This window comes from Aegilops tauschii, chromosome 3 (genome assembly GCF_002575655.3).
Source record: "Aegilops tauschii subsp. strangulata cultivar AL8/78 chromosome 3, Aet v6.0, whole genome shotgun sequence".
In the NCBI taxonomy this organism is placed as follows: domain Eukaryota; kingdom Viridiplantae; phylum Streptophyta; class Magnoliopsida; order Poales; family Poaceae; genus Aegilops; species Aegilops tauschii.
The window spans coordinates 111,557,236-111,627,798 of NC_053037.3; the positions used below are offsets into that span (position 1 = coordinate 111,557,236).

At 47.9% G+C, this 70,563-nt stretch overlaps 5 protein-coding genes across 6 annotated transcripts; 3 read left to right on the forward strand and 2 right to left on the reverse strand.

The window, feature by feature from the left end:
- Positions 1–8,947: 8,947 nt before the first annotated feature.
- On the forward strand, positions 8,948–12,713 carry LOC109769177 (cytokinin dehydrogenase 2-like). Its single transcript, XM_073510090.1, has 3 exons — positions 8,948–9,717; positions 9,812–10,233; positions 11,940–12,713. Exons 1-3 carry the CDS (start codon positions 9,072–9,074, stop codon positions 12,525–12,527), a joined length of 1,656 nt encoding a protein of 551 aa, XP_073366191.1. The 5' UTR covers positions 8,948–9,071; the 3' UTR covers positions 12,528–12,713.
- A 17,415-nt stretch (positions 12,714–30,128) lies between these two features.
- On the forward strand, positions 30,129–34,318 carry LOC109776674 (uncharacterized). Its single transcript, XM_020335337.4, has 6 exons — positions 30,129–30,472; positions 32,688–32,808; positions 33,160–33,281; positions 33,379–33,500; positions 33,583–33,742; positions 34,000–34,318. Exons 1-6 carry the CDS (start codon positions 30,165–30,167, stop codon positions 34,007–34,009), a joined length of 843 nt encoding a protein of 280 aa, XP_020190926.1. The 5' UTR covers positions 30,129–30,164; the 3' UTR covers positions 34,010–34,318.
- Positions 34,319–35,547: 1,229 nt separating this feature from the next.
- Positions 35,548–37,564, forward strand: LOC109776676 (putative pentatricopeptide repeat-containing protein At1g17630). Its single transcript, XM_045234695.2, has one exon. The coding sequence runs from the start codon at positions 35,606–35,608 to the stop codon at positions 37,538–37,540; it is 1,935 nt and encodes a 644-aa protein (XP_045090630.1). The 5' UTR covers positions 35,548–35,605; the 3' UTR covers positions 37,541–37,564.
- Positions 37,512–38,586, reverse strand: LOC109776678 (phosphopantothenoylcysteine decarboxylase). Its single transcript, XM_020335341.4, has 2 exons — positions 38,003–38,586; positions 37,512–37,907 (listed from the first exon to the last, which is right to left on the reverse strand). The coding sequence occupies exons 1-2, from the start codon at positions 38,333–38,335 to the stop codon at positions 37,632–37,634; spliced, it is 609 nt and encodes a 202-aa protein (XP_020190930.1). The 5' UTR covers positions 38,336–38,586; the 3' UTR covers positions 37,512–37,631.
- A 9-nt stretch (positions 38,587–38,595) lies between these two features.
- LOC109776677 (uncharacterized) lies at positions 38,596–43,160 on the reverse strand. Of its 2 annotated transcripts, XM_073510092.1 has the most exons (6): positions 42,537–43,118; positions 39,956–42,433; positions 39,507–39,559; positions 39,311–39,410; positions 39,094–39,192; positions 38,596–39,001 (listed from the first exon to the last, which is right to left on the reverse strand). In XM_073510092.1, exons 2-6 carry the CDS (start codon positions 40,313–40,315, stop codon positions 38,840–38,842), a joined length of 774 nt encoding a protein of 257 aa, XP_073366193.1. In that variant the 5' UTR covers positions 40,316–42,433; positions 42,537–43,118; the 3' UTR covers positions 38,596–38,839. The 2 variants fall into 2 exon arrangements, with proteins under 2 accessions (XP_073366193.1, XP_020190928.1); XM_020335339.4 differs by lacking the exon at positions 39,956–42,433 and having other exon boundaries at positions 42,537–43,160.
- Between the last annotated feature and the right edge of the window lie 27,403 nt (positions 43,161–70,563).

Genomic DNA, 70,563 nt, shown 5'->3' on the forward strand with positions numbered 1-70,563 from the left:
TTCTCTAGAAAGGATCCATTCTCAGCAACGAATGTTTTTCCTTCGGATCTGTGATAGAAGGTGTACCAAACAGTCTCCTTTGGGTATCCTATGAAGACACATTTCTCCGATTTGGGTTCGAGCTTATCAGGTTGAAGCTTTTTCACGTAAGTGTCGCAGCCCCAAACTTTAAGAAACGACAACTTTGGTTTCTTGCCAAACCACAGTTCATAAGGCGTCGTCTCAACGGATTTAGCTGGTGCCCTATTTAACGTGAATGCAGCCGTCTCTAAAGCATAACCCCAAAATGATAGCGGTAAATCAGTAAGAGACATCATAGATCGGACACACCATTACGCTGTGGTGTTCCGGGTGGCGTGAGTTGCGAAACTATTCCGCATTGATTCAAACGAAGACCAAACTCGTAACTCAAATATTCTCCTCCACGATCAGATCGCAGAAACTTTATTTTCTTGTTACGATGATTTTCCACTTCACTCTGAAATTCTTTGAACTTTTCAAATGTTTCAGACTTATGTTTCATCAAGTAGATATACCCATATCTGCTCAAATCATCTGTGAAGGTGAGAAAATAACAATACCCGCTGCGAGCCTCAACATTCATCGGACCACATACATCAGTATGTATGATTTCCAACAAATCTGTTGCTTGCTCCATTGTTCCGGAGAACGGAGTTTTAGTCATCTTGCCCATGAGGCATGGTTCGCAAGTACCAAGTGATTCCAAAAGTCCATCAGTATGGAGTTTCTTCATGCGCTTTATACCAATATGACCTAAACGGTAGTGCCACAAATAAGTTGCACTATCATTATCAACTCTGCATCTTTTGGCTTCAATATTATGAATATGTGTATCACTACTATCGAGATTCATCAAAAATAGACCACTCTTCAAGGGTGCATGACCATAAAAGATATTACTCATATAAATAGAACAACCATTATTATCAGATTTAAATGAATAACCGTCTCGCATCAAACAAGATCCAGATATATTGTTCATGCTCAACGCTGGCACCAAATAACAATTATTCAGGTCTAAAACTAATCCCGAAGGTAGATGTAGAGGTAACCTGTCGACCGCGATCACATCGACTTTGGAACCATTTCCCACGCGCATCGTCACCTCGTCCTTAGCCAATCTTCGCTTAATCCGTAGTCCCTATTTCGAGTTGCAAATATTAGCAACAGAACCAGTATCAAATACACAGGTGCTACTGCGAGCATTAGTAAGGTACACATCAATAACATGTATATCACATATACCTTTGTTCACCTTGCCATCCTTCTTTTCCGCCAAATACTTGGGGCAGTTCCGCTTCCAGTGACCAGTCCCTTTGCAGTAGAATCACTCAGTCTCAGGCTTAGGTCCAGACTTGGGCTTCTTCACTTGAGCAGCAACTTGCTTGCCATTCTTCTTGAAGTTCCCCTTCTTCCCTTTACCCTTTTTTTTAAACTGGTGGTCTTGTTGACCATCAACACTTGATGCTCCTTCTTGATTTCTACCTCCGCAGCCTTTAGCATCGCGAAGAGCTCAGGAATCATCTTATCCATCCCTTGCATGTTATAGTTCATCACGAAGCTCTTGTAGCTTGGTGGCAGTGATTGAAGAATTCTGTCAATGACACTATCATCCGGAAGATTAACTCCCAGTTGAATCAAGTGATTGTTATACCCAGACATTTTGAGTATATGTTCACTGACAGAACTATTCTCCTCCATCTTGCAGCTATAGAACTTATTGGAGACTTCATATCTCTCAATCTGGGCATTAGCTTGAAATATTAACTTCAACTCCTGAAACATCTCATATGCTCCATGACGTTCAAAACGTCGTTGAAGTCCCGGTTCTAAGCCGTAAAGCATGGCACACTAAACTATCGAGTAGTCATCAGCTTTGGTCTGCCAGACGTTCATAACATCTGGCGTTGCTCCTGCAGCGGGTTTGGCACCTAGCGGTGCTTCCAGGACGTAATTCTTCTGTGCAGCAATAAGGATAATCCTCAAGTTACGGACCCAGTCCGTGTAATTGCTACCATCATCTTTCAACTTTGCTTTCTCAAGGAACGCATTAAAATTCAACGGAACAACAACACGGGCCATCTATCTACAACAACATAGACATGCAAAATACTATCAGGTACTAAGTTCATGATAAATTAAAGTTCAATTAATCAAATTACTTAAGAACTCCCACTTAGATAGACATCCCTCTAATCATCTAAGTGATCACGTGATCCATATCAACTAAACCATGTCCGATCATCACATGAGATGGAGTAGTTTTCAATGGTGAACATCACTATGTTGATCATATCTACTATATGATTCACGCTCGACCTTTCGGTCTCAGTGTTACGAGGCCATATCTGCATATGCAAGGCTCGTCAGGTTAAACCCGAGTATTCTGTGTGTGCAAAACTGGCTTGCACCCGTTGTATGTGAACGTAGAGCTTATCACACCCGATCATCACGTGGTGTCTCGGCACGACGAACTTTCGCAACGGTGCATACTTAGGGAGAACACTTATACCTTGAAATTTAGTGAGAGATCATCTTATAATGCTACCGTCGATCTAAGCAAAATAAGATGCATAAAAGATAAACATCACATGCAATCAATATAAGTGATATGATATGGCCATCATCATCTTGTGCCTTTGATCTCCATCTCCAAAGCACCGTTATGATCACCATCGTCACCGGTGCGACACCTTGATCTCCATTGTAGCATCGTGGTCGTCTCGCCAACTATTGCTTCTATGACTATCGCTACCGCTTAGTGATAAGTAAAGCAATTACATGGCGATTGCATTTCATACAATAAAGCGACAACCATATGGCTCCTGCTAGATGCCGATAACTCTGTTACAAAACATGATCATCTCATACAATAAAATTTAGCATCATGTCGTGACCATATCACATCACAGCATGCCCTGCAAAAACAAGTTAGACGTCCTCTACTTTGTTGTTGCAAGTTTTACGTGGCTGCTACGGGCTGAGCAAGAACCGTTCTTACCTACGCATCAAAACCACAACGATATTTCGTCAAGTATGTGTTGTTTTAACCTTCTCAAGGACCGGGCATAGCCACACTCGATTCAACTAAAGTTGGAGAAACTGACACCCGCCAGCCACCTGTATGCAAAGCACGTCGGTAGAACCAGTCTCGCGTAAGCGTACGCGTAATGTCGGTCCGGGCCGCTTCATCCAACAATACCGCCGAATCAAAGTATGACATGCTGGTAAGCAGTATGACTTGTATCGCCCACAACTCACTTGTGTTTTACTCATGCATATAACATCTACGCATAAACCTGGCTCGGATGCCACTGTTGGGGAACGTAGTAATTTCAAAAAAAATCCTACGCACACGCAAGATCATGGTGATGCATAGCAACGAGAGGGGAGAGTGTCGTCCACGTACCCTCGTAGACCGTAAGCGGAAGCGTTATGACAACGCGGTTGATGTAGTCGTACGTCTTCACGATCCGACCGATCCAACTACCGAACGTACGGCACCTCCGAGTTCAGCACACGTTCAGCTCAGTGACGTCCCACGAACTCATGATCCAGCAGAGCTCCGAGGGAGAGTTCCGTCAGCACGATGGCGTGATGAAGGTGATGATGATGCTACCGACGCAGGGCTTCGCCTAAGCACCGCTACGATATGACCGGGGTGGATTATGGTGGAGGGGGGCACCGCACACGGCTAAAAGATCAACTGATCAACTTGTGTGTCTATGGAGTGCCCCCCTCCCCCATATATAAAGGAGTGGTGGAGGGGGAGGGACCGGATCTCCTAGGCGCGCCCCAAGGGGAGTCCTACTCCCACCGGGAGTAGGACTCCAACCCTTCCAAGAGTAGGAGTAGGAGAGAGGGAAGGAGGAGAGAAGGGGAAGGAAAGGGGGCGCCCCCCCCCCCCTCCTTGTCCAATTCGGACTAGAGGGGGAGGGGGCGCGCGACCTGCCCTGGCCGCCCCTCCTCTTCTCCACTAAGGCCCAATAGGCCCATTACACTCCCCGGGGGGTTCCGGTAACCCCCCCCCCCCCCCCCCCGGTACTCCGGTTTTTGTCCAAACTTGCCCGGAACCTTTCCGAAGTCCAAACATAGTCATCCAATATATCGACCTTTATGTCTCGACCATTTCGAGACTCCTCGTCATGTCCGTGATCATATCCGGGACTCCGAACTACCTTCGGTACATCAAAACACATAAACTCATATTACCGATCGTCACTGAACGTTAAGCGTGCGGACCCTACGGGTTCGAGAACTATGTAGACTTGACCGAGACTCGTCTCCGGTCAATAACCAATAGCGGAACCTGGATGCTCATATTGGCTCCTACATATTCTACAAAGATCTTTATCGGTCAAACCGCATAACAACATACGTTGTTCCCTTTGTCATCGGCATGTTACTTGCCCGAGATTCGATCGTTGGTATCTCAATACCTAGTTCAATCTCGTTACCAGCAAGTCTCTTTACTCGTTCCGTAATGCATCATCCCGCAACTAACTCATTAGTTACATTGCTTGCAAGGCTTATAGTGATGTGCATTACCAAGAGGGCCCAGAGATACCTCTCCGACAATCGGAGTGACAAATTCTAATCTCGATCTATGCCAACCCAACAAGTACCATCGAAGACACCTATAGAGCACCTTTATAATCACCCAGTTACATTGTGACATTTGGTAGCACACAGTATTCCTCCGGTATTTGGGAGTTGCATAATCTCATAGTCATAGGAACATGTATAAGTCATGAAGAAAGCAATAGCAATATACTAAACGATCAAATGCTAAGCTAACGGAATGGGTCAAGTCAATCACATCATTCTCTAATGATGTGATCCCGTTAATCAAATGACAACTCATGTCTATGGCTAGGAAACTTAACCATCGTTGATTCAACGAGCTAGTCAAGTAGAGGCATACTGGTGACACTTAGTTTGTCTATATATTCACACATGTACTAAGTTTCCGGTTAATACAATTCTAGCATGAATAATAAACATTTATGATGATATAAGGAAATATAAATAACAACTTTATAATTGCCTCTAGGGCATATTTCCTTCACCTACCCGACGCCGACAACCCCCTCCAAGCCTGGTGGAGTTCCTGCCTTGATCTAACGCCGGCCCCCATGCGCAAAGGTCTATCCCCCCTCATCATCCTCATGGCGTGGTGGCTCTGGAAAGACCGCAATGCATGCGTCTTCGATGGAGCTACTCCTTCGCTCACCCTCATCACCAACAACATCAAGGACGAGGCGTGACTATGGGCCAAGGTGGGCGCCAAAGGGCTACACAACATCATCCACGGCGCGTAGTCGCTAGTTTAGGCGTTTAGGGCTGAGCAAACCCCTTGTTCTAGTTTACTCACATGCTTGTACACCATGCCTTGTGCGTACATGGCCTTGTAAGTGTTGTAACCTCATGCTTTTATTCCCCTTCTATCAATGAAAAGATACGCAACTTGCGTATTCGTGAAAAAAAGTATTTGCTTCTGACTTTCACACTCTCTCCAGTGTCCACAGACCATAGTCAAACGATTTTCATCAGACACAACTCTAACAAATTTCTTAATAGCAGTAAGAGGAAACACACTCTCCCAAGCATCACTAATCAGGATCCTATCTAACTTCTCCAAGGTGGGGTTGTTTGGATTGTTAGACCATGTGTAAGCCCCACGGGGTGTATACTTCTCTCAAAGAATCAGTATTGATCATACAGTTAAACATGATTGCGAGATCTTAAACCTAGTTTACTTGCTCCTGTGGGCTTGAGAATATCTGAGGACGAAGCTAGGCGAACTAGGGACTCCAATGGGTCTATTTCTTGTAGACTTTTATTTTCTTTTTTTTCAAAAAGAGGAGTGCCTCGGCCTCTGCATCGTAGGATATACGCACATCCATTTGATTAAACATGAATGATGTCAGGTCTTCGAGTACTAGACAATAATGCATATAAGAAAAGAACACAATCACAATAGGTCAGACCCAAGATTACATAACTCATCCACGTAATCTACGAATGGCTCACCAGCCAAACTGATTGAATAAACCCTACCCAACCATTTCCAGCTAGCTAGAACCACATGCCATAAGCGACCGCGTGTCCTATGTCCACATGCTGCAGTAGCCCAGTAGATAACTTGCAAGAAATTAGGAGTATGATTTGTGAAAAACGCAATCATACGGATGGTTCCATGTTAGTCTATTTTCTAGACTAATATGTAGATTATATTATACTCCTGCTAGTTACATCCTTTTGACTAATTCCGGGCGAAAGAAGTAGCCAAGTAAAATGACTAGAAATGAAACATTGGGATCTAGAACATTTAGTTCACTTTTACAGCAAAGACCATGTGAAAAGCTAAGAAACACATTCAAGTCCTAAAACAGTTCTGCTAAACCAAATCCGCTAGAACGGATCCAAAGTGTATTTACAGCGATTTATCGATGAAACAACATGAGCGAGAATGGTTCTCCCCGCCTGCTTAATTTGATCCGTCCACAACTGCCTTGTTCACCGCCTCTTGAGAGGTCGCTCATATTATTTATAGGATTCTACTTTCTCCGTCTTATAATGTAAAACGTTTTTCACTCTAGTACATGCCTACACGGAAGTTGTTGTGGGTACGGTTTACACATTAATGCAATTGTGTCGTGAAGTGCGTATGATCGGTGCATGCATCAGCCAAACCCAAGCTCCCAACCGCACGCATGCTTGTCGTACCACTGCCCTCATCATGCATGATGTTTAGGCCAACTCCATCACGCGACCCCAAACGGACGTCCGATTTGGCCGGATTTTATTTTTTTGGGCGGTAATGGGTTCGTCCATGTCCGCGTTTGTTCGATGGGTCGTGGGTGCGCTCAACGCACGGCCGCACCCCTAAACCTGTCTAGGATGGACGTGAATAAAAAAATATAAAAACTTAAATGAAATGATTAAAAAAGTAAATAAACGCAGTTAAAAAAACATAAAACATATATAGGGTTACGGCCACAAAACAGCCCGGTTTCTCAGTCCACTTAAACGGCCCAGTTTCATAATTAACTTAAAACCAAAATAAAAAACGCCTACCGCGCGCTCCTGCCGCGCCCGTCGATGCCGTGGCCGTCACCGTCTTCACTGACCGCCGGTGTCGTCGTCGTCGCTGACAAGGTCGACGTAGTCTGGCGGCGTCCACAGGTGGGCCGGCGGTCCGTGGTGCACGGGAGCGGCGGGCTGGAAGGTGGCCGGTGCCTGCACCACCTCCTCCCGAGGCGAGGCCTCCCGCTCCAGCGACCGCGGCGGCGTGGGGCACCAGTTCACGGCCCCCAGGGCGGCCGCCATCTGCTCAGCGGAGCACGACCAGCTCCACCCCTGACCCACCAGGTCATGGTGGAACGCGGCCACCGGCGGCTCCTCCACCACCTCCTCCTTCGGCACCATCTCCAGCTCGGGGATGGCGACGTCGCCGGCCGCGGAGAGGGTCGTCATCTCCTCGAGGCCCTCCCATTGGCGCTCGTCGTGCGTGTGCATGGAGTCCTCCAGCACACTCGCCATGAGCCGGGCCTCCTCCTCCGCCGTCATGCGAGGAGGTGGGGGTGGCGATGGAGATGGCGACGGCGTGGGCGTCAGGCCACGCACCCGCGTACGCCCGCGCGCCTAGGGAGCCGCTCGGGGCTCACGTGGCCGCCGCGGCCCCGTCGACGTGCCGGCGAAGAACGACGCCCGCCGCACGTCGTGCTCATCCCGGAGCCAAGTGTCCCACAATGGCGAGTCGGGGCGTACCTCTCGTCGTAGTAGAGGTCGTCCGGGAGGAGGCGACGGCGGCGTTGGATCTCCTGGCGGCGCGCACGGCCGCTCTGCGGGACGGGCGGGATCGGCACACGGTCGGCCGACAGGTGCCAGTTATTGGGGAGGTGGACGTCGCTCCAGGGCAGCGGCGTCCTCGTCTCCCAATAACGGCGGCAGACGGCCGCCTCGATGTAGTGCCGGTCGCGCTCGCCGGCGGCCGTGGGCATGATGGAGAACGCGGGCGGCGCGGGGGCCCGACGTGGTGGCGATGGCGACGCGGGCTCTTCCTTCTTCACCGAGCCGCGGCGGCGTCCCGACGAGGAACCAGCCTCGCGGTCGTGCTTGCCTTTGCGGCCGTAGTTCCATAGCCCCATGGCTGCAGGCGGCCGGCCAGCGAGTTCTTTCGGCTGTCGGATTTCGAGGAGGCCGCGGGATGGCGTGGGACAGTGTGGACAACGACCGGTCCACGGTTCCCATTTAAGAAGGACCGCGACCCCTCGCCTGGGCGGATGACAGGCGAGGCCGCCCGCGCGTGCGCATTGATGTGGGCGGGTGGGAGGTAGGTGGCCGCCTGCCACGCGGCCCCGGCGCGGACGAGGCGCGCGTCCGTTTGGTGTCCGTCGCGACCCAAACCCGACGTAAGTTTGCGCTCGAAATGGGTCGGCCCGGACACAAAACGAACCAGATGGATCCGAGCCGTCACGCGCTAGGCCGCCTCGTTTGTCTATTTTATTCCAAACTAACGGGGCCGGACAGGATAAGGTCGCGCGGTGAAGTTCGCCTTGGTATTATGTTGCTCTCTCGGCGTCGTCGTGATGCCCGAGCTTTCCTCGTCAGGTATATTGCGCCACATGCAGCTTTCGCGTCTCCGTAGCGGTTTGTACATTGTACTGGTTTGTACACATGCATGTGTGTTTTGCTGGCCACACGTACACGTACGTACATTTTTAGGCGTGAGAGGTGAGACCATCAGAAAGAAAACGGAAAACATGCAGCGCTGTTACATGCAATGCAACTGAGCCGCCGCTTTCAGTGGCTAGCTGTAGCTTCTCGTAGGACACCTATTCTTTCACCTACAGATTGCAAGATCTCTGTGTCTCACTATTCGTGCACTACTCAGCTACTCACTGCACATGTAGACATGTACTCTTCAGTGTACATATTCTACCTGTACACATGGTGCCCTTATTTATGCCCAACTCTCCTCTTGAAAAGAGTCACGAAACCCATAGAGATCCATCGTTACTCAAGGCAAGACACAGAAGGTCGTCATGAACAAAGCGCGAGAAATGACACTGATAGCCGCTCTGTTCGTGCTCAGCTGCCTCCTCAAGACAACGACGAGCCCCGCCACCTCGGCCTACTCGGGCGCATGGATGCCCGCCTCCTCCGTACTCTATGAGCTCCGCCACCTCGGGGTCCGTGCGCTGATCCGTTACGATGCCGAGGCCACCGGGCGGGCGTCCGCCGACTTCGGCAACGTGTCGGACGCCCAGCCACCGCCGGCGGCCGTGCTCTACCCGTCGTGCCCCGAGGACATCGCCTCGCTGCTGCGCGCCTCGTGCACGCACACCTCCCCGTTCCCCGTGTCTGCCCGGGGCTGCGGCCACTCGACCCGAGGCCAGGCGTCCGCACCCCGCGGCGTCGTCGTGGACATGCTGTCGCTCGGGTGCCACGCCAGCGGGTCTGCCACCCGCCTCTCCGTCTCGGTCGACGGCCGCTACGTCGATGCCGGCGGCGAGCAGCTGTGGGTGGACGTGCTGCGTGCCGCCCTGGCGCACGGCCTCACCCCGAGGACGTGGACCGACTACCTCCATCTCACCGTCGGCGGCACGCTCTCCAACGCGGGCATCAGCGGCCAGGCCTTCCGCCACGGCCCCCAGATATCCAACGTGCAAGAACTCGACGTGATCACCGGTACGTATGTGCGCCGTGCACGAGTGCACTAGATGAACACGGTTGGTTCTTTATGCCAACGTTCACGTACTAATGGTTGCGAATTAATATGTAGGGCTCGGGGAGATTGTCACATGCTCAAAGGAGAAGCACGCGGACCTGTTCGACGCCGTGCTGGGCGGGCTGGGGCAGTTCGGCGTCATAACGCGGGCGCGCATCCCGCTGATCCAGGCGCCGGCGAGGGCGCGCTGGGTGCGGCTCTTCTACACGGGGGCCGCGCCGCTCACGGGCGACCAGGAGCGGCTCATCGGCGTCGACCTCGGCACCGCTGTGTCCGGGCTCATGGACTACGTCGAGGGCTCGGTGGTGCTCGCGGACCAGGGCCAGGTCGGGAGCTGGCGCTCGTCGTTCTTCTCGGAAGCCGACGCGGCGCGCATCGCCGCGCTCGCCGAGGAGGCGGGCGGCGTCCTTTACTGCCTCGAGGGAGCGCTGTACTACGGCGGCGCTGCTCTCGCCGGCGAGTCTGACGTCGACAAGGTAAAACTTGCGTGATCTTTTGTCGGTGTGGGTGCGCGCGTAGGCTCCATCCGTGCGTCCGTCGTGTCGTGTAGCTAGCCAGAGCTAGACGGGGACCCGCCAAGTGAGGTCGATGGTGACTTTTTGGCCGCCTGAGCTGACGCGCATGGCTCCAACCGTGCATGCAAATCCATTGCACCATCGACGTCGTCGTACGTAGTTGGTCTAGCTTTGTCTGCCCCTGGAATGGACCCGTCCCTGTCGCAAATCTAAACCGGCCCCATCAGCAGTAATCCCAGTTTAGGCATAAGTGAACTATTAGCTTATAGGGGAAAGTGAACATAGAAAATGTTGCTGCCTGGGAGAGAGTAAACCAGGACGTCCAACCACTTTTTGCTACCGATATTAATTACGAATACATTAATTAAATTATACTCCCTCCGTTTTTTAGTCCCCATATAAGGTTTGGTCAAAGTCAAGCTTTGTAGAGTTTGACTAACTTTATATTAAAAAATATAAACATTCACAATATAAAATCAATATTATCAGATGCACCATGAAACGTATTTTCATACTATATAGTTTTAGTATTGTAGATGTTCATATTTTTTTTATAAATTTGGTCAAACTTTGTGTAGTTTGATTTTGACCAAATCTTATATGCGGAGTAAAAAGAAACGGAGGGAGTACAACATCGAGATTACAGTTATACAAAAATGGTTTGCTACAAAAATTTGGACTTCTTGAAACAATAATTACAAAAATATCTACAATGTACATCCACCCATTTTTTGTGTTGGATCAAGGCTTTAAGTCTCTCAACTAAGATTTTGACCAAATCTATGCCAAATATCTATGCCAACTTGCCCTCTGACATATTTGGCATTTTCTTATATTTGTGGTGGAATGACCTAATCATGCGCTACGGAGAAATTTCTTCACAATAGCTAAATGCAAGTCGACTGAAAATAGAATTAGGGCCAGTCGATTTTGGTAGGAAGGAGGCAGCCGCCCCTCACCGGAGAACCTACCCCATGATCTATCTTAGGGTGGGAGGATGCACCATGATATTAGGGGTGTTGGGAGTTGCGGGTGCAGTTCGCTGGAAAAAATGGATCGTGCCCGAGGTTAGAGGGACGGCGGCACGCGGGGGGGGGGGGGGGGGGGGGGGGGGGGAGGGTCGTATGTTGCGGGTAGGGCGAGGCTGGCGCGGTAGCGCCCACATAAGCAAAGTTGTATTGGAGTGTGTGATGTTACTCCTAACATCACACACTCCAATACAACTTTGCTTATGTGGCACATATTTAATGAAGAGAGAGGTGCTTGTGGTAACTAGCTAAGTTACCGGAACATCACACACTCCAAGAAACAATGAGTCTATAACCTAATAAATACATTGTTGCATGACACTACATAGATGTTCCTACCCACTATGGAGGTAGTAACATAGTCTAGGGAAGTGTGTAAATTATTAGCTTATGTTCTTGCCCATTGTGACCAGCCTAAGTTCCTCCCATTGTGACCAGCAATGAAAAACTCTGCATGTATTCGTGCATGCGTAAAAAATTAAGTGTGAAAAAACTACTGTATTAACGAGTGCATGCATGCACGTATGGACAACCGTGAACTAATTTAGTGATCTAAGGTCTTATACTTCGCTAATTACTCCGTTATAATTATTATTTTTGCAAAATTTTACTAATTTGTGGGTGAATGCATGCGTGCAGAGGCTGGAGGTGCTGCTGCGGGAGCTGCGGTACGCGCGTGGGTTCGCGTTCGTGCAGGACGTGTCGTACGCGGGGTTCCTTGACCGGGTGCGCGACGGCGAGCTCAAGCTCCGCGCCGCCGGCCTCTGGGACGTGCCGCACCCCTGGCTCAACCTCTTCCTCCCGCGCTCCCGCGTCCTCGACTTCGCGGCCGGCGTCTTCCACGGCATCCTCCGCCGCGACGGCGGCACCGGCCCCATGGGCCCCGTCCTCGTCTACCCCATGAACCGGGACAGGTGGGACGGCAACACGTCAGCGGTGTTCCCAGAGGAGGAGGAGGTGTTCTACACGGTTGGGATCCTTCGGTCGGCGGTGTCCGAGGGCGACCTTGGGCGTCTGGAGGAGCAGAACGAGGAGATCTTACGCTTCTGCGAGGAGGCAGGGATACCGTGCGTGCAGTACCTGCCGTACTACGCCGGCCAGGCCGGGTGGGAGAAGAAGCACTTTGGTCCGGCCAAGTGGGCCAGGTTCGTGGAGCGGAAGAGAAAGTATGATCCCAAGGCTATCCTGTCCCGTGGCCAGAGAATTTTCACCTCCCCGCTGGCTTGATTGATACTATATCAATTGACGCCCAACTGGACAGGGATCAGGTGACATGCACCTTTGCATGCACTTCGTCATGATATTTCTTGCTTGCATGGTCCCGGCCAGAGCATCGATACATACATACATATGGTACACATGTATACTACATATATCATGTTGACAAAGGAGATTTGGTTTGAGTTTTCGGTATGTTAGTTTGTTGTTAGCTACGTACGTGCTGCTATATCAAGTTAGGTCGAGTAGCTTTCCTCCCCAAATCAACTCCTTTTGTCTTTCCTGGTTTTCTGCAACATCGCCCAAGAGTTGATTAAAGAGCAGGCTCTATATAAAATTACAAATGAAATTGATATTTCACATCTAGATGCCTCGCATCGAACGCTCAACCATACGATCAAGTGCTAAAAGATTCGTAGGAACAACGGCCCATTGTTTATTTTCCTGTGTCGTATGTTCTTTGTTGGGCTGCAAATAAAACATTTTTGTACTGGCTAGGTCCGTGAATCCGTCTGCAAGCGTGTCTCTCTTGCTTTTCCTTTCGTGCAAGATCCGGTACCTTTTGGTTCACGTCGTCCAATAGCTAAAATTGTTTGTTCGTTTTTCCTGTTGCAGGCCTGGTTATTTGTGTAAAATGTTTGTAAGAGTGGAAAAAGGTACAAAAAGATTTTTTCCACTGCCAATTTTGCACCATGAAAAAACGAACTTTCGACGTAAAAATTGTTTGTAAAATATAAAAAAAAACATTGAAAATGAAACCACAGGCCAATTTTGTGCCATAAAAAAAAGCAAAGCAAAACTCTAGGGACAAATGTTGTCTAAAAATCAAGAACACAAATTTCAGATTCCAATACAGATACATGACTGTTAGTTCCAATTTGGAACTACAAAAATCAAGAACATTGTTACTATAAAAATATCAAAAACTGTAAGAACATTGTTTTGTCGGGAGTTGCATGTCCATCATCAAACACACAATTGTAAGTGTTGTCCTTGCTCCACAACTGCATATTTTCAATGCGACTGCAAATTAGGGAGCAAAAATAATTTGTTTGGAGGGCAGATTCATGTCTTATATTAAACACACAACTGTAAGCCACCCAACTGCAACTGCACGTCTTTAACATGACCACAACTTTGTGTGGAATGGATAAAAGTGTTTGTCAAAGTTTAGTTGCATGTCCATTAGTAATTGGGGTGAGTGACCAATTTTTATGCCAGGTACAATTCCATCTTAAATATGCAAAATGTAAGCCCCGGCCTTGACAGTTACTATTCCACCTTTTCTTTTTGTTTGCCCCTTTTATACGCTCAACATTGTTTGTGTTTTATTATTTGGGCCTTACCCCATTTTTCAAATGTCCCAGTTGCAAGTCCATCTTCAACCCATTTTGTTTTCTGAAAGATATGCAACTGAGTCAGAGGGGCCCAAGTTTTCATTTTTTTTAAAGGCCACAATTTACATGATTTTATGTTCCCAACGCATTGAGCTAGTTCCCTACCTTTTTTGAAATCTCGTAGTTGCATAAAAATAAGACACACCCTTTAATTTGAGTCATATCCTTTTGTATATATGGCTAGTTTCTTCACCAATTCAAAAAATGCTGTAGAATTTAAAAAGAAAAACGCGTTCTCGGAATTGTGTTCACCAATTCGAAAAAAGCATTTAACAAAATGTTCTTGAATTTTTAAAAATGTTTGTGTTTTCATACATTGCTCTAAATTTCAAAAGATGTTCACATTTCCAAGGTTTGTTTTAAAAATTCAAAAAATGTTCGGAATTTTAAAATTTCTTCATAACTGTAAAAATGTTTAGAAATTATTAAAATTGCTTGCGTTCAACAAAAAATGTTCGTAATTTTGGAAAAGTGTCTAAAACTTGATTTTCTTTTTACAACTTTCCGGTAACGTTCAGTTACGCACTACCGTTAGTTCTTTAAAGAGCGAGCTGCTATTTTATCACACAACTAGTCGGTTCCGTGGCTTGCGAGACGAGTGCACCAATAGAAGGTATGCGGTTCGAACCATGGCACTCACATGACATTCTTTTTTGGGGAATTTTGCACTTGACTGCTCGTTGTCGATTTGACTTTCGGCCGGCCCAGTCGGAGAAGCTCCCATCATTCTAGGCCGGGGGTCATGGGCAACAAACAATAAAAAGCAAGAAGACGAAACAAAAAACAAATAATACAATGGTGGGGCTTTATTTGTTCATTGATGTGGGATGATGTCATAGAGTGAGGTATTATCTCACGTCTAGATTTGACATAGTCGGATCCAATTACAAAAGGGTCAAGTACCATCTTGCGTTCAAAACATGTATCATCTCGACAGTTCCAAATGGACCATACAGCTGAAATACTAACTTTTTTTTTGCGAAATAGCTGAAATACTAACTTGAAGCTGAGTTGACATCAATCACCACATACCCCAAGTGGACCCTCCAGTCAGTCCTTGGAGAGCAACAAGTGAAAGACAAGGCCGAGAAGAGAAATGGAATTAGGCAGCTAGTCTGTCGACCAGAAGATTCGGGTCCATCGACCGATCACTTGATCAGCCGATACTACCTGCTAGCTACCGTGAGACACAGAGACAGCATGCAGTGCACAGTATTACCGTGGATACGGCGCAGTCGTCAGGGCGTCGGATCTGGCGCAGAGATCTCGCGTGGACCGGAATCGAATATAACGCACTGACACTGTACATGCAGACATGTGCAGAACCTCCATTGCTCGGTCGAGTAGACGTCGGCGACCACGGTTTTGTCATGCGTGTACCTTAGCTAGACCTAGCCGGCCAGATGCTGCAACTATACATACGTTCAGATGCAACTGTGCGCGTTATCTTTTGCCGGCCGTCACATCTTTGCTGGCTTCTGGCCTATGGATCGACCGATCGATCCTGTCGCCGCCCAGCACGATTTTCTCATTGCCGGCCAGCTGCACTCCTCTTCAGTTTCTTCCTGACACAACGCCAGATATCTATGCCTTGATGATGATTCAGTTCCATATTTATCTTGATACGATGACAACCGATACGAATGTAGACTTGGCACCCGATCGATCGGCCCGCCCAGCGACCCCAGCTGTGTAACATATGCATGGCCGCTACGGAGCTAGTACCTGCTGGCCAGCTGCCTGCATGCGTGCTGGCTTCAGCTTTGGCCAGCCGGCTACCGTCTGGATACATGGACGGGCCGAAATTTTGCGATCTGTCATCTGTCCTGCTGCTTTCAGTGGCAGCACACCCTCGGCAGCCGGGACCTTGCTCGATCGAATCCATCTAGCTATATATCCGTCAAGCAAGTGATCAGCGTGACAGTACATCGTCTGCCATAGTCCAGTCCGCGTCGCATGAATAGTTCTAGGGACTGCATATTCATCAGCTACCTGATTTTTTTTTTGCATCCGTCACTTTTACTCATAGCCGTCAGATCAGGGATGAACGGCCAGATCTCATTTTTCCTCCTCCAACCGTTTATGTTCATCTTCTTCATCCAATCGTGCAGCCTCCCTCCCCCCTTCGGCCCCTCCCCTGGATCCACTAGTAGAAAAAGGGTCTATTGTCCTGGTTGGTAAGGGCCTTTTGTCGGGACTAAAGGGTCGTTACTAATGCCCTAACCCTTTAGTCCCGGTTCTTACACGAACCGGGACAGATGGGCCTCCACGTGGCCGATGCGGCGAGCCCAGGCAGGAGGGCCTTTGGTCCCAGTTGGTGGCACTAACCGGGACCAATAGGCATCCACGCGTCAGCATTTCAGGGGCTGGGGTTTTGTTTTTTTTAAAGGGGGGTGGTTGGGGGGTTTTGGGGGGGTTAATTTAGGTGTTTCATATATTGTGTTAGCTAGCTAATTAATAGAGAGAAGTGTCCTCTCTTATCTCCGTGCTTGGTCGACGCTACGTACTATATACGTATGGAGAGGACTAGACACGCTAGCTAGTAATCAAATGAAGAAAACAGAAGATCGTCATGAACATATGCATACAGAGAGAAGTGATATCGATCACCTCTCCTTCTCTGAGAGATTGGTCGAACAACAAGTTCTCGTATATCTATCCGACACTACGGCTACATATATACAATAATTATCTCTTACAATATAATATCCTAATTAAATATGTACACAGGGTCCACATAGTATTCTCCGTTTTCAGCGATCACGTGGTCAAGGAAGAATGCCACCAATTCCTCTTGAATTGCTCGCATACGATCTGGTGCTAGGAGTTCATCCCGCATCCGAAAGATCTAATTTGAAGAAGGGGGTCAATACATATATATATATGAATAAATGAAACTCAACACAAATGATGGTAATAAAATAAAATTGTGAATATTATTGCTTACGCACTTCATATTGTTCGTCGGAGTAGCCCCGCTCACAGGTCGTGTAGCGGATGGACTCGCAAACGTAGTATCCACAGTAATTATTCCCGGGTTCCTCCCACAACCATTTTACAAGAAATAGAGGTCAATCAAACTGATAACCAAGCATGTTAAATGGTATTGATGAAACTAGCGCTTGAATCACTAGGAGATGCGCGGAACATGCTACTATAGTACTTACTTTCGGGTGTTTAAATTGCAGCTTCTTCGGCAGTCCCGGAGCTTTTTTGATGAATTTTCTCCAAACCCTGCCAGACAAAGAAAACAATTACTTGATACCAGGAAATGAACAAAGTTGCTGATATGGTGGATAATGATCGATTTAACTTACTTCTCGAGCATTTGAGCCATGTCCGCATAGTCCTGGGGATCTTTTTGTCTCGAGTCTAAGACGGTTACTACTCCCTGCTCAAGCTTAATCTCTAGGAGAATATAGTGAAAGCTGCGCACGCATGCATAAGTCATCAATTACATTACTATAACCTGGACTAATAAGGAAAACCGAATATGCACAAGACAGTAACACTCACTTGAAGTTGTAAGGAAAGAGTATTATATCTTTGTTTTCATTTATTACCAACGATCGTAGCAAGTTGGCCTCGGTATTTTCGGCATGATATTTAACCTCAGTTGCATCTATGAGATTTGTGTTAATGAACCCAATATCACCGATTTGTCTTTTCTTCAATTTGGCGATCTTCAATCTGCATAATATAGTAAGGATAATTATAAATACATGCAATGAAAGAGCTGACCTATATAGAGAGACTTAATGACAGAAGTAGTACTACTTACAGACAGTAGCAAGTGATTGTTGATTTATCGAGGGCCTTTTGATTGAAAAACTGGAATAACTCCTCAAATGGAACATTCAACAGTTCAATTCCAACGAGGTCATGCTCCGGTTTAACTCTCAGCGTCAAAGTATTCCTCCCCCCAGACTCTCTGCAGGTTTTCATGTACCAATCATGTAATCTTCGCATCATCGTTGTTAGAGATCTTTCATCTTTGACGAGAGGCTTCCCGTAATGGTATTTGTGTTCGTCCACCTCCATGATTTCATAATGTACATCGTCGGGCAGGTAATCTTCAAGATTGCTATAACCGGGCACCATCCTCGGAACATTAGCGACGATGTCGCTAGACACCTTGAGCGGGGGGGCACGATTGGTTCGCTTGTTCGCCGAGCTGGGCAATTTTTTTCCCAGCTCGTCGGTCTTTTAACCTTTGATCACTGACACTACTTCCCGACCGCTCCGCTTCGACAAATGTCTTCGCAAGAATGCGCTCATAGTTGCCTTTTGGCGGAGACTTTGGTGGTTTTGTCAGGGCAGCCAGAGTGCGCTTCGCTTTCACCGGATCTACCTTCTCCTCCGGAGGTGGATGTTTATTTGCTTTCACCCCTTCAAAGAAGTTCGTCACTTCGGCTCGCACGATCTTCGTGGTTTCCTCCTCGGTCCTCTCGTATGGTAACTTCTCTGGAGTCTTCAGAGAAGGACCGAATCTGTATTGCCTCCCGCCTCTGGCTGTACTGCTAGACGCCGGCAGAGCAGACGGAGTGGCTGCGGCTGTCTTCTTTCCTTGCTTACGAGGCAGAGGAGAAGGACTATGACGCGTCGGAGCAGCCGGAGCGGCGGCGGGTCTCTTCCGCCCTTGCTGACGAGGCGCAGAAGGAGGAGGCTGGCTGCTCTGGCGCGCCGGCGCAAGCGGAGAAGGAGGCAGAGTGCCGCCACGCGCCGGAGAAGGAGGCTGAGTGCCCTGATCACTCGCCGGAGGAGGAGGCGGAGTGCCGCCACGCGCTGGAGAAGGAGGCTGAGTGCCCTGATCACTCGCTGGAGGAGGAGGAGGCGGAGTGCCCTTACTCGCCGGAGGCGTCCAGTTCAGAAGGTTGATGAGCTCCTTCCGCCATAGGCATGGAGTCTTCAGAGCAGAACCCAGCCGAGTCTCCCCTTCACCAGTAGGGTGGTCAAGCCGGAGGTCCTCAAATCCCTCCGTTATTTCATCCACCATCACCCTAGCATATCCTACTGGAATCGGCCGGCAGTGGCAGGTTGCGCTGGGTTCAGGAGGTAAAACAGAGCCAACAGACGCCTTGACTTTGAAGTTCTGCCATTGCGTCATAAGGTGGCAATGTTGAGACTCCGTGATAGCATCCACGGGGTAGCTAGCAGGAGCCGTCAAGACATGCTCCGGCTGAAGCAGCTCGGTGGAAGCCACGCTGCTTCTCAGCTGAGATGGCGGGGTAGCTTCGGGGGTAGTTTCGGCATGTCGATTGCCGTCTCGTTCCTCTAGCGCTTGAACCCTTTCGTGCAGCTTCTGAATTTGGGTCTGCTCCACTTTTTCCTCCTCTCCTGGCTTTTGTAACCACATGCGTCCGGAAAACCAGCCTTCCACGGAACGGAACCTGGCGTGCCTCGTGTCCGTCCAGGGTGCTCAGGATTCCCGAGGGCCATTGTGAGCTCGTCGTTCTCTCTGTCTGGAACGAACGTCCCTTCCTACGCTGCATCGATATAGTGCTGAAGCCTCTTGACTGGTATACTCAAAAGCTCGTCCATCCAAACGCACCTCCCTGATACAGGGTCCAATTTTCCGCCACCCCCGAAGAACCAAGTCCGGCAACGGTCTGGCCAGTTCATTGTCTGTGGTTCGATCCCTTTATCAAGCAGATCATTCTCAGCCTTGGCCCACTTAGGCCGGGCTTTGAGGTAGCCACCTGGCCCCGTGCGATGGTGAAGCTTCTTCTTCGCAGCATTCTTCTTGTTTGTCGCTGACATCTTCTTACTCTTTTCCGATGTCTTGTGGGCCACAAATGCGGGCCAGTGATCTCTGATCTTCTCATGTCGGCCGATGAATTCTGGTGTCTCTTCTTTGTCGACAAACGTTTTCAGCTCATTATTCCACCTCCTGAATAGGTCTGCCATCTTCTTAAGAGCATGAGACTTGATTAATTGCTCTTTAACTGGCTTCTCCGGATTCTCCTCTGACGGTAGGGTGAAATTTGCCTTCAGCTCAGTCCAAAGATCATCTTTCTGCATATCATTGACATAAGACACCTCAGGGTCTTCCTTCTTAGGCTTATACCATTGGTGGATGCTGATCGGGATCTTGTCCCTAACAAGAACCCCGCACTGAGCAGCAAATGCATCCTTTGTCCGGATGGGTTCAATCGGTTGGCCGTCGCGCGCGATTGCTGTGATCTCAAACCTTTCATCCGAGCGCAACTTTCTCTTCGGGCCTCGTCTCTTTACCAAAGTTGTGCTCGATCGGAGGGCTAGAAAAAAGAAGAAAGACGAGAGTTAATTAATATGTGTACATACCAAAACAATGAATGCATCAATTAGCTAGTCAGCACATGCTTAACTAATATATTTACCTGGCCGGACTCTGTTCGGTCACCGGAGTCGTCACCACGGGCTCCTTCTTGCACCAGCATTGGGTCACCGGAGCCATCATAATCATGTCTTTCCTCCTCCACTCTTCGATCACCGTAGCCTGCTTCTTCACCCTGTTCTTCCATACCATCATTGTCGTTAAGATACGACCAGATATCACCTCCGGCTAAGATTATGTCCCCCAACACCTCTTCTGCTTGCTCGTCTCGTCTGTGCTCCATTGTTTCTGCAAATATTACAACATGGCAATTATTACACAAACATGACAGCACGTGGATATATTAGTGCAAACGTAGAACTAGCTTATTCCGGGTTTGGGGTGGCCTCGGCAACGCTTCAAGGGTAGGGGCGCGGCGGGAGAGGGTAGGAGACCGACATCGTTTTTTTCTAGGGTTTGGGTGTCCTCGAGAGTTTTGGTCGAGCGAGAGGGCCGGGGGGTGCTCCCGTGGTATAAGTTATCACAGTCGAGAGGGGGTATAAATATCGACCGTCCATCATGTCGAAGTTATCTGGGAGGGAGTTATATGTATCGACAACGACGACATACATACATGGGAAAATAATGTTATCGGGGAGGGAGTATATCGACAACGACATACCCGATAAAAAATAAGAAGACGAAGAAGAAATAAAAAGAGGAGAAGAAGAAAGGAATAGAGGAGAAGATCAAAGAAAAAAAGAGGGAAAAAAGCGGAGAAGAAGAAAAAATAGAATATCTATTTTTTCTTCTTCTCCTCTATTCCTTTCTTCTTCTCCTCTTCTTTTTCTTCCTTTTTCCTCTTCTTATTTATTTCTCCTCTTCTTCCTCTCCTCTTCTTCTCCTTTCTTCCTCTTCTTATTTTCGTTTTTCCTCTCCTTCTTATTCTTATTCTTCCTTTCCTAGCTAGATATATAAAACTTTTCTAAAAAATGTAACTTTTGCATATATAAAACTTTTCCATGGATCATCATTTCTCATATATATCCATCTATAGCCACATACATATATAAATGGAAAAAATGCTATGAACAAAAATACATATATACTTGGTAAATATTCTATGAACATCGTTTCTCATATATATCAATGCATACATCCATGGATCATCATTGCTCATATATCCATAGTCATATAAAAAAATTCTGTATATGAACAAAAAACTTTCTATGAACAAAAAAACATTTTTGACATATTTAGCACATTCTAAATTTTCCTAACTCTTTTACAACCACAAAAATTACTCCATGTTCATGACAGTACCCACACTCCATTTCACCAAAAACCTTCTGATCCATAGTTCAAAATTTTCAAATTTCATTCAAATGAAATTTGAACCAGATTCAAATTCCTTGTTGGAAACCTATTCAAATTCCTTTCTAAAAATCTGAATTTTGCATATATGTATTTTTAAAACATCATTACAGTTGAAAAAATATATACATACATACAAAAAAACATGTAAAAAATACATACATACATAAAAAATACATCGGGGCAGGAGCGGCGCGCGGCGACGACGAGGGCACGGGCGACGGCGACGACGGGCGCGGGCGCGGGCGACGGCGACGGGCGAGGGCGCGGCGACGGCGAGGGCACAGGGCAGGGGCGGCACGCGTCGGGGCAGGGACGGCGTGCGGCGACGACGTCGGGCGAGGGCGCGGCGACGACGGGGGCGGCAGGCGGCATCGATGTCGTCGAGGGATCGTCAGGGGCAACTGCGAGATGAAGATGAATTTTTTTACAAGTGTTGGTTATATACCAAGAGCTTTGGTCCCGGTTCGTGGCACCAACCGGGACCAATGCCCCCTTTAGTCCCGGTTGGTGCCACCAACCGGGACCAAAGGTCTCTTTTCAGCAGCCCAAAGGGCGGGAAGTGGTGGCCTTTGGTCCCGGTTGGTGGCACCAACCGGGACTAAAGGGGGTGCATTGGTACCGGTTCTGGCACCAACCGGGACCAATACTGGCACCAACCGGGACCAATACACTCCTTTAGTCCCGGTTGGTGCCACCAACCGGGACCAAAGGACATGTGCTGCCCGCGTCACGGCCAAAGTTTAGTCCCACCTCGCTAGTTAAGAGAGCTCGAGAGTGGTTTATAAGCGCTGTTGCGCCAACCCTCTCGAGCTCCTCTCCATTGCAGGCTTACGGGCCTAATCTTGCACCGCTATGCCAGTGGGCCTGCTGGGCCTTCTGCGGGCCTGAATCCTGGCCCATTGATGGGTTTCTAGTCGTATTCAGGCCGTGGGGCCCAGTAGGTGGCATTTTTTATAATATTTTAAACAGAAAATACTTTGTTAATTTTAGTTTCATAAATTTTATTAAAGTTTATTTTATTTTGTTTCTACTTATATATTTTAATAAAGTTTATATTATTTTGTTTCTAATTACTTATTTATTTTATTTGTTTTTTTTCATGCACCATTTTTCATGCATTTAGTAATTATTTTGAGCTATAAGACCCTAAAATTGAAAAGCATTTCAAATGAACTCTGAAAAGGTTGAAAGTTGGCATGGTATCATCATTTCATCCACATAGCATGTGCAAGAAAGTTGAGAGGGTTACGGCAAAAACTAGATGCACTTCCTGTACAAAACGGACAATGGTATCATACTCGTCTGTTACAAAGTTGGCATGGTATCATCATAATAGTTGCGGGAGAAAGTCTTCACTTTTTCTTCGCTTGTGTCATTTGCTTATTGCGCCGTAACCATGGATAATCTTCATCGTTTATCAGGATGCTTGGGTCAGCCTTGACTTTGAAGGGAGGAATTTCATGAAACTTTTCATAATCTTCAGACATGTCTGTCTTGCCCTCCACTCCCACAATGTCCCTTTTTCCTGAAAAAACTATGTGGCGCTTTGGCTCATCGTATGATGTATTCGCTTCCTTATCTTTTCTTTTTCTCGGTCTAGTAGACATGTCCTTCACATAGATAACCTGTGCCACATCATTGGCTAGGACGAACGGTTCGTCAGTGTACCCAAGAGTGTTCAGATCCACTGTTGTCATTCCGTACTGTGGGTCTACCTGTACCCCGCCTCCTGACAGATTGACCCATTTGCACTTAAACAAAGGGACCTTAAAATCATGTCCGTAGTCAAGTTCCTATATGTCCATTATGTAACCATAATATGTGTCCTTTCCCCTCTCGATTGCTGCATCAAAGCGGACACCGCTGTTTTGGTTGGTGCTCTTTTGATCTTGGGCGATCGTGTAAAATGTATTCCCATTTATCTTGTATCCTTTGTAAGTCAATACAGTCGAAGATGGTCCCTGGACAACGAGTACAACTCATCACAAATAGTGGTGTCACCTCTGAGACGTGTTTCCAACCAACTACTGAAAGTCCTGATGTGTTCACATGTAATCCAGTCGTCACACTGCTCCGGGTGTTTGGAGCGCAGACTGTTCTTGTGTTCATCGACATACGGGGTCACCAAGGTAGAGTTCTGTAGAACTGTGTAGTGTGCTTGAGACCAAGAATGCCCGTCCCTGCATATTATTGAGTCCGCTTCTAGCGTGCCTTTTCCAGTCAGTCTCCCCTCATACCGCGATTTAGGGAGACCTATCTTCTTAAGGCCAGGAATGAAGTCAACACAAAACCCGATGACATCCTCTGTTTGATGGCCCATGGAGATGCTTCCTTCTGGCCTAGCGCGGTTACGGACATATTTCTTTAGGACTCCCATGAACCTCTCAAAGGGGAACATATTGTGTAGAAATACGGGCCCTAGAATGACAATCTCGTCGACTAGATGAACTAGGACGTGCGTCATGATATTGAAGAAGGATGGTGGGAACACCAACTCGAAACTGACAAGACATTGCGCCACATCACTCCTTAGCCTTGGTATGATTTCTGGATCGATCACCTTCTGAGAGATTGCATTGAGGAATGCACATAGCTTCACAATGGCTAATCGGACGTTTTCCGGTAGAAGCCCCCTCAATGCAACCGGAAGCAGTTGCGTCATAATCACGTGGCAGTCATGAGACTTTAGGTTCTGAAACTTTTTCTCTGGCATATTTATTATTCCCTTTATATTCGACGAGAAGCCAGTCGGGACCTTCATACTGAGCAGGCATTCAAAGAAGATTTCTTTCTCTTCTTTCGTAAGAGCGTAGCTGGCAGGACCTTGATACTGCTTCGGAGGCATGCCGTCTTTTTCGTGCAAACGTTGCAGGTCCTCCCGTGCCTCAGGTGTATCTTTTGTCTTCCCATACACGCCCAAGAAGCCTAGCAGGTTCACGCAAAGGTTCTTCGTCACGTGCATCACGTCGATTGAAGAGCGGACCTCTAGGTCTTTCCAGTAGGGTAGGTCCCAAAATATAGATTTCTTCTTCCACATGGGTGCGTGTCCCTCAACGTCATTCGGAACAGCTAGTCCGCCGGGACCCTTTCCAAAGATTACGTGTAAATCATTGACCATAGCAAGTACGTGATCACCGGTATGCATGGCGGGCTTCTTCCGGTGATCTGCCTCGCCTTTGAAATGCTTGCCTTTCTTTGGACATTGATGGTTGGTCGGAAGAAATCGACGATGGCCCAGGTACACATTCTTCCTGCATTTGTCCAGGTATATACTTTCAGTGTCATCTAAACAGTGCGTGCATGCGTGGTATCCCTTGTTTGTCTGTCCTGAAAGGTTACTGAGAGCGGACCAATCGTTGATGGTTACAAACAGCAACGCGTGCAGGTTAAATTCCTCCTGTTTGTGCTCATCCCACGTACGTACACCGTTTCCATTCCACAGCTGTAAAAGTTCTTCAACTAATGGCCTTAGGTACACATCAATGTCGTTGCCGGGTTGCTTAGGGCCTTGGATGAGAACTGGCATCATAATGAACTTCCGCTTCATGCACATCCAAGGAGGAAGGTTATACATACATAGAGTCATGGGCCAGGTGCTGTGATTGCTGCTCTGCTCCCCAAAAGGATTAATGCCATCCGCGCTTCAACCAAACCATACGTTCCTTGGGTCAGCTACAAACTCAGCCCAGTACTTTCTCTCGATTTTTCTCCACTGCGACCCGTCAGCGGGTGCTCTCAACTTCCCATCTTTCTTACGGTCCTCACTGTGCCATCGCATCAACTTGGCATGCTCTTCGTTTCTGAACAGACATTTCAACCGTGGTATTATAGGAGCATACCACATCACCTTCGCAGGAACCCTCTTCCTGGGGGGCTCGTCGTCAACATCACCAGGGTCATCTCGTCTGATCTTATACCGCAATGCACCGCATACCGGGCATGCGTTCAGATCCTTGTACGCACCGTGGTAGAGGATGCAGTCATTAGGGTATGCATGTATCTTCTGCACCTCCAATCCTAGAGGGCATACGATCTTCTTTGCTGCGTATGTACTGTCGGGCAATTCGTTATCCTTTGGAAGCTTCTTCTTCAATATTTTCAATAGCTTCTCAAATCCTTTGTCAGGCACAGCATTCTCTGCCTTCCACTGCAGCAATTTCAGTACGGTACCGAGCTTTGTGTTGCCATCTTTGCAATTGGGGTACAACCCTTTTTTGTGATCTTCTAACATGCGATCGAACTTCAGCTTCTCCTTTTGACTTTCGCATTGCGTCCTTGCATCGACAATGACCCGGCGGAGATCATCATCATCGGGCACTGGTTCCTCTTGATCTTCAGCAGCTTCCCCCCTTGCAGCATCATTGGGCACATCGTCTGGTTCCTCTTGATCTTCAGCAGCTTCCCCCGTTGCAGCATCACCGTATTCAGGGGGCACATAGTTGTCATCGTCCTCTTCTTCTTCGTCGTCTTCCATCATAACCCCTATTTCTCCGTGCCTCGTCCAAACATTATAGTGTGGCATGAAACCCTTGTAAAGCAGGTGGGTGTGAAGGATTTTCCGGTCAGAGTAAGGCTTCATATTCCCACATGTAGGGCATGGACAACACATAAAACCATTCTGCTTGTTTGCCTCAGCCACTTCGAGAAAATCATGCACGCCCTTAATGTACTCGGAGGTGTGTCTGTCACCGTACATCCATTGCCGGTTCATCTGCGTGCATTGTATATAATTAAGTGTGTCAAAAACCATTACAGAGCATCATGAATAGATAATTAAGTGACCAAATTAATAGAAGTTCATCATCACATTAAAACCAAAGTACATACATAGTTCTCATCTAACAACACATAGCTCTCCAGAGCATCTAATTAATTAAACCATACATTGAAACTATGTAAAACATTTCAATGCGAAAACAAATGCGATCATAATCGCAACCAAGGTAACAATTGATCCAACGGCATAATGATACCAAGCCTCGGTATGAATGGCATATTTTCTAATCTTTCTAATCTTCAAGCGCATTGCATCCATCTTGATCTTGTGATCATCGACGACATCCGCAACATGCAACTCCAATATCATCTTCTCCTCCTCAATTTTTTTATTTTTTCCTTCAAGTAATTGTTTTCTTCTTCAACTAAATTTAACCTCTTGACAATAGGGTCGGTTGGAATTTCCGGTTCAACCACCTCCTAGATAAATAAAATCTATGTCACGTTGGTCGGCATAATTGTCATAAACAATAAATGAACCAAATAGTTATAAAAAGATAATATATACCACATCCGAATCATAGACAGGACGAGGCGGGGGCGGATACCAAAACCATCGCACTATGTAATAAGAAGGAATAATAAAAGTAACAAAATTAGACAACTATCTATCTAAAGTAAGAATTTTTTTCTTTCAGAAAGAAGATAGGAACAAGAGGCTCACCACGGTGGTGTTGGCGACGAGATCGGCGCGGGCGATCGACGGCAGTGAAGACGGGGACGGGACGCGACGGACCGCTAAACCTAGACAAATCTCGGGGAAAATGGAGCTCGGAGGTCGAGTTTCGACAGGAGAAAGATTAACTAGTGTGGCTCAGACATTTCATCGAACACCTCATGTGCATAGGAGGTGAGCTAGAGCACCCAAATGCCCTCCCCTCGTCGGCCAGAAAAAACAGAGCACTGTGGAGTGCTCTGCTGTGGCAATGGGGTATATATAGGCAACTCATTTGTCCCGGTTCGTGGTAGAAACTGGGACTAAAGCTCAGCCTTCTGTCCCGGTTCGAGCCACGAATCGGGATCAGTGGTTGTGGGCCAGGAGCAAGGACCATTGGTCCCGGTTCGTGCCTAGAACCGGGACAAATGGGTCCATACGAACCGGGACCAATGCCCACGAGGCCCCGGCCGGCCCCCTGGGCTCACGAACCGGGACGAATGCCCCCATGGGTCCCGGTTCGTGACTGAACCGAGACTAATGGGCTTGCCATGCCCGAACGAAAGCCTTGTTTTCTACTAGTGATCCAACCCTAACCGCTTGCCTCCGCCGAAGGCCATCGCCGCCTCGCCGTACCTCCCCTTGACCTTACCCCACTGACGTGCTGGCTGCCGCTCTGGCCATCCCTCTAAGCCCGCCCCCATGAACAACTCCCCTACACACCCCCCATCCCTCCCATTAAGTTTCTTCCCCGCCCCCACCTGCACCGCAGCTCGCTGCTGCTCACGCGTTGTCTCCAGCGAGGTCCTAACTTGCCCTCGGAGTGGCCGATGCTCATCGCTGCCGCTCCTCACGTCGTCCTCACCTTCAACCACGTGTTGGGCGGAATCGACTAATGCCACAAAAAATTCCAAGCAGAACAACATTTGTTAAGAAATACTCCTTTTCTAAGAGCGTGGTGTTTCTTTTTAAATGGCAGAACAACAGACGAAAAATGCCTTCTTTTTTCACGGGCAAAAATGCCTCCTAATTTATTAGTACTTAGTACTATATGCCAATACATTTCTATTCCCAGTTGAATACCAACTTCCTCACACAATAAGACCTCAATTTGCTTAGAAAAAAAGGAAAAGTACCTTTTCGTCTCTTAACTCTTCTTAAAGTCTACATTTGGTCCTTCAACTATAAAACCGGCAAAACTTAATCCCTCAACTCTTCAATCCGGACATGTTTAGTCCCTCTTCTCAGCCGACCCGGTATGCTGCTGACTCAGCCCCGGTTTTGACCAGTCTTAGCTGACGTGGCGAAATTCCTCTCTCATGCTCATTCTATCTCTTTTTCCTCTCATCTCTCTCTAGTTGGCATTTGATCGAGCAACTCGCGTCCGCATCTGCACTTCTGCCACCGGCACCACCTCGTCGTCCGACTACGCCACACCGGCAAGGAGCATGCTGTCGGCACCACCAGGCGAACGTGGGCATCTTGGCCGGCACCCCAACCTAGTCTCCCTCGTCCGCTAGTGCTCCCAGGCCCAAGACCGGCTCCTTGTCAGAATCATGCACGACCGCGGGGGCTCCGGTACCTGCAGAGGCAGTGACGCCGCCGGCGATCTACCGCGATGTTCCAGGGTGTGAGTTCGACGCGCACATAGATACCTAAAGTTCTAGGGTGCAGCTCAGTCCGTTCATTCTTGTCGTCCAGGAGGAACAGAGGTCAGAGGTGGGAGGAGTTTAGAGAGACATGGACAGGTGGGAGGAGTTGGCGGGTGGCCGGGCTGGGGAGCCGAGGTACGGTGAGCCCAGCAGGGCTGAGGCGGAGCTATGCGTGCGGCCAGCCGCCAGCGGCGACGACACGGCTCGGGAAGAAGATCCACCGGCCACTACACTGTCATGGTGGGGGAGCCCGCCATACTTCTTGAGCTTCCGGCCTTCCTCCTGCCGTCAGGCACAACGCGGTGGCCGTGAAGTCTTGCCGTGGGGCTTGAGCCTTGAGAAGTGCTATAGGTAGTACGGGTGAGCGAACGCGACGGCACACATGGTGATTAGCCGCGCGGCTGACGGCGTTTCTGCTAGCGACGCACGCTGCAAGAAGTAACGGCATGCAGCGGGCGCCCCAAGTGGTGGCTTAGTAGACGCGGTGACCATTGGATGGTACTACTGAGGCACAACGTCTACGGGCCTACGGCCAGCTGAGTGTGGCTACTCGGAGTGCTCAAAGGTAGCACGCCCAGGGGAGCAGCAGATGGTGTTAGCAAGCATGGCTTTCAGGGCCAGGCGACCGGCAGCCTCCTCTTCATAAAGCAAACCAGTCAAATCTGTCAAAACCATGCCACATCATCAACAAAGCGGCACGTGGGACTAAAGTTATCCGGTTTGAAAAGTTGAGGGACTAAAGTTATCCGGTTTAAAAAATTGAGGGACTAATGTTTGTTGGTTTTGAAGTTGGAGGACTATTTCTACATTGTCGAGAGAATTGAGGGACGAAACATATACTTATCCCTAAAAAAATGTCTTACGTAATTGGGAGAAACTATTTTGTGTTTTTAAGGGGATAAGTACTACTTTATGTGGCAGATATTTTTTTAGCACGACGGATTTTCTTTAGTATTTCTTTTTTTAGCTCCAGCATATTTTTTTGAATGGAGCAGCTTTTTATATATATATATTTTGAAATTTTTTGCCGACTTTATTGATTCAAAACAATGTTCATAGGTACAAGGATTGGGTCATGCAGATCACCCAACCAGATATGCCAACCTATATCTAACATACAAGCAAATTTGGCGAGATTATGAGCTTCAAAACTAAAGATCCTACGCTCATACAAGAAATTACAAGATTCGAAGAGATTATTTCTTTCTTTAATTTCCTAAATGATTGCTCCACACTCAAGACTCAAAGACTATCAAGCAGTGACAGATTTTTTAGTTTGTTTGGCAACATTTTTTTAAGATTTTTTTAGCACAGATTTTTTTTGAGGGGTAAAACCGAACTTTATTCTGCAAATTCCACAAATAGTGACAGATTTTTTTAGATGATGTGGTGTAAAGGAAGAGAGAATCAAAAGAAGGCCCAAAAGAATAAGACGGCCCAAGAGAATAGAATTTAGGCCTGAAGCCGGAGTAACCGCATCTGAAAAATCTAGGCATGCATCTCGCCGCCGACTACCCCCACCGCGGCGGTGGCCGCCTCGGCCTAGGGCCATTCGCGGCAGCGGTGCTCCGCACCGACAACCGTCGCCGTGCGATTGCAGGCGGCGCGGTCCTCGCCTCGGCGCTGCTTCTCGTGGCCACACCACGACTCCGCCACTCGCCGGCGCTCCACCTCTTCGCCGACATGCGCAACCTCCTCGGCGTGCCCAACACCCTCAACGTGCTCACCGCCTACCCGCTTCTCCTTGCTGGAGTACCAGGACTCATCCTGTGCCTCTTCGGCGGTGGATGCTTCGGCATAAGGTGAGCCATATGCCCTTTCCCTTGCTCGCACACCAGCTATTTGGGGAAATGTCTAGCTTAAAGAACTAAAGAAGTGATTTTTTTTTTGCTTCACATGATATGCATCATTTGGAGGGTTTTGCTATAACTTTTTTTAGGGTCCCGATAACTGCCACACGTGTGGTGTATCGGGTGGTTGTGCCGCACGCCTCGTGTGGCATGGATAGGAACCCGCCCGCATGACCGCGTCCGGGCGCGCAAAGCCACAGCCCGCACGTCCGGTGCAGCGCGATCGCCCCGCACGAGCACGTCCGGGCGAGCGAGCGCGCGGCCCGCACGACCCGTCTCGGCCGTCGCCCCTCCCCGCCTGCGAGCCACACGCCCCGCGTGTCAGTAACCACGCGTCCCGCCGCGATTGCTATGGTCCGGACCCTCTTCCATGTACGTGTAACTCCAGTTGCCATGTCGCTGAACTGCAGTTGCCATGTCGTACAACTGCAGTTGTCATGTCGCTGAACTACAGTTGCCGTGTCGGACAACTACAGTTGCCATGGTTGCTCGTAACTCCAGTTGCCATGTCGCTGAACTGCAGTTGCCATGGTTGCTCGACTGCAGTTGCCATCTCAGGTTAAGTGCCGGATGCCATTTTTGGGCAACTGCAGCTGTTGCCATGTATGGTCTGGTCTACTACAGTTGCCATGATTTGAAAACTTTAGGAGTTGCCACCTGCTAACACTAGACAGTTGCCATGTAGCACTACAAAAAACAGACGTGGCAACAATAACATGTTCGGGGTAAAAGAGAGTTGCCGTCTGCTTACAAAGCACACTAGGGCAGTCGCCATGTACCCTACAAAAACACATGGCAACTGATAGCTTTTGGTGTGTGGGAGAGGAGACGGGCATGTGGACTACGGTGGTATCTTTAGGAGTTGCCACCTACTAACACTAGACAGTTGCCATGTAGCGCTACAAAAAACAGACGTGGCAACAATAACATGTTCGGGGTAAAAGAGAGTTGCCGTCTGCTTACAATCACGAATAGGGCTGTTGCCATGTAACCTGCAAAAAACATGGCAAATGACACTTGGGTGTGGGAGAGTGGGAAAATGGGCAGTCGTGGGAGATGGTGGACAGAAGTCGTGCGGGGCGTGCGGGCGCGACGGCAGTTCCACCGCACGCCCCGAGTCGCAATCGCTGACCTCGGAGGGAAAACAGCGTGCGGGCGAACTCCCTCATACGCCACACACGCGAGTTGTCCTACGTGGCACACAAAATCAGCCCTCTCGTGCCAAGATTCGTGCAAAAGGCACTGGGTGGCGATCGAGGCGTGTGGGCGAGTTGGCTAACGCCCACACGTGTAGGCGTTAGTGTTTTCGTATTTTTAAAGAATGGGACGAATAATCAAATTGTCAAATTCGTAGTAAAAGACCTTGAACAATTTTGTGAAGGAGGCACGTCTTATCAATTATGCTTGAGAACCTTACAAGAGAGTTCTTAATGTGTACTAGTACCTACTCCCTCCGTTCGGAATTACTTGTCACAAAAATGGATGTATTTATAACTAAAATACATCTAGATACATTCATTTCTTGGACGAGTAATTCCGAACGGAGGGAGTAGCAAGTAAGAGCACTTATTAATGGACGATGCCCGAATTAAATGTGAGTATTGCGAAAGGATGGCCATGAACATGATTCACCATGGCCCAATGAGGCTCCAGCTCCACTGATTGAGAATATGCAGTAATGCTCTAATCAAAGAGAATATTTCTTATCCAGTGCTAATTGAATTTTTTCGCTTTTATATGGAAATTTTACCGTGTTTTCCTACCTATTGCTAGATTTCTTGATAGAATGCATGAGCTTTAGAAATCCGCAGTCTTGCAACAGAGTAAAATAAAACAGTCAGTGGGATTTGAAATGTGGGTGGTAGGTTAAGATGTGTCAGTTAAGATGTGTATGATATTCCTGTTTGCAGAAATCTGTCATTTAGTGCACAACTAATCGTCCTGTGGCTTGCTCCCTAAAGAAATATTCTAGTATCATTGTTAAAAGAACAAGCCGGAGTGAAATGATAGTGTGCTCCTTGCATTGTGTTAAGTTTCACAGAAGTAAAATTTGTAGCTGAGATTTGTCACTTCAAAGAAAATTTTGTTCTTGTGTTCTGCTGAATGTGTCAAATGAATTATAGTGGTGTTTAATAAAACCTATTTTACTTTTGTGGAAATTATGTAGCTTAAGGTGGGAGGCCTTGGGATGGTTCCTCTTCTATGTGGGGAATGTAGGGGCAGCATTTGGCTCAGCTTACTATCACCTCAAGCCAGATGATGACCGGTTAATTTGGGACAGGTTGCCGGTATTCTAAACATTTCTTCTTTCTGCCATCCTCCCCTCTGCAGTTTACTAATTATTAGTTTGTCTTTTTGGTGTACTTAGGGACTGAGCTATTTGTTAATTAAACTTCTGATTTGCCTAGTTTGGACTCTATTGGTAAATTACTCTGTTAAAAATGCAGTTTGCCTACTTACATTTTAAATCCAAGCATTCACCATAGGTGAAAATTATCTGTATCTGGGTTTCTATGTGATTTGGGTATTAATATTATTGTGCTATGTATCTGATCTGAATGTTCTTTTGGTGCATAAACCAATGGGATCCATGACACCTTTGTTGAGACGAATGTTTACTGGATGCTCTCACAATGCAGATGATGATGTCGGCCTCCTCGCTTTTGTCGATATTGGTAATTGAAAGAGTTGATGAGAGGGCTGGGTTATCTTGTTTGATCTCGCTCTTGTCTCTTTTACTGGTGAGCAGTGCGTGTGAAAGGTATAGACAAGTGCCCAGTTGTCGGGCTTCTTTATTCTAATATCGGCGGCAAATAAAATGAGTACGTAATGTGCTGTTCTGGCTTGGCTGGCTGCAGGATTCTTGATGATATGCGCCTGTGGGTAGTTTTAAACCTGGTTCCTTGTGTTGCCATTCCTGCAATGCTATTCTTGTTCGCGCCAAAGTATACACACTCAAGATTTTGGTTTCTTGCTACAGGTAAGGTAACAGTGAATTGATCTAATGCATCTAAACTTATTAACCTTAAAAAAACTCTTATTTAATTGGTATCTCTGTGCAGGCTTTTACCTTCTGGCAAGATTCGAAGGCCTTGCCGACAGAAAGGTTTACAGTGTGAATAGATATTTCATTAGCGGTCATTCCTTGGAGCACCTTTGCTTCGCCATGGTTACATTGATACTTACTGTGATGCTATCCTTCAGAAATATTAAGATCACCAGGTACCAATCAACTGATGTTAGTCACATTTCGTTTCTCTGAAGAGCTGCTTTCTTGAATCACTCTGGTCAGTTTGATTTGGTAGTTTGTTAGGTTTGTTACTCGCAAAGGTGTTTGGTCCTCTGTAAAGTAGATAGTAATATGCTAGTAGTGGCTTAGTGCCAATTGCTTCTGTAGTTAATTGCGCTCGACAAATCATATGAATAAAACGCAAGCTACAAGGTTTGGATTAATCTACCATTATGTGTCTTCTCGGCAGGGACTCGTGACTACAACTCCACCATTGCTTGTTTGTAACAAATGGCAAATTTCCTGTCAGAATTTCTATGTTCGGAAGGGCCCCTCCAGAGTCCGGAAGCACCTGAAGAAACATAAATAGGTGATCTATGTATCCTATCTTTCCACTACCTGGGTGACTGACGCCCTCCATCCCTGGGCGGCATAGACAAGTCCTGTGAGATTATTTCAATGTGTGTTCATGTCGTGAGTTATTTGTGTTTGGAGCTTGTTAACTGGACCAGCAGAAACATTGGACGACTATATTGCAATTTATACAGATTTCAGCTGTCAAAAAACCATAGATTTGTTGCTCATCATAGTTTGCCGCTGATTGTTTGAGGTTTGCTCAGTTGATTTCCCTCGAAAAAGGGGACTGTACATTTGTACTTCGCTAGTACTGGCTAACAAGAAGAAATCTTGCTCCACCAGCTGGAGCAGTATTGAGGGATACAAACGGAAAATTTATTGCGGGAGGGAACTGGAATATTGATGTGTGCGCAAATGTTCTTTCTGCAGAGGACATGGCTCTTCGGGTATGGCTTGATTTTTTAATTTTTTGAAAGGAACATATGTTATTCAATTACGAAGACCTGGTTAAATCATCAGCTACAACGTTCGTTACAATCTCAGGAAAATGACCGAACCAAATTTCCAAACTGCCATTCCCTAAGCTTCATATGCAGCTAAGACAAGTGTTGCATTTTTACAGGACCTTGGACATACATAAAGATTAACATTACCAAAAGCAACTTTTATTTTGAAATTTAATCTCCTGCAACAAGGCTTCCAGTGGTGCTAGATCATAGTTCTGGCTTGAGATCGTTTGCTTCAGTGCCATGGAGTTCATTTCAAACATGACTTGGGTACACCCCATGTTGGTTGATGCATTAAGCGCGTTTAGTAGTGACAGTGTCTCAGCATGAAGGGCATCAGAGATATGTTCCAGACTTCCTGCACCTGCAGTAATGAGCATTCCGCAATCATTTCTTATGGTAAAGCCCCACCCGCCTGAATGTGTTCATGAAATGCACATTTTTAATAACTCACTTGCCCGAGGAGTTCATTTTTTAGGTGCTTTTCTACTTTTGAGTTGTTCTCGCTGCTTGACATTTCTGTATTCATAAGTGTGGTGAAGATAATATATCATCTGAGGATTTGATTTTATCTCCGGCATGGCTTGATTCTTGTGTTGATTGGATAAGTGCCTAGTCTATTCGGTGTAACAGGCCGGTGATCAGTTCCGACAATGTTGAAGCCATTGAGACAATGATAGCTGGAGGCAGATCTTTGGGAGTAGCTGCAGCAATCTTCCCACAATTGTTATTACCTCGTTTGTGAATTCCCGCAAACTATCTTGGACATTGTTATAGAGAAGCAAATTATGTTGCGATTTTATAGTACTACAGTAGGTTTGAAGAGTTTCCGAATGAACCTCTCTAGTATGCCAAAAACGCTTTCATATTATGAAACGGAGGGAGTAGTAACTATTGTCAAAAGCTAATAATAAAGGGGTGATGATTTGATTAAAAAAACAAGAAATCTTCCCAAATGGTTTCGCTACGCTGACTGGTGGGACCCAGTGCCAGATGCGCCGTTTCCTCCGAGCAACCGATTCTCGTCGATGCCACCTGCAGCGCCGCCGCCTCCTCTCCGTCGTCGCTGGCGGCGACCAACCGATCCGCGACCTCCCGCCGACCACCTGCGCTGTCCCATGGAACCGCCTCCTCCGCGCCCACATCTGCCGCTCCCGTCCGGACCTCGCGCTCGCGCTCTACCGCCGCATGCGCGCGCTCTCCCCCACGCTCCCCAACTCCTACACACTCCCCCTCGCCCTCCGCGCGGCGACCTCCCCAATCGCGTCCGCCATCCACGCACACGCCCTCCACCTTGGCCTGCACGCCCACCCGGACGTCGCCGGGCAGCTCCTCGCCGCCTATGCCAGGCACGGCCGCGCCGATGAGGCCCACCACGTGTTCGACGCAATGCCGTCGAAGAGGGCCACCATGTCATGGAACACGCTCATCTCCGCGTACTCGGTCTGCTGCGACCCCAACAATGCAATGGCTACGTTTGCGCGCATGGCCGCTGCTGGCGAGGCGCTCCCCGACGCCGTGACTTGGACGACGCTGCTCTCGGCGCACGCGAGGTGCGGTAAGCACCCGGTGGTTCTTGAACTGTTCGGAGACATGCACCGCAGCGGATGCGAAGGTAACGCCGAGTCCGTGGCTGTGGCGCTCTCCGCGTGCCCTTATGCCGGCGACCTCGCATTGGCGAAAGGGAGGGCGATACATGGCTACGGCGTCGCGAAGGGCGTCGTGCGTGGCTACCTGTTCGTGACGAACTCCCTGGTGTGCATGTACGGCAAGCTGGGGAAGATGGACGACGCCCGGGAGGTTTTCCGGGAAGCCGGGGAGAGGAACACCGTGACATGGAACGCCCTCATCACCAGCTACGCTGCTGCTGGGATGTGCGACGAAGCGTTGAACGTGCTCGTCCGGATGGAGCAGCGAGGCGGCATGGTTGCTCCCAATGTGATGAGCTGGAGCGCTGTCATCGGCGGCTTCGCGTCGTCCGGGGACAATGAGCGCGCACTGGAGCTGTTCCGGCGGATGCAACAGCAATGGCTTTCGCCGAACGTGGTGACCTTAGCTACCGTTCTCTCAGCCTGCACCGAGCAGCTGGCGGTGCGGCTGGGTCGGGAGGTCCATGCCGATGCGATCAGATCCATGGTCGACCGGCACTCGCTCGTCGCGAACGGGCTCATCAACATGTACGCCAAGTGCGGGAGAGTCGCCGACGCACGCACGGTGTTCGACGGTATGAAGAGCAGGGACCTGGTCTCCTGGAACTCTATGTTGGCCGGCTATGGGATGCACGGCCTGTGCGACGACGCCCTGGCAGTGTTCACAGACATGGCAGAAGCTAAGGTCGATCCTGACGGTGTCACCTTCGTCGCCGTTCTGTCCGCGTGTAGCCACGCAGGGCGGGTGTCCGAGGGCCGCCGTCTGTTCGATCAGATGATACTGGAGCACAAGATTTCCCCATCCATGGAGCACTACACGTGCATGGTAGACCTCCTGGGGCGGGCTGGCTTGCTCAAGGAGGCGTCCGAGTTCATCGAGACGATGCCGATGGGAGCCGACCTGTGCGTGTGGGGCGCGCTGCTCAACTCCTGCAGGATCCATGGGGACGCAGCAATGGCCGAAGCCACCATAGCGAAGGCTCTGCAGGCCGGCGTGGTGACCACCGGCAACCACACGCTGATCACGAACCTGTACGCCGCGTGCGGGATGTGGGACGACTCCAAGAGGGTGAGGGTGATGACGAGGGAGGCCGGCTTGAGGAAGAACCCGGGGCAGAGCTGGGTTGAGGTGAAGAACAAGGTGTTTGCCTTCATGGCCGGCAGCGTCCCGCCGTCGATGCCCAGAGCTGAGGACGTCTTCAGAGTGCTCGACGATTTGTATCGCGAAATGGATGACCAGAGACGCGCCATAGAGGAGGATCACATTGTAAACGTTTGATAGAAGAGAAAGCTTTTGCAGATAGATGTATCTCGTACAGCAGGCAAACAGAGTGAGAGATACTGAAGAACTTGGGCGAGCTGCAGAGTGTTCAGAGTGGAACTTGTGAGCCGAAGAAGAGCCTGAGGGTCCTGCAGATCTCGGTGGGCTCTGCCATGGCGCCGTTGCCGTAGTCCCCGCAGGCGAGCCGCTTGGTCACCGGAGGGATGAGGGAGACGCCGAGGCCGGCGACGACGTCAAGGTGTCGCCTAGTGAAGGGGTTGTCCCACATGAAGGTGTTCATGGCCGGCGCGACGTAGATGGGCTTGCTGTAGTCCCACGCGCGCACCACGCACGTCAGGAGGTTGTCGCACAGCCCGCCGGCGATCTGAGCGCGGCGGATCGAGAGAAAAAAGTGGTCAAAACAGAGCAGCAACGGAACTCCGCATGACTCGGTGTTCAGCTGTTCACGGTATTGCCTACCTTGGCCAGGGTGTTGGCCGAGAGCGGCGCGATGAGCATGGCGTCGGCCCACTTGCGCAGCTCGATGTGCAGGACCTCGTCGCCGATCCTCCGCCAGGTGGACCACTCGTCGGCGTCGGTGAGGAGGGCGACGCCGCTCGGGAAGGACTCCCTGTCGATGAAGTGCAGGGACGAGGCCGTCGCCACCGCCCGGACGTCGGCCCACTCGGCGAGGCTCCGGCAGAGGATCTCGAACTTGATCGCCGCCACGCTGCCGGAGGCGGCGACCAGGACGCGGGGCCTCCGAGGCCGGGCGGCGCCGGCGCCCGGCGACGGCTGCTCTTGCGTGGCCATTGCACTTGTGAATTACGATGGCTCTACGTGTTGGAAATGAAAAGGCAACTCTCTGAAATCACTGAAGGGAGATGGGAAGTAATTGCGGCACTCACACCTCTAGATCGCAAACTCAGCAGGAGGGGGACAAGAAAGGCCGGTGTTAGCTGGAGAAACAAACAGCAGTAAATTGCGCCAGCGATCCAGAGCGCAGCAGCAGCAGCAACAGGCACAGCATCGCATCGAGACGCATTCACCAGTCACCACCCAAGGACAACACATTTTCATTCGGATCTGCCCAGTTCAGATCTTATTAAAAGCCATGACTCAAGAGTTCAAGGCGCAGGGGGGAGGCCCGAGAGCTCGACGAGCACGATCGCACTGTCCATGGTTTCAACACGCACTGTCCATGGTTTCAACACAGACAAGTTCTCCAAGGGACAAATTCAGTTTCTGGTTCCTGGAGTCTTAGACCGACGACGACGATGACAATCAATGCAATCGCCTTGTCTGCTCTCTCGCTGCCTACATGCTGTCCGAGATCGACCTCAGCTTCCCGTCACGACGCCAGAAAGCGTTGTCCTTCTTCTCCACGGCCAGCAGTTCCTCGAAGGCGGTATCGCGCACCCCTTTGGCGAAGGCTCCTTCACGGATTCTCTTCTCCGCTTCATCGTTGCTCTCCTCCATCTGCCACGACGAAAGGTTTGGTGTCAAAACACCTGGCAGTTCATATCACGGGGCAAAGGTGCTTGCTTGTGAGCAGAACAGAAGCGCGTTACCAGTTTGTAGCACGATGACAGCTGAAGCTGCTCATGGAGATTATGGTAAATGCTGGCATCTTTCTTTAGTCTTTCATATTCAAATTCCAACTTATCCACCTACAGCAATGCCCAAGGGTATAAAAAAGGCTGAAGTCGGCACAACATTGCATCTTCGAATGTTAACAGCATTTCTTAGTTGATGTCGGTATGTATTTATTTTTCTCTAATGCCTCACCTGTTGACATAGGCGAAGGTGGTCATGTGAAGACCTACCATTACGACTGTTAGATAACATGGCCTTCCTTATTGTGATGCTTCTTCGGGTGTTCTCAGACCTGAGACGCACAACACATTACTGAGAGTTTGTACAACATGTGGGGTATGCATGTCTGAACTCTGAAGGGTAAAGCTGAATGCAAATAGTCACATACTTTTGTAGTAGTTCGTCCCTCGCATCTACAAGAGTGCTAAGAAACTCATGGACCTGAAAAAACAAGGTAGAGGTACATGGAGAAATTGGTAAAAGGCACGAAGCCGTGAAGATAACAAAATATATACTGTTTTCGGCTGCAAACTTGCTTTGGACAAACCCTCCAATACAGGTATGGTCCATGGTGATCTAACCAAATAAAGGTAAATCTTTAATCATATAAACACTGAACACCTTAAATTCTCATAAAAACACTAATTAGACGCACAGATTCTACTCTGCCCCAGTTAAACTGCACAATAACTCCACACCGGTGCACAATTTAGCTATGGAAGTTCACAGAACCACCAAAAATTATGTTCCTCTTTTAGAACGCACTCAAATCACACCAACCTCCACATTCAAATCAATTGAAGATGCAAAGCAGAACCGAAGAAAATAGTGTACAACCTGGTGAAAGAATTCTTCAATACCACCAAAAGCCCCAAACAACCGACGATACTCCTCGGTGATCCTTTGTTTCATTGGACCACTCAACCGGGGGAGGAGCAAGGTGTTCGGTGTTGGCCCCTTTTCCTCCTCAACAGCCCCCAACTTAGCTGTGCGATCCATGCCCTCCTGCTTCCTCCTCGGGTTTTTTCTCTTCTTCCCACCGCCACCAGCAAGTGGCAATGATGGTTGGGGTGATTGAGGTGGGACCTGACGGGACAGGATGACACTAATAGCAAGGAGGACGAGATGGGAAACCCGCATGGTTGTAGATCTGTCGCGGAAGGTTTGCGGCGAAACCCTCAATCGCAAGAGCAACATAAAGCTAGATCTAGATTTACTTTCCACATAAAAATGACTTATTTTGTATTCTAGTGGGGGTCACGGGTTATCACTTTGCTTGCGGCGTGTTTGCGTAAGAGCAACTCTAGCAGATGCCGGAAATCCGCCCTCCCCACAAAATAAGCACCGATATACGGTACCGGATGAAAAAGGGTCCCGAACAGGTATTGTATATTGGCCGGACTCGTATATTTTTGGCGGCGGGCTCTAAAAATCAGCCCGCACCCGCCAAATTCCCCCTCCCCCTCCTCGGTTTTGCCGCCAGGTCACTCCCTCTCCCCCCCCCAACAATCAACACCATGGAGTCGCATCAGCCCCCGCCCTGCGTTTCCAAGCGCCGGCGGCCCAATCGGCACCTCCTCGTCCCCTCGTCGCTCCCGCGTCCGTGTTACCCACCGCCGCACTTATTCCTTCCGCCGCCAATGTGAAGTGGAAGCGGCAGGGCAATCACGTCGTCCATGGAGCCGGGGCTGCCGCCGCGGCCCAATCGGCGCCGCCTCACCTGTATAACGTTTTTGTGGGTCAGGATAGCGCATCTGCTAGAGTTGCTCTAAAAGATGGAGGATTTCACGCTAGACGTTTCATTTTGGAACTCCTTCCCTTTCTGTGAACTTCCTAAGTCAATAGAGCTATTGATGTCATTAATAGCATTCCCGAATCGCACCACCAGTTGACTGAGAAAACAGATGCATCATTCTCAATCAGTATGTCCTAATCTCTTCTAGCCACTTCCTCCATCCGGGACTAACCCCCTCCCCCAGCCCCCGCACCACCATGTATTTTGGGACAAATTTTGACTATCTATATCACTAACAAAATATGATTTATATGCTACAAAAAGTATGCCATTAGATTCGTATACGAAAGAGAATTCCCACCGTATGTTTTTGTGACATATAATTTATGTTTTAGTATTAGTTAAATTCATGGTCAAAGTTATGAGGGGGGCTAATAAACCCAGACGAAGGAAATAATATGTAATTAAGAGCGTATAATCAGGTCTGACCTACCACAAGGCAGGAATGGGGCACTTGCCCCGCTTTCTCTCTTTCAAATTGCAACTATGTAACTGAGCTTTGGGGGGAAGGTATATTTTATGGTAAATTACCACTAAGGAAAGTTATAACTATATCAAAGTCCATCAAAATGGAAAAAATCTTTTTTTTTGTCTACTGTATTGAGCCTCTGACAATCAAGTTGTGTATACACTATACAGCCCTCCAAATCAAAGAAATAAAACTGTGAGTTGAGGTTGTTTATTAGGAAGAGAACACTTTGTTAGAATAGTTCCATATGTGAACACTGGCACACAACAAGGATATACTAGGTTTTCATTTTGAGTATGATTAAACTAAACATATCAAAGCAACAAAACCACTGATTCCCTGCTAATGCAGTTACTCAAATGGTGCCAGGCTGTAATTACAAAAGGATGTCAGCATTATGTGCCACAGTTACTAACAAAAGCCCAATTTGACGGTGATGACAATTAACCACTAGTAAAACTGGACCCATTTTTTTTGGAATGGGTTTCAGTGTCATTGGAGTAGCATCGTAAAATCCATAATAATTTAACTATCATTGGCGGTAAAAATTCAAGTCAAAGCATTTAGCAGAACCAACAACACACCGACATCCCGTCGCAGATGGACTAATGAAGCATGCACCTACCTAGCAATGGGAGCCCATTTGGTATCTTACTCCCTCCATTCCAAATTATTTGAATCTAATTTTGCCCTATGTCAATCTTCTTTATATTTGACCAAGTCTATAGACAAATGTGGTAATATCTATAACATTGAACATATATAGTATGTAAACATGTTTTATGATGAATCTAATGAAACTAATTTGGTGTTGTGGATGTTAATATAGTTGTCCATAGACTTAAGTCAAACTTCCTTGGAACAGAGAGAACATAGAACTTCAAGTAATTTGGAATGGAGAGGAGTACTTCTCTAATCAAGCCGTTAAACTCCAATACTAGCTTGCAATCGAAACAAACACCAATTCTAGACTAGACATTAGTAGGGGCTATCTGCGTTCGCAGTTGTTGGGGCCACCAAACCAATCCCACAATTGGTAGCACAGCAAAACCTGTCATTGGAGCAGAGCAGGGATCCTACGCTCAGCACATTAGTGCAAGGAAGCTAATAAGGATGCCGAGAAGGGTTGCATTGCATAGGGCGCACCCACCAACCTGGTCAATGGTGAGGGACTGGACCTGGCTGGCCCGCGCGAGCTCGTCGTACCGCGCGGTGATCCGCCGCTGCAGCGCGCCGGCCACCGAAGCGAGCGGGAACCGGGGCCGCGGCGGCAGCGCGTCGTGGCTAACGCCGCCCGCCGCCTGCGAGGCGGCCCCGTCGCCGCCCTGCTTCTGCTGCTGCTTCCGCCTCGCCCTCCGCCGCCGCCTCTTGTCCTCTCCGCCCTCGTCCTCCTCGGCCGGCGCGCTCGGCTCGAGCGCCGCGGCCGCCGGCTCGGGCGGCGTTAGCCGGGGCCTCCGGAGGCGGTGGCGGCGGTTCAGGTGGAGGGCAATGAGGAGCGCCGCCGGCGGGGCGGCGAGGAGCACGAGGAGGATGAGGAGTAGCGCTGCGAGGGCTAGCGGCAAGTCCATCGCCGGCGAGGGCTCGTCATCCCCAGCCGGGTCTGGACCCTAGACTCACTGGCTCTCGAATTAGTACTAGTATTTTCGTGCTTGGGAAGTGGGAAGTGGGGTGCGAGGTATGCGAGGAAGAAGTGATGGGTTTGAAGTCTCCGGGCGGCAGAGCCAGAGCGCCTGCTCGCTCAGCTCTTCGAGTGCTCTACAAGTGGTAGCCTCAAGAGAGGGGCGTGTGCACGAGACGCGAGGTGAGAGCAGTAGTGGTCGAGGCTGGCTGTGGACCACGGATAAGGACGACCGACGAAGAGACGGAAGAGGATTTGTAGCACCCGAACATTCATTAGTTAAAAAAAAACACAGGGTATTCGAAAAGAAAGAACTGGGATTTTGGGGAGTATCAAACGTGTCCAATCTACTTCCGTGTAAAATTTCGTCAAAAAATACCAGAAAATGTAACTGTGGCAAACAAATAAAAAAAATCCTATGTATAAAGAAAAAACCGTGTGGATGGATTGTAGATTGGAGTGTATTTTCTTTGCCATGGATACATTTTCTAATATTTTTTCATGAATTTTCTTACGAGAGTAGATCGTGCATACTGGTTTGATATCCCAAAATTTTAGATTTTTTTTAAAAAAATTGCAGGTAATTTTGAATTTAAAATTCATATAAGGGGTGGAGCATCTGGGTGCTCCTATGTATTTCCCACCATGAGGATGACTACAAAACCAACATCCACAACGTGGATCACCAAAATGTTTTAAACATTTGACATGGCTGCGTGCATCCAACTCAAACAGGCTTGCTGGATTAGGAGAGAAAGACTATTTGTTTAGGCCAACTCCAATGCACGATCCATTTCGTTTGTCCAGTTCATTTGATAAAAATGGATAACTGTGGCAACCCAATGTGCGAGTGCAACCTCAAATTATGTCTGTCTAGTGTCCACCTCGACCAAAATCCGGTGTAAATTTGGGCTGGATTTGCGTCCACACGGACACGAGGCGGACCCGCACGCGTCCTTTCCTCGTCCGCCCTAGGGCCCGCGTGTCGGCCATGCAAACACTTCCCTGTTGGTAAACGTAGTAGAAAACAAAAAATCACGCCTATGCACGCCCAAAAACAATATAAAGATGCATAATTGATAACACATAAGTACAAGAGATCGCAACAATTTTTTAGGGTAGTATTTTACCCAAATTTATTGATTCAACACAAAGGGAGTCAAAAATATTTGCAAGTATTAGTAGTTGAGTTGCCAATTCAATCACACCTGGAGAATAAATATTTACAACAAAGTGTTTAGTAACACATAATTTGATAGCAGTGGTGACAATAGCAGTTTTGTAGTGATTGTAACAACAATAGCAACGAAAGTAACTTAGTAAAGATCAATATGTGAAAAGTTTAGACATTGGATCAGTGATGAATATTTGTGTCGGATGATATTCATCATATAACAGTCACAACCTAGAACGATATACAATAGCTCCAATTCATCAATATAATGTAGGCATGTATTCCGTATATAGTCATATATGCTTATAATAAAAACTTGCATGGCATCCTTTGTCCTACCCTCCCGTGGAATCGGGGCCCATAAGAAAACTAAGGGATATTAATGCCTCTAATAGAGAAGCGGAACAAAGGACTAACACACGGTGAATACATGAACTCCTCAAACTACATGTTTGACGAGTTATTGTGCATTATTGCATAAAATAGTTCTTTTGGTGAGTTTTAAGTGCAAATTTTATTTATAAATATTCCTTCACACATGCACTAATACATGACACTAGCTTGCACATGCACACATCATTTAACCCATGCACATAGCAATGCTTCCTCATATGCATATATGCTATACATGTACATATTCGGGTATCTACGGCCGGCCAGCAGGCTTGCATTTATACGCACTTGAATATCTGCTTCGTTGACATACTCTATATATGTACTAGGAAATATGTAGGTGTGTTGCAACGGGTGAAAAAAAGCTTTGTTACCATTTATTCTCTTTCCTCATCTCGTCGACAATGGCAACAATATCCACTTGATGCCAACGCATTTGAACATGGTACATTCCAAGGCAATGACTTCGGCCATCTAGTAGCAGCACCGACAAGCAACGACCCTACGACAGCACAACCCAAACAACGATATATTTCTCTCAGAAAATCTCTCTCTCATTCCTACATGATAGCAAGCAGCCGCAACATAGCCTCTGTATCTCTTTGAGCCTTGTTCGGTTCCCGTCGCACTGGCTGACGGCACGTGGCACGGGCACAGCGCGGCTACCATGGTTATCTGTACAGTTAGCAAGGACGCGTTTGGTAGCCTGCATTAGGCCCAGCCAGGCCCGCGCGGCATGAAAATGGGCTGTTTGGATCCATGTGTTTACTGTTTGGCCCGCATAGCACGAATCTCAAAGCACCCCTCAGCCTGGCCCGCTAGGAACGACCAAATCAGCCATTTCCAGCGAGCCAGGCTCGAGCGATGCAGGGAAGGGGAACACCGCGCCGCGCAGGGGAGGGAGATGGCGGGAGCGATGGCGCATCTCCGAAAAAGCGGCGGGACGAATTCGAGTCGTCGCCCGCCGATTCGGTCGCCCCATATATCGAGGGTCACCGCCGCGCCGCGGCAAAACTCCCGCCACCATTTTCCCCCTATCGAGCTTTCCCTCCGGCGCAGATCCACTTCGATGACGAGGTAAGCGGCGCATCTACTCCGGCGATCGGTTGACTGCGCTGGTGGGTCGACTCCTCCTCCTCTCCGACGTGCCAGGCACCTCCTCCGCGGCCCTTCTGGTGGCCTCTGTAAGTTCAATCACCACCTCCTCTCTTCTAGTTCTAGCTAGATCTGTCCATGTGCTAAGGTTAGGCTGTTCGATCTATTTGACTATGATGGTGTAGTAGCTAGTTGTGATGGATTTGGAGCATGCTATGGGTTGTTTCCATGTGGGCAAGTGTTGGTCGTTAGTGGTCATGGATGAATTGGTGGTATGCTAGTGTGCAGGTGTTGAACAAGACCATCCATGTGTCCATGATTAGTGCTCTGCTCTCCATGATTAATGCTCTGTTATATTGTGGTATGCTTTAGTTGTGGTATGTGTGTGCATGTGTTACTGCTAGTTTGATCTGTCCAAGATGTAATGCTAGTTCAATCTATCCAAGATGTAATGCTAGTTCGATCTGTCCATGTTGTACTACTAGTTCGATTTGTCCATGTTGTACTGCTAGTTCACATTGTCCATGTGTAGTGTCTTGTGGTGTTGATGACACTATAGGAAATGACCACACAAGAGTTTAGTCAGGCCATCGTGCTGTCCGAGAGCCAGTTCCCGCCGTCCTACGTTGAGGACTCATAGCCTCCTCTGGAACAAATGCCTCTTGATTCAGAGGTTTTCGAGGTGCCGCCTACGGTTCCTCCATTTGTGCTGGCTCGGCCCAATGTTGTTGCTCATTGCTACGTCTTGAGCTTGCGTTGCGTGGCGTTTCAGTTGCCCATGCATGTTCAAGGACACGAGGAAGAGATGCGCCCTAGCGGCAGCCTCGGCAAGATCAGGACAAAGACATGCGCCCATGATGGCGGCGCGTAGGGTCGGCGGCTCACTCACGGCGGTGCAAGTATACATGTGAGCGGCGGCGGTGGCGGTTGCAGAGACACCCGTCCGAGCTCGACGACGGCGACGGCAACACACATGAGGTCGTTGCGTATTGATGTCTACTACACAACTTGTTCTTGTAGACTCGTGTTGGGCCTCCAAGCGCAGAGTTTTGTAGGACTGTACCAAATTTCCCTCAAGTGGATGACCTAAGATTTATCAATCCATGGGAGGTGTAGGATGAAGATGGTCTCTCTCAAACAACCCTGCAACCAAATAATAAAAAGTCTCTTGTGTCCCAACACACCAAATACAATGGTAAATTGTATAGGTGCACTAGTTCGGCGAAGAGATGGTGATACAAGTGTAGTAATGATAGCAGATATTGATTTTTGTAATAGGAACAATAAAAAACAGCAAGGTAGCAATTGATAAAACGGAGAACAAACGGTATTGCAATGCTTGAAAAAGAGGCTTAGGGTTCATATTTTTGCTAGTGCAATCTCTCAACAATGCTAATATAATTGGATCGTATAACCATCCCTCAACGTGCGATGAAGAATCACTCCAAAGTTCCTATCTAGCGGAGAACATAAGACGAAATTGTTGGTAGGTTACGAAGCCACCTCGAAGCTATTCTTTCCAATCGATCTATCCAAAAGTTTATACTAAAATAACACCAAGTTATCCTTCCCGATTGATCTATTAAGAGTTCATACTAAAATAACACCAAGTTATCCTTTCCGATCGATCTATCAAGAGTTCGTACTAAGATAACACCAAATAATTTCAGATTCATAACACTTAATCCAACACAAAAAACCTCAAAGAGTGCCCCAAGATTTCTACCGGAGAAACAAAGACAAGAACGTGCATCAACCCCTATGCATAGATTACCCTAATGTCACCTCGGGAATCCGCGAGTTGAGTGCCAAAACATATATCAAGTGAATCAATATGATACCCCATTGTCACCACAGGTATTCATAGTAAGATATACATAAAGTGTTCTCAAATCCATAAAAGTATTCAATCCGATAAGAACGAAATCTAAAAGGGAAAACTCAATTCACAACAAGATAGAGAGAAGAAAACACCATATGATCCAACTATATTAACAAAGCCCGCGATACATCAAGATCATGACATCTTAAGAACACGAGAGAGAGAGAGAGAGAGAGAGAGAGAGAGATTAAACACATAGCTACTGGTACAAACCCTCAACCCCGAGGGTGGACTACTCCCTCCTCATCTGGCTGCCGGGATGATGAAGATGGCCACCAGTGATGATTTCCCCCTCCGGCGGAGTGCCGGAACGGGATCTAGATTGTTTTTTCATGGCTATAGGGGCTTGCGGCAGCAAAACTTCTGATCTAGGGTTATTTCTAGGGGTTTCTATATTTATAGGATTTTTGGCGTTGGAATCACGCGAAGATGGGCCTCGAGGTGAGCACAACCCACCTGGGCGCGCCTGGGCCTCCTGGCGCACCCAGGTGTCTTGTGCTCACCTCCTTCACCTTCTGGTCCTCCTACGAAGCTTCTAGTGCCGCTTTCATTAAAAAAATCGTCAAAAAGTTTTGTTGCATTTGAAGAACTTTTATTTATGCACAAAAAACAACACCACGGTTGTTCTGCTGAAAACAACGCCAGTCCGGGTTAGTTCCATGCAAATCATACCAAAATCATATAAAATTGTTGTAAACATGAAATGAATACTTCATAAATTATAGATACATTGGAGACGTGTCACGTATGATACACCAGATCGCATCGAGAAGACCTCACATACGAAGCATCAGCAGAAGAGAAACCACGCAGCGGACGCGCCTACGGCAGCGATGACGCGGAGGCACGCACTCGGTGGTAATGATGAGCGTGCCGGCAAGCCCATAAGCAAACCGGCGCCCGCCGAGATGGAGAAAAGGAAGCAGAGCAAGCCCCACTAATTTCTTGTACTTTTTGTCTTTCAACTTATAGGTGTTACAACAAGAGAAGGAGGAGGCCACGCAACAAGGCACAAACACCCAGAGGAGGAACCGAGGCACACAAAAAATACAACAAGGTACAGAGAAAAGGCCCTAGGGGCTGCAGCAATGCAAAGCATGCCCCGGCAAGATTTAGATGGAGGTCAGCCACCAACCCGGCGTCCGCGGGTGATGTGCCGAACGCAAACGACGGAGACGCGCCCATGGCGGCAGCATCGAGGAGAACGCCACGACCGCCGTGACATGCTACGACACCTCAGGATAGGGAGCATACCATGCTGTGGAGACTTGCAGGCACCTGCAGGCCCGCGATGCATGCACATGCAAGAGCTAGCACGCTTCCTTCTTTTCCCGTTGTCTCTTTTTCTTAGCAGGACATGAGACTGTTCACGTGAGAACATCTTGTCAGGCACATCATCGATGTACAGGTGCAACCAGGCGACAGGAGTTTGACGTACACTCATCCACACGGGGGACTTTGGCGGTGGCGATGAAGGTCTCACACATGTTTCCAGATGATATAGCATGATCCTGCTATCACCGGGGATGGCACCACCGGACCTAAAGACAACGCGGAGGCACTGCCAGGGTTCGTCTTCGCCAAGCCCATCATTCTCTCGAGTGCCGCAACCTAGGCGTGGTCTATGGCATCCCGATCGCGGTGCATAGGTCTGGTCTCTGGCTTCCCAGAGGAGGCGGCGTGGCACAACCGGAGCTCACGACGGTGCAGCCCGAGACAAACCCATGGCGCACAGGTCCATGGCATTCCGATCACGTTGAACAGGTCTGGTGTCCCGGAGGAGATGGCGTGGCAGAACCAGAGCTCGCGACGATGTAGACCGAGACAAGTCCATGTCAAACATGTCTCTTCGGTGTACAAGTTGGCGTTCTTGTCGCGTTGGACAGGGCCGGTGTCTCGCAGAAAGCGGCGTGGAAGAACCGGAGTTCACGAGATGTAGCCTGAGACGAAGCGTCCATCATGGCGTACAAGTCATTGGCGTACAGGTCCCGGTGTACAGGTCCATCGGTCGCCGACGTATAGGTCACCCCTTTTGGTGTTGCACCCACCCAAGGTGACGCGGCCACTTTTCATCGACCCCGTGGGGAGGCGCCCTTGTCTTGGCAGACCAACCAATACGGCGTCCAGCTAATACAAAACGATGCAACCACTACGATCATCTATCCATAAGTTCGCCAGGTGGTGCCCCCTGATAAAACGAACTACCATAGACTTGGCGTTCAATCAAGTGAGGCGCACCCATCATGGCAGATAGGTCATTGACGTACAGGTCCATGGTGTCGTCGGCGTACATGTCACTCTTTGGCGTAGCACCAGCCCAAGGCGGCGCGACCTCTATGACGCCACCTTTTCCATGGCCCTGTGAAGCGGCAGCCTTTGTCTTGGCGGACCGCCGAATACTTGGCGTCCAGCCGAGATGAGGCGCCAACCACACCGGTCATGCCGATGTGAGCCTGCGACGATTTTACACCGATGCCGGTCTCCTAAATAACTTACTCCCATGAGGCGAACCCCTTGCATACCCCTACGAAGCCACTACATCGTCAAGAAGTCCAAGCTAAACATGACCCATGCTACTCCAACCCGAACTACATCAACGCCGCCAGGACCGACGAGGCCTGACGGCAAGGGCGGGCGTGGCTAGCACAAAGCGACATTTTTGCCAGCAACGGGTTTATCCTTAGCTTTAGTATCAGGTTTAGCAATTCTAACAGCTTCATCACAGAAATAAATAACATGTCCATCAACATAATCAACTAAGAGATCTTTAACCATAGAAATACTAGGTTCTACTTTAATTTGTTCGGAGGGTCTAGGTGCTCTAATATTACTTTTGTTGACCACAGTCGAAGCCTTAGCATTTTCCTTTATCCTAATAGGGAAAGGTGTTTTTTCAATATAAGGAGTAGGCATAACTGGATCAAGATTGTAAATGATAGTTTCATCCTTAGCTATAACTGGCTCCTCAATGTTTTCTTTAATAGGGGGATGATATTTAAACCACTTCTCCTTAGGGAGATCAATATGAATAGCAAATGATTCACAGAAAGAAGCTACTATCTCAGAGTCAAGTCCATATTTAGTGCTAAAATTATGAAAAGCATCGGTATCCATAAAAGTTTTAACACAATCAAACTCAAGTTTTATACCTGACTCCTTACCTTTGTCGAGTTCCCAATCTTCAGAGTTGTTTTTAATTCTTTCCAAGAGATCCCATCTGAATTCAATAGTCTTCTTCATAAAAGAATGAGTACAGGAAGTATCGAGTATGGATTGATCATTACGAGAAAGCCGAACATAAAAATTCTGTATAATAATTTCTCTTGAGAGCTCATGATTGGGGCATGAATATAACATTGACTTAAGCCTCCCCCATGATTGAGCGATACTTTCTCCTTCACGAGGGTAAAAATTATCTATATAATTCCGATCACGATGAACTAGATGCATAGGATAGAACTTTTGGTGAAATTTCAATTGATTCTAGTTCCAAGCTCCAATATCATCACATGGCCTATACCATGTCAATGCTCCCCCCAAATATAAAGGGAAAACCTTCTTATTAATTTTGTCTCTGGGTAAACCTGCAAGCTTAAACAATCTGCAAATTTCATCCACATATATGAGGTGCATATCAGGGTGCTTCGTTCCATCTCCTGCATAAGGATTAGCTAGCAATTTCTCTATCATACCCGAAGGAATTTCATAACCAATATTTTCAGTAGGTGCAGTAGGTTGTGGAGCAACTCTTTGTACTTCAGGTCGAGGTGCAGATACCCCGAACAAACCCCTCAAAGGATTGTTTTCCATAGTAACAAGTAACCGTAAATTTCAGCACGTTATATAAATTTTTCTTATCAATTCCCACTTACCAAAAGCGCTTCACTCCCCTGCAATGGCACTAGAAAAGAGTCTTGATAACCCACAAGTATAGGGGATCAATCGTAGTCCTTTAGGTAAGTAAGAGTGTCGAACCCAACGAAGAGCAGAAGGAAATGACAAGCGGTTTTCAGCAAGGTAATTTCTGCAAGCACTAAATTATCAGTAACAGATAGTTTGATAGCAAGATAATTTGTAACGAGCAAGGAATAGTAATGGTAACAAAAGTGCAGCAAGGTAGCCCAATCCTTTTTGTTGTAAAGGACCAGCCGGAACGGTCTTTGATAACAAGTAAAATGTTCTTGAGGACACACGGGAATTTCATCTAGTCACTTTCATCATGTTGGTTTGATTCGCGTTCGCTACTTTGATAACTTGATATGTGGGTGGACCGGTGCTTGGGTGTTGTTCTTACTTGAACATGCCTCCCACTTATGATTAACCCCCCTCGCAAGCATCCGCCACTACGAAAGAAGAATTAAGATAAAATCTAACCATAACATTAAACATATGGATCCAAATCAGCCCCTTACGGAATAGCGCATAAACTAGGGTTTAAGCTTTTGTCACTCTAGCAACCCATTATCTAATTACTACTCCACAATGCACTCCCTTAGGCCCAAAGATGGTGAAGTGTCATGTGGTCTACGTTCACATAACACCACTAAGGGAATCACAACATACATATCATCAAAATATCGAACGAATATCAAATTCACATGATTACTTAAGACAAGACTTCTCCCATGTCCTCAAGAACAAAAGTAACTACTCACAGAAAGTATTCATGCTCAAGATCAGAGGGGTATTGAATATCATAATAGATCCGAACATATAATCTTCCACCAAATAACCGGCTAGCATCAACTACAAGATGTAATCAACACTACTAGTCACCCAGGCACCAATCTGAGGTTTTGATACAAAGATTGAACACAAGAGATGAACTAGGGTTTTGATATGAGATGGTGCTATTGAATATGTTGATGAAGATTCGCCCTCCCACGGTGAGAGGGTTGTTGGTGATAACGATAGCTTCGATTTCCCCCTCCCGGAGGGAAGTATCCCCGGTGAAATCGCTCCGTCGGAGAGCAAAAGTGCTCCTGCCCAAGTTCCGCCTCGGGACGGGGCGCTCTGTCATGAAAGTACTCTCTTTATTTTTTCTTGGTCAAAAGACCTTATGTACCAGAAGATGGGCACCGGAGATGGGCCAGGGCCCCCACTACCCACCAGGGCGCGCCAGGGGGCAGGTGTGCCCTGGTGCCTAGGGCACCTGGGTGGCCCCTCTTGTGTTTCTTTATTCCAATATTTTTATATATTCCAAAATAATTCTCCGTAAAATTTCAGCTCATTTGGAGATGTGCAGCATAGGTATCTCTGACATAGCTTTTTCAGGTCCAGAATTCCAGCTGCCGGACACCAGAGGTTATTTGGATTCCTCGGAAACCCCCGCCTACATCACCATTCAATATTTATTGCCCTACTATAGGCCAAACTACCTGAGCACTGGGTCCAATGTGAGTAGGATCACTTAGCCATGCTTCAGAATTGAAAAAATAGGCGCCATGAAACTACATGCCACTCAACCAAAGAAAGATAATGGAAAGTGCCCGAAATGAGCACTAAAGACTTCTCGAGAAATCTCCTGCAAATCACCAGTATGACTATCGAAATCGTGAGCATCAGCATGTAGGTTCCAGATCCAAGTGGTAGTATGAGGGCCCTTAGCTAGTGTTCTTGAGAAATGGCCGGGTCTGGCCCATTCCTCAAAAGATGTTTTTAGGAGACTATTTTGTCTTTTGTGCCGAAGCTATTTATATCACTGGCCGAAACCGGTGAAATCAAGGGGCATTACTTGAATGCGACTGCGGGTACATGTGAAGAAATGATTAAGAGAGTTGTATTTGCAAGAGAATTAGTGTTTCCTATTGTAATGCATGTCTACTTAACTGGGGGATTCACCGCAAATACTACTTTGGCTCATTATCGCTAAAAATTCAGTTTTTTTATTTTTTTCTTACAAATTGGATTTGTTTCATACATTTATCTAGGAGAAAATCCTTATCCAGAATGATTGGGCGTAAAGCGTCTGTAGGTGGCTTTTTTTCAAGTCCAGCGTCATATCCCAGGGCTCAACCCTGCACAAGCGGTGGAAACTACCAAGCTGGAGTACGGTAGGGGCAGAGGGAATTTCTGGTGGAGTAGTGAAATGCATTGAGATCGTAAAGAACACCAATGGCGAAAGCACTCGGCTGGGCCGACACTAACACTGAGAGGCGAAAGCTAGTGGAGCAAATGGGATTAGAGACCCCAGTAGTCCTAGCCGTAAACGATGGATACTAGGTGTTGTTCGACTCGACCCATGCAGTGCTCTAGCTAATGTGTTAAGTATCCCGCCTGGGGAGTACGTTCGCAAGAATGAAACTCAAAGGAATTGATGGGGGCCGCACAAGCGGTGGAGCATGTGGTTTAATTCGATGCAAAGCAAAGAACCTTACCAGGGCTTGACTTGCCGCGAATCCTCTTGAAAGAGAGGGGTGCCCTCGGGAACATGGACACATGTGGTGCATGGCTGTCGTCAGCTTGTGCCGTAAGGTGTTGGGTTAAAAAAACAAGAAGTCTACTAGGCGGACTGGTCCGAGTGAAGAGAGAAAAAATCCATACGGAACTCAAAATATTTTTTGGAGATATTCATTTTCCTGAAGAGGCGGATAAGATATTATGTGATTGTTTGATACCGCCAGAAAGATAAAAAAAGATTCTAAGGAATCAAAAAGAAAGGAAAATTGGGTCTATGTTCAACGGAAAAAAATTCTCAAGAGGGGGAAAATAGGGATGTCTCCTGCGTTACCCATAATATGTGGAAGTATCGACGTAATTTCATAAAGTCATTCAATCTGAATGTTACATGAAGAACATAAGCCAGATGACGGAATGCAGAGACCTATGATGTAGAAGATCATAACATAAGTGATTCGGCAGATTTGGATTCCTTTCCTATATATCCACTCTGGTGGTACTTCATCATATGATTCATATAAGACCCATCTGTCCAGAGATCATCATATTCTTTCACAAATCCCCCACGAATGGCCCTCCCTTAATTCAATGAACTAGGAGAATTCCTTTTTCTTTTTTCTTTTCAGTTCTCATAAGTCCTTGATATACTAGCGGAAACTCAATACTTGACCGACTGCGTCACAGTGCCCAGGTAAAGTGGTAGTGGTCAAAAGCGAGCAGAAACGTCAGTGTTTTCTGTGCGTTACGATAGTAGTGTTGAAAGAAAATCCAATTCAAATATCTCAACGTAAAAGGAAAATCGTTTCACTTTGAAAGGAAAGCTAGCTATATGAGATTGAAATCACTCAATCTATGATATTCATTGCACCATGGTTGAAGGACAATGAGGGGCGGGTTATATTCCTTTTCTTTTGATCGATTGAGCTCAAAGGCAAAAGACACTAAAGATGTTTAAGATGTTTCATCAAAATTGCTACTGACATCGACTCGTTTGAGAGATTAGCAAGCACCTCAGGGTTGTGAGACTTCCCCACAAGGATTCGAACCGTAACAAAGACTCGAAGGATACCAAAGATTCAAAGGATTATGTTTTTTTTCTAGGGTAATAAATTCTAAGTTCTAAAATTCAAGCGAAGAGACTTATTTTTTCCAATAGATTAGATTCATAGTTTAAAAAAGGATAAGTAAATATGAAAATAAGAGCTTCCGTTCATAAAATTTGTCCCCACATCCGGCACTAATCTATTTTTAACGTCTAATTAGAGTGGGGAATCATTCCAATTAGGAAGTCCAGCTCGTTGCTTTTTATTTTACCGGAATCGGAGCCAGGCTCTATCCATTTATTCACTAGACCCAGAAAATCGTAATTTTGGATTCCATTCAAAAAAGATTGATTTTATTACGACATGCTATTTTTTCTATTCATTACCTCTGAGGATCAGTCGTGCTCTTCTAGACTCTACCAAGAGTCTTGATGAATTTTTTGTTTCACCCAAATGTGTAAAAGATCATAGTCGCACTTAAAAGCCGAGTACTCTACCATTGAGTTAGCAACCCAGATAAAAAAAGGATCTTAGATACGAACGAAATCCAAAAATCAGTGGAATTACACCGCGTGCAGCAAACCCGTGAGATGATGAACAATGGCATTATTCGTCGAGCACGAGCCCCTTTGCTTCTCAAGTGCTCTTGATTCGTAAGAAGGATGGATCCGTGAACGGGTCTGTAGCCTACTGGTTGCAGCGACCTTAGTAGCACCCCAGGTCCTGGGTTCGACTCACAGTGGGAACGGATTTAAACAGGCCTGGGCAAAAAATTTTGAAATAAAAGGACTGTGGGGCCGTTGCTCTACAGTAAATAGTCAAAAAAAGAAGGATGGATCCTGGCGCTTTTGAAATATCTTATGTCAGTCGTGGGTTGTCCCAAGCTCAACGTAGGTTCGCAAGAGAAAAAGAGGGGGGGGGGGGGTACCTTGTCTATCGGTCGAAGAAGCATATTCCTCTTTTGAGTCTTCTGCTCAAGTCCTATATTCTTCTTCTAGGGTTCTATATCTAAATTTAACAATTCCTGAACCCTTTTTATCTTTTTTTATCAGGGATCGTCACTAAATTGGATTTTTTATTGTAAGGGGATTTTTAAGTATTTATCTAAAGGAAGGAACAAACGAGGATAAGAGAAATTTGCTTTTAATTTTGTTATCCAAGTGAGATATATCACATACTATTCTTCCTTTTTTTCATCCGAAAGGGCTTTTTTTAGGCTAGGGCTTGAATCCGGTCGTTTATCCGACAACGCTGTAGTTGAACAAGCATTTCCTTTATTTACTTCTAGAAGGACTCGAAGTGAGACGAGAGAGAGAAGAGTTTTCCCGCAAACCATAGCGACTAGCTAGTCTCAAAACAAAAGAGATCTTTTTACAGTAGCGGGGTTGGGAAAGTAAGGAAAGTCAAGCCCGATGATTCTGTGGGAAGGGACGGATTCGAATTCCTTTTTCCTTCCTTTTTACGCCACCTCCTCCCAATCCTTGAAGATATGAAGCAATATTTTATTAAGACTAAGTGAAGGTTGGTATGGCCCAATTCCATCATTTAAATGAGAGTGGATCGAGGGAATGGAATCTAGACTATAGATTGAACTAGAGAGATCTGAGAGATCGTTGCTACCTTTGCTCTTGTTAGTTCATCCGGATTCGCGAGAAGGAGCCTCTGGTTCCCTCTAATTCGTGCTCTAGGGTTCCGGCCGTTTTGTGTGGGTTAGTCCCGGTTTGTGATTCTGCGATTGTTCGGACAGCGAGTTGGAGTTCTTGTAGCTTCGGCCAGCCATCCCCAACGTATGGGTTGCATCCAACCTTGGCAGGTATAAAGCTAGCTATCTCGGCTGCTTGCAGCTAGTTATCCCTCCCAATTCGATCCTGTGACGTGAAGATCGGGCCACCCTCGGGCGTGAACTCATTCAACGGGTTCCCACCTATCATATGATTGTGTTTTTATTTCCAAGTTTTTTCATAGTAAAAATTATCTATTCTTTCATGTAGCATTACTCCGAGACAACCCGCAATTTTTACTTTTACTCCCCTTATATCTTCTTTTTTAGTTAATTCAATGACTTTTTTCATTGCCTTTCGGAACGAAACTCTATTTTTTAATTGGAAAGCTATATATTCTGCAAGAATGTTAGGCTGTCTATAAGGTTCTTTAACTTTTTCGATAGAAATATTAAATCTCTGGTTTACAGAGTTAATTTCCTTTTGTAGATCTTTCTCTAATTCTTTGATTGCTCTTCCCTCCAACGACTAGCTCCCTTTTGTTGTTCCGGTCACCCTTCTCTTGTTGCGGAAGGACTTTTTCCTGTGGTGTGGTCCAACCCGTGGGCGGAGTCGCCCTCATCCACCCATTGCTCAGTGCTCCCTGCAGCTTCGTTGGGCTTTACCCGCATGGGCACGGGCTTCTATAAGAGAATGAAAAGATCTCTTTTTTACAATAAAACGCGAACCGCGCGGAGCCTACCCTTTTTCATTTTCTGCCGCCAATAGGTGGTCGCGGTCAACTAATAGATAGAAAATCCACCTTGTGAACCGTGTTTGTCTTAAAGTACTATCTGAGAAGGAATACACATGTTCCAATCCCTCTAGTGGCTATACTGATTGACATAGGTAGCTTTCGTAGTCAAAGCTCACAGGGCCAAATGCTCTATTGGAGTGGGCATGAACATGTCGTGGCAATTCCACCCAGAAGGTAATGGGTTACTCCTACATCACGTCCTTGTATAATTCTCAAGGCTCTAGCCTGAGTAGCAGGAGCAACTTTGAAGTTGTTATGAGCCCAAATGATAGATTCAATGAGTTCTTGCAAATAACCACGGCCGCTGAATAAAAACATTAAATTGAAGGCCAGAAAAAATGAGCACGCGTCCCTCTTTCCTATGTCCTTCCCCCCTTTGCCCTTTCAAAAGTGGTTACAGAAATGAGAAGTGGGCTATATCCCCGGGACTTTTTAAAAGCAGTTGAAAACCATGTTCTAGCCATTTTCGTGCAAGGTGTTCAGGCTGTCAAGGCTTCACGAATTTCTGAGGAGTTCTCCAACAACTCCCAAAGTTGACTGCTTATTCACCCAAGGAAGCAATGCAAACCTACTTACTTTTGAAACCATTTCACACCTAGCTAAGGGGGGTTGTCCCTTCTATAAAACCCCATCTCCCCCATCCCATTAAATACTTTTTGTCAAACCATTCAGCTACAAGCTTATGCAGCAAGACTTATAGAGAGATCTGAGAGATCCTTGCTACCTTTGATCTCGTGAGTTCATCCAGATTTGCGAGAAGGAGCCTCTGGTTCCCCTAATTCGTGCTCTACGGTTCTGGCCGTTTTGTGTGGGTTAGTCCCGGTTTGTGGTTCTGCGAATGTCCGGACAATGGGTTGGAGTTCTTGTAGCTTTGGCCAGCCATCCCCAACGTATGGGTTGCATCCAACCTTGGTAGGTATAAAGCTAGTTACCTCAGCTGCTTGCAGCTAGTTATCCCTCCCAATTCGATCCTACGACGTATAGATCAGGCCATCCTCGGGCTGAACTCTTTCAACGGGTTCCCACCTATCATCTGGCATCAGAGCCTTCATTGACACGGTAGGATCCTTTATCCAAGTTTATCTTGCTATCATCCATTTAGATCGAGTGTTCATTCTATATTTTCTATCCTAGAAGTCCAAAGCCCCACCAAAAATAAATCCAAGCCTTGTTGGTGTTGAGATGTTGTTGTTGCATACCTTGCATCTTCTTCATCTTTTAGATCTGCACCAAGTTCATCTTCGTAATTGCTTTCAGATTTGGCTGTTGTGCTTTGGAAAAAGAGTGGCAAAAAAATCAAAGAAAGAAAAAAAGAGTGGCAAAAAAGTCAAGAGAGAAAAAGAAAGTGTTGTGTAAGATCCAAAAGTTTCAGCTTGGTAGAAAATTTTCAGAAGCTTGTGTGTTGTGTGTTCTTCAATCTTGGTGCAAAGGTGCAACAGATCTATCCCCATATTTTCTTGGTTTTCATCACCTTGATTTCAGCACAAGCCCCTTTTTGTTTACCCCACCGAGCTCCACCAAAAAATCAAAGCTAGTTCTTTGATCCCTGTCTTTCAATCGCTTTAACACATCCGGGAGAAGCACAATCTGATGTGAACTCATAAGAACTTTGGTGAGTAAGAGGTGAGGTTGTGTGATTCCACAAAAATTATCCTATTCCACTTTTTAGCCACACTAACATGGCAGGAACTGCATCGAGTGTTCATGGAGAAGTTCAAGGGGAAGAAGTTGCCCCGATCACACATGCTGAGTTTCAAGAATTACGGAACATGGTTTGAGACCTTGGAAGGATGTTTCACGAGCGACCTCCAGTAGGTGGCGATAGGGTTCGACAACGACAACACCCTATTGGCCCACTTGAGGAAGTTGGGGATGAGAATTTCGTGCATGCTGTTGTGGATGGTGCCTTGGAGGATGATAACAACAACAATGGTGCACATGTGGTTGCTGCTCGTGGGCGTGGCGCTGCTGCTCATGGAGGGCAGTGAGGAGGACAACTTCGAGGGCGAGGCCATGGTCCTCGTGGGCACTACTATGACCCTCATGAGCGTGTTGCTCGTGGTCATGGCGATGATTTTGATGATTATGATGGTGTTCCATACCCTCGTGCTGCTGATGATGGGCACCATGCAGAACGTCATGATCGAGATGGACGAGATGACATAACAAGAATCAAGTTGCACGTCCCCAAGTTCACAGGAAAGGAAGACCCCAATGCATATTTTGATTGGGAAGAGTAGTGTGATCAGATTTTTCATATCCATAACCTTGCTGATCCGAAGAGAGTCAACCTTGCTTGTGTTGAGTTTTCTGGTTATGCACTCACTTGGTGGAACCAACTCCAAGAAAATTAGCTGCTGCTAGGCTGTGACCACATTGACACTTGGGAAGAGATGAAACAAGCCATGAGGCGAAGGTTTTGTTCCTTCACAATATCAAAGAGATCTCCGAAATAGATTGCAGCGCCTCAGCCAAGGTACGCGCACGGTGGATGAGTGGTGAAGTGTCATGTAGTCAACATTCACATGACACCACTAAGGGAATCACAACATACATACTATCAAAATATCGAACACATATCATGTTCACATGATTACTTGCAACATGATTTCTCCCGTGACCTCAAGAACAAAAGTAACTACTCACAAATTATAAACATGTTCATGATCATAGGGGTATTAAATAGCATAATGGATCTGAACATATACTCTTACACCAAATAAACCATATAGTAATCAACTACAAGATGTAATCAACACTACTAGTCACCCACAAGCACCAATCTATAGTTCCGTTAACAAGATTGAATACAAGAGATGAACTAGGGTTTGAGATGAGATGGTGTTGCTGAAGATGTTGATGGAGATTGCCCTCCCCAAGATCGGAGAGTTGTTGGTGATGATGATGACGATGATTTCCCCCTTCGGGAGGGAAGTTCCCCCGGTGGAATTGCTTCGCTAGAGGGCAAAAGTGCTCCTACCCAAGTTCCGCCTTGAGACGGCGGCGCTCCGTCGCAAAAGCCTTCTCCTTATTTTTTTCTAGGTCAAAATGACTTATATACTAGAAGATGGGCACCAGAGGTGGGCCGAGGAGGGCACAACCCACCAGGGCACGCCTGGGCTCCCTGGCACGCCTAGGTGGGTTGTACCCACCTGGTGGGCCCCCTCTGGTGGTTATTTGCTGCAATAGTTCTTAAATATTCCATAAAAAATATCCGTGAAGTTTCAGCTTGTTTGGAGTTGTGCAGAATAGGTGGCATGACGTAGCTTTTCCAGGTCCAGATTTCCAGCTGCCGGATTTCCCCTCTTGGTGTGTACCTTGCAAATTATGAGAGAAAAGGCATTAGAATTACTCCAAAAACCATTATTGTGGATAAAAACATTATAAATAACAGTAAGAAAACATGATGCAAAATGGACGTATCAACTCCCCCAAGCTTAGACCTCGCTTGTCCTCAATCGAAAACCGAAATAGAAAAACATGTCCACATGCTTTGAGAGAGAGGTTTCGATAAAAACAAAATACGGACATTGAAGCATCATGTTGATTATTATAACAGCAACAAAATTAAACATAGGACTTTTATCATAAAACTTTCATCATATACTTCTCATGAATAAGTAACAGTTCATCACACAATCGAAGTATAAAGCAAAAACTCTATTAGAAACCAACAAACTATGTTCTCAGTCAACTTTGCAACTACAATTCATCATCTTTTCAGGAAGGGTCACGTGTCGGAGCCTTTAGGCAAGTTCACATACTCAACCATCATATAGTCTTCTATGATTGCTAACACTCACCTCGTACCCATGAGCAAAACGTTTCAACCGGACACACAGAAAGATAGGGCCTTATAGTTTTGCCTCCCAACATACTCACCTCAAGGCTGATGTCAACAATAATAACTCATGCTATCTATATTCAACTGGACATAAGTGCCTAGATCTTTCCTCGCCACATGATGCTTGCCGGAGGAGAAAAATAAAAAGGAATAGATGAAAACTTTGACTCTTTGCATAAAAGTAAATACATAAAAGTAAAAGATAGGCCCTTCGCAGAGGGAAGCAGAGGTTGCCATGCGCTTATTTGTTTGTATGCTCAATCCCTTAGTGCAAGAGAACGTCACATTATATTGCCCCTTAAGATGACAACCTTTATTATGCAGTCTGTCGCTTTTATTCTTTGTCATCCAAGTTCGTACAACGCTCAATTTTCTCTTACACTAAATGATCTCACACTCTTAGAAGCAATTTTTATTGGCTTTTTGCACCGATGACAACTTACTTGAGGGATCTTGCTCAATCCCTAGGTAGGTATGGTGGACATTTGAAAAAAAGATTTGGGTTTAAGGGTTTTTGGATGCACAAGTAGTATCTCTACTTAGTGCGGAATTTTTGGCTAGCAAAGATAGGGGGAAAGCATCACATGTTAAAGGATCTATGACAATATGACTTCTATGTGAATATAAACAAACATAAACCATTAAGTTGTCTTCCTTGTCCAATGTCAACAATTTTGGCATATAATATTTTGATGAGGGCTCACAGTCACAAAAGATTTATAGGATAGTATATTTATATGTGAATCTTCTCTTACCTTATTAATTTTTTCATGAGTTGTATCATTGACTAATGCTATGTTTGGCAATCTCTAATAAAATTTCCTACTTATACTTTTCCTAATGTGGTGCTATCACCTACCATAGGATTAGTATATGATCTTATTGATTTATTTCCTTTCTCTTTTATTTCCTTTCTTATATCTTTTCTTTATTTGCAACATGAAAGTAAAGAAAGCAAAAACTCAAACTAAACTTTATTATATAACTTGCACATGATTACAATGATAGATCACTAAGCAAACTCTCAAAGAGGAAAGGATCGAACTAAACTTTTATTCATCTAAAGCAAAAAGATCGAACTGAAATAAGTAAAAGCAAAAAGATAGTGGGATGATACGATACCGGGGCACCTCCCCCAAGCTTGGCGGAAGCCAGGGGGAGTGCTCATACCCGATACTTAGTTCTCTTTGGTGGTGAAGAAGATGATGGTGATGAAGAAGCAATCCTATCCTTAAGGATCAAGAGATTCTCCAACCGACAGATGACGCTCCGGAGATAGGTGATATGCTCTTGATGCAGAATATTTTTGCGAGTGAGATACTTATTTTGTATGCAAACTATTTCAATGACGCGAAAAGCTTCAATCTCAGCAGGAGTAAGGTGAGTAAGGTAGGGTTTAAGGATATCTTCCTCCTCCTCGGCCAGCAGTGCTTGTGTTGCCACCGGGGGTGGATCTACGGTAGCTTCCTTGCCCTTGTCTCCCTTGATAGCGTCCGTAGGATCCTCCCTCTTCGTCTGATCTTCATCAGCCAAGCATCTTCTTCTATGTGGTTGGAGGAGCAGGAAGACATGATGCCTGGCTTGATAAATCTGACCGGAAATAGCAAGAAAAGAGAACAAAGGATTTCTCCGTGATACGGTGGTTAACAGGTTCGGGAACTATATACATATTTTTTATATTGGAGGACAAGCATACGGAAGAAAAACGAAGTACGGAAGGTGTCCCAGGTGGGCACAACCCACCTGGGCGTGCCAGACAAGCCTGTCGCGCCCTGGTGTCTTGTGCCCACCTGGGGATGCTTCCTGGGAGTTTCTTTATTTCCAAAATTCTAAAATATTCGAAAACTGACAAAAAATATTTTTGCGGATTTTTCGGAGTCCGTTTACTTACCGTATCACGTACCTCCTTATTTTCACGATTCTGGAGTGTTCCGGAAGGACTCTTTTATGTGTTCTTCCGGTGTCAAAGTTTGGATAATATTACTTTCAACATTAATGGGCGTACCTGAGATATAATGCTTTATTCGTTGCCCGTTGACAACCTTCGGGTTAGTACCTTCGGAATTATTTATTTTGATGGCTCCAGACCGGTAAACCTCCTCGATGACATAGGGGCCTTCCCATTTAGAGAGGAGCTTTCCTGCAAAAAATCTAAAACGAGAGTTGTAAAAAAGAACACATTCTCCGACTTTAAACTCACGCTTTTGGATTCTTTTGTCATGCCAGCTTTTAACTTTTTCTTTGAATAACTTTGCATTTTCATAAGCTTGGGTTCTCCATTCATCTAATGAGCTAATATCAAATAGCCTCTTTTCACCAGCAAGTTTGAAATCATAATTGAGTTCTTTAACTGCCCAATATGCTTTATGTTCTAACTCAAGAGGCAAATGACAAGCTTTTCCATAAACCATTTTTATAAGGAGACATACCCATAGGATTTTTATATGTTGTTCTATAAGCCCAAAGTGCATCATCTAATTTCTTAGACCAATTCTTCCTGGACCTATTAACAGCCTTTTGCAAAATTAATTTTATTTCTCTATTGCTAAGTTTGACCACTAGACTGAGGATGATAGGGTGATTCAATTCTATGGTTAACATCATACTTGGCAAGCATCTTACGGAAAGCACCATGAATAAAGTGTGAACCACCATCAGTCATTAAATATCTAGGGACTCCAAACCTTGGTAAAATAACTTCCTTAAGAATTTTAATAGAGGTGTTGTGATCAGCACTACTAGTTGGAATAGCTTCTACCCATTTAGTAACATAATCAACAGCAACCAAAATATGTGTATACCCATTAGAGGAAGGAAAAGGCCCCATGTAATCAAATCCCCAAACATCAAATGGTTCAACAACAAGTGAATAATTCATAGGCATTTCTTGACGCTTACCGATATTACCTATTCTTTTACATTCATCACAAGATAAGACGAACTTACAAGCAACCTTGAAGAGGCTAGGTGCCGGTGTACAAAAGTAGGGGTACCTTTTTGCACCCCTTTACTTATGTGCAGGCAGTCGCAGCCCCACGCCCTTGGCCACGCTTGGCGGGGCAGAGGAAGCAAAGGCACAAGACGACCAGACCAACGCCAAGCCGGAAACACAAAGAGTAGAAGGGCGGGGTGGACTCCCCCGGCAAGGCCCTTGCCGGGGCGGCCTCCACAACCCCGGCAAGAGCTTTGCTGGGGCAACTTGCCCAACACCAGCAGGGCTGCCACCCTCAAGCCCGAGAGTTCCGACGCCCTCAACCACATTGGAACCAAAGCTTGGGAGGCACCTCCATGGTGGCATGCAGATCTTTGTGAAGACCAGAAGCATACAAGACTAGATAAATAATCAGAAGACGAAGATCCTCGGCGAGATCCTTGCCAAGGATACCCACGAGACCCCCGGCAAGCCCCTTGCCAGGGACGACCACGACGCCACGGCAAGACCCTTGCCGGGGCCCCGGCAAGACTCTTGCCGAAGACATCCGCGGGGTCGCAGCCAGGCCCACATCTGCCAGAGCTCCGCCGCCGTTCCCATGCAGCTGCCATCCCACCAACTAGGCAAACACCTGCGTGGCGACGTGCGGCCTCTAGGACAACTCAGCAAGCACCTGTGTTGTGGCATGCAGATCTTCATGAAGACCCTACCACCACGCCAACTCAGCAGCCTGCCAGCCTACATGGTGCTGCATGCCTTGTTGGCCTGGACACATGCCGGAGCAAGACGGAGCGGCGACGGACGGGACGGGCCTCGTTACCGCCTCCGATAAAGCAAGTGGACACCTAAGTAGCGCATTTAATGCACTTTGTCCTGTAATGACAAGCGATAAGCTTGTACACTGTATAGCTTCCCACCTCCTGTGTGACACTGTGGCAGCCCCTTTGTCTATAAAAGGAGGCCCGCGGCGTACCAAGAGAGGATTCAGATCTTTTGGACGACGCACGCACCGTAGCTAGTTCAAAAGCTCAAGAACACCCAAATATACACAAAAGCAGGACTAGGGTATTACGCATGCTCGCGGCCCGAACCTGGGTAAACGATCTTTGTGCTAGCTTCTAGACCCGCTCTTTGCACAACCTCGCGCCTGCCAACCGTAGAAGGGATTCCAGTGATCCCATAGGTGTCATTTCCCCCGACATCTTTGGCCCGCCAGGTAGGGGGCGCAGTTGTGAAAATCCGGCCTAGCAGCTAATTTGGCGGTTCTTCATCACCATGGCTCCCATGAAGAAGGGGATCACAACGATCGGCCCGTCCAGGGCCGGCCCGTCTGCGCCAGCGCGAGCAGGCGGCTGGGTGCCCACGGATGGGGTCAGAGACGTGGCCCGCGAGCATCCACGACATTCTGGCGATTGGAGCCACGCGAGTAGCGTCGTCCGAATCCGAGACGACGAGCCACGCGCCGTTGGGTCCGGGGGCGGGGCCGTGCTGCCCACGGGCGGCACAGCAGCCTCTACGGCACCCCAGCTGGCGCCCGCGCCGCGCCCTTCCCAGACCGTGCGCGATGAGCAACACCGCGATGCCGGAGCCCCCGGGCACCGCCACGGAAAGAGCCCTGTGCGCCGCTCACAGGACGAACCAGGCCGGCGTGCGCGCTCAGACGCCGGTGCGAGCGGCGTGCGACCTTGAGACCGTGACAGAGCCCCTTCTAACACGGTTAGAAGTCGTAGCGCGTCACGGTCTACGCAGATCTCGCCGCCGCCTACACCAGCAGAAGTGCTGGCGCGCGTGCAGCTGCTCCTCGACTTCCCCCCCATTGCGGAGAAGCTCTACGAGTGGAGAGCTACCATCCGAAGCCTTGTCGGCTTCACCAACAAAGACGAGACGCTCCCGGCGGGACCCTTGCACCGGCTTCCTGACGAGCATGTGCATGCCGGCGGTGGGGAGACCAGAGACGCTGCAACCATAGTGAACTCCCCCCCCCCCCCCCCCCCCGCGGCCGCGACAACAACCACCGGCCCGTTGACCCGACATCGGTGACAACGTTTCCACAGCATCGTCTGATCCGCGAACACGCCGCGACCAACGTCAAGTCCTTCGGGAACGGGCCCAGGAAGACGCTCGAACTACCATCGAGCGACGACGGGAGACGGGCCCTAAGTCAGATCGGCGTGCAGGGCCTACTATGGACCACCCGACGCCGGGGGGCCCTGGCGACCTGCCTTACGAGGTGGGTTGTCCAGCATTTACCGAGAGCTGCGGCAGTTCCAGTGGCCCTCCCACCGCACGTTCAAGCCCGATGTTGGCGAGAAGTACAACGGCAAGACCCACCTGTCGGAGTTCCTCAGCATCTACACCATCGCGATGCAAGCTGCTGGAGCTCGCGACGACAAGGTGCTTGCCAATTACTTCCGTTGGCACTCAAACCCAACGTCATGTCATGGTTGATGCACTTGCCAGTGGATTCCATTTCTTCTTGGTCGGATTTGTGTCATGAGTTTGTTGGCGCCTTCACTGGAGGCCACCAAGCTCATGGCCAGGCAAGCGATTTGCATATTATCCCCCAGAAAGAAGGTGAAAACCTGCGCAAGTACATACAAAGGTTAAGCCGGGTGCAGTACAACATCCCAGATGTTCATCCCGCCGCTGTTATTAGCACATTCCATCAGAATGTGCGCAACCGCAAGATGCGTGAAGAGTTGGCGATGAACATGGTCAAAGATGTGGCCGAACTTTATGTTCTGACCGATAGATGTGCTCGAGCTAAAGAGGGGAGGAAGTACCCCGGCGAGGACGCCGGTGCGGAAACCGACTCCACAGACAAAGACACCGCCGCCCCAACAAAGAAAGGTCGGCGCCGCAACAGGAAGCGCAAGGGCAAGACTGTGCTTGCCGTTGAGGGATCCGGTGAGCTCGGCGGCCGCCAAAAAGGCCAAGGCTGACGACCCTGGCAAGGAGGTTGCCGGGTGTACCGCCTGCTTGGCATTGGCGGCCGCCGGCAAGCCAGGGGGCTCCAACAAGCAGTACTGCAAGATCCACCACACCAAGGGCCATGACCTCCAGAACTGCCGACAAGTTGAGCTGCTTGCAGAAAAGCAGAAGGCTGAATATGAAAGGCGAGACAAGGAGAAGGGTCAAGATGGTGCTGAGGGATCCGGCAAGAAGCGTGGCGGCCAAGGGGGTCGCCGCGGCAAAGATAACCAACAAGAGAGGCCCGCTCGGGGCCGCGACAAGAAAGAGGAGGATGATGATCACGACGAGGACGACGAGTCCGGCGAGCACGAGTTCCAGAAGGCTATGGAGGCTATGTGCGTCGACGGTGGCGCCTCGTTGCACACCTCACACCGCCAGCTGAAGCAGTGGGCGCGTGAGGTCACTGTGGCTGAGCCGTCGTTCGATGCCCAGAAGCCACTGATGTGGTCTCGCACGCCTATCGTTTTTGACACCGAGGACCACCCTGACCGCACAACTACGGTCTGGTGTTTGCTGTTGTTGGTTTCACCAACAATACGCAACCCCAAGGTGACCAAAGTGCTTGTTGATGGTGGGGCCGGTCTGAATTTGATCTCGCCCGCTGTGATCAAGAAGCTGCAGATTCCTGATGGAGACCTCGAAGAAACGGGCACGTTTCAAGGGGTCAACCCGGGAAGGAGCCGGCCTAAAGGTAAAATCACGCTACCCGCTACGTTTGGGGGCGAGCTGAACTATAGGACGGAGAAGATCGTCTTCCATGTCGCCGAGATCCCCTTGCCATAAAATGGGATCCTTGGCCGCCCAGCACTGGCCAAGTTCATGGCGGCGTCCCACTACGCCTACAACACGTTGAAGATGCCGGGGCCGCTGACCATCATCACCGTACCCTCTGACAAGAAAGACGCGCTCATCTGCGCCGACCAACTCTACCGAGAGGCAGTTGCAGCAACTGCCGCCAGGGCACTTGCTCCTGTTGCTGAAGCTCCAGGGAGGAAGAAGGCCGACAAGACTCCTTTCGGCAAGACCTCTTCCGGCAAGACCTCTTGCACCCACTCCGGTAAGCGCACCTCTTCGGAGTGTTGTGCTCCCGTTGAGGACGTGCCAGAGAGCTCCACCGGCAAGAGCAAAAAATCCTAGGCTGCACCACCAGAAACCAAGAAGGTGTCCGTCAAGGAGGAGGACACGGGCGGGGCTTTCACTATAAGCTCCACCCTCGACAACAAATAGGAAAGCGCGCTCATCACCTTCCTGCGGGCGAATGTTGATGTATTTGCATGGCAAGCATCTGACATCCCCGGCATTCCCAGGGGGTGATTGAGCACCATCTTGCTGTCTGTCCTCACGCGCGGCCCGTCAAGCAGAAGGTCAGGAAGCAAGCTTTGGAGCGGCCAGAGTTCATCATTGAAGAGATCAGGAAGTTGGAGGCGGCAGGCCTGGTAAGAGGAGTACTCCACCCCACGTGGTTGGCCAATCCGGTGGTGGTGCGTAAGGCAAACGGGAAATGGAGGTTGTGTATTGACTACACAGACATCAATAAAGCCTATCCAAAGGATCCTTTCCCTCTGCCACGCATCGACCAGATTGTAGACTCCACTGCTGGGTGTGACATGCCGTCATTCCTCGATGCCTATTCAGGGTACCACCAAATCTTCATGATGAAGGAAGATGAAGAGAAGACCGCGTTCATCACCCCATGTGGTATGTACTGTTTTGTACGAATGCCTTTCGGGTTGAAGAGCGCCGATTCGATGTTTGCCCGAGCAGTCCAGATTGGTTTTGAGCCCCAGCTACATAGAAATATGGAAGCTTATATGGATGACATAGTGGTCAAAACCAAGGACAGGGCCACGCTCGTGCAAGATCTAGAAGAAACATTCGCAAACCTGTGCAAGATCAACCTCAAGCTCAACCCAGAGAAGTGCGTGTTCGGTGTCCCCTCCGGAAAACTTCTCGGGTTCTTTGTGTCTCAACGCAGAATCAAAGCAAATCTCGACAAGATCAAAGCGATTGAGCAAATTGAGGCGCCGAAACGGGTCAAAGACGTCCATAGGCTCGCCGGCTGCGTTGCTGCCCTGAGTACGTTCATCTCCAAATCTGTGGAGCGCGCCCTCCCCTTTTTCAAAGTTTTGAAAAAGGCGGGTCCAGTAAAATGGACTCCGGAGGCAGAGGCAACACTGCAAGATTTGAAGAGGTACCTCTCCTCCATGCCAATACTAGTTGCGCCTAAACCACGAGAGCCGTTGCTGCTGTACTTAGCAGCAACGAATCAAGTGGTCAGTGCTGCGCTGGTGGCGCAGAGGGAACCTAAGGGAGAAGCAGCAGTTGTGGCAGAGCCGTCGGATGGCGGGCCGGGGTCTCCCCCGGCAGAGCCTGACGCCGGCAAACCAGAACCCCCGGCAAGGCCCGAACCCGGCGAGGCAGAGCCTGAGCGAGTGGGCGAAGTGGGACAGAAGAAGAAGATGGTGCAGCACCCAGTATATTTTGTCAGTTCCTTCTTGCAGGGGGCTAGGTCAAGATATTGTGGAATGCAGAAGCTGCTTTTCGGCCTTCTCATGGCCTCGAGAAAGCTGCGCCACTATTTCCAAGCGCACAAGATCACCGTCGTCACCCGCCTCCCTTTGCAACGGATTTTGCACAACCCAGATGCGACAGGGAGGATTGTGGAGTGGGCATTGGAGTTGTCGAGCTTTGGCCTCAGGTTTGAAAGTACTTCAACAATCAAGAGCCGAGCTTTGGCAGAGTTCATAGCAGAGTGGACCGCAACGCCCGACGAGGAGATCCAAGAGACCACCCTTCCCGACAAGGAGACGAGTAGTGAGTGGATTATGTACTTTGACGGAGCTTTCTTACTCCAAGGTGCTGGTGCTGGCGTGCTACTCGTCGCACCCACCGGAGAGCACCTCAAGTACGCAATCCAGATGCACTTCCCCCGGGAAAAATCAACAAACAATACGGCGGAGTACGAGGGGTTGCTTGCTGGTCTCTGGATCGCGGTGGACCTCGGAATCAAGAAGCTCATCATCAGAGGTGATTGGCAGCTCGTCGTCAAGCAAGTCAACAAGGATTACCAGAGCCTGTTGATGGAGGCCTACGTGAATGAAGTGAGGAAGTTGGAAGAACGTTTCGACGGCCTACAGGCAGAACATGTTCCCCGAGCGGAGAACATCATTGCCGATGACCTGTCAAAACGCGCTGCCCTCAAGTTGCATGTGGAACCAGGTACCTTTGTAATTCAGTTAATATAACCATCCGTAAAACCATCAGCGGGGTAGAACAAGCGAATGAAGACAAGCCCCGGCAAGTACCTTCCC

Excerpts from the sequence above, each read along its gene's own strand:
- LOC109776678 (XM_020335341.4), bottom strand. The coding sequence starts at position 38,335 with ATGGCCACGCAAGAGCAGCCGTCGCCGGGCGCCGGCGCCGCCCGGCCT. Across the intron at positions 37,908-38,002 it reads CGGCCAACACCCTGGCCAAG|ATCGCCGGCGGGCTGTGCGA; the intron begins GTAGGCAATACC and ends CGCCGCGCTCAG.
- LOC109776677 (XM_020335339.4), bottom strand. The coding sequence starts at position 42,950 with ATGGACTTGCCGCTAGCCCTCGCAGCGCTACTCCTCATCCTCCTCGTG. Across the intron at positions 39,411-39,506 it reads AGGGACGAACTACTACAAAA|GTCTGAGAACACCCGAAGAA; the intron begins GTATGTGACTAT and ends TGTGCGTCTCAG. Across the intron at positions 39,002-39,093 it reads TGTCATCGTGCTACAAACTG|ATGGAGGAGAGCAACGATGA; the intron begins GTAACGCGCTTC and ends TCGTCGTGGCAG.
- LOC109769177 (XM_073510090.1), top strand. The coding sequence starts at position 9,072 with ATGAACAAAGCGCGAGAAATGACACTGATAGCCGCTCTGTTCGTGCTC. Across the intron at positions 9,718-9,811 it reads AGAACTCGACGTGATCACCG|GGCTCGGGGAGATTGTCACA; the intron begins GTACGTATGTGC and ends ATTAATATGTAG. Across the intron at positions 10,234-11,939 it reads GCGAGTCTGACGTCGACAAG|AGGCTGGAGGTGCTGCTGCG; the intron begins GTAAAACTTGCG and ends GCATGCGTGCAG.
- LOC109776674 (XM_020335337.4), top strand. The coding sequence starts at position 30,165 with ATGCATCTCGCCGCCGACTACCCCCACCGCGGCGGTGGCCGCCTCGGC. Across the intron at positions 30,473-32,687 it reads GGTGGATGCTTCGGCATAAG|CTTAAGGTGGGAGGCCTTGG; the intron begins GTGAGCCATATG and ends GAAATTATGTAG. Across the intron at positions 32,809-33,159 it reads TAATTTGGGACAGGTTGCCG|ATGATGATGTCGGCCTCCTC; the intron begins GTATTCTAAACA and ends CTCACAATGCAG.
- LOC109776676 (XM_045234695.2), top strand. The coding sequence starts at position 35,606 with ATGCGCCGTTTCCTCCGAGCAACCGATTCTCGTCGATGCCACCTGCAG.